The following is a 72089-nucleotide window of genomic DNA, read 5'->3' on the forward strand; positions in this document are numbered from 1 at the left end:
GGCAAACAGGCAAATAAGAGGTAAATATAATTAGCTACATAATTGTAATAAAATAAACAGAAAATGATAAATCATCCAGTGGGGCTACTTTTACAGAATATGTTCATCTACTATGTAGGAGTGGCTGGCCCATCTCCCACTTTGTTTCTACACAGGACATCTCATTTAAACTCTCTGGCTTGTCTTTATCACAGCAGTTGAACCCATGTGTGTTGCTTACCTTTTGTCTCCCACTAAAAAGAAGTGCCAGGCATAAACTAATTCAAAAAACATTGTAAGGAACTACTTCTAGAGATATCCCAAGAAACACTTCCAGGTTCAAAATGCCATTCCAGGGTCCATCCTCGTAAAACTACCCACAGTTGTCCCTGCAGTCTTCAGCTACTGCTCAAAATTAATGAGATAAGAAACTACCAGACCCAGTAGCGTGTCCAACTTAACACATTATATGGGACAATGTGATGGGCTTCTCTACTGTCAGCTACTAGACAGGGGGGCGTATATATTTAACAGCTGTGTTTGCACTGTTAACCCTGCGCCCCTGGGTTATTCACTTCTGCAGGCTCTACCTTACCACTCTCTTCCAGTATTACATTATTAGCACTGCAACAAAAGCTATTCCTGCCAAAATTTCTCCTAACATCAGGCCTTATAAGGCTCAGTGCTTGTTCAACAGTGCCCCCTGATGACTGCACCTCATCTCCCTACCTTACCATTGCAAAACCTTGAATTAATCTATCCATTAATTGCAAGGTATATTATTTTACACAGTCTTTATGGAAGAAAAATTAATTTTTATGTTACAGATAGTTAAAACCATCATCTAATGTGTGCACAAAATATTCACTGTAAAACAGATGAGGAATATCATTGACTGCACTCTACACAAAGCTGGCAGTGGATCAATTCTAAGGCATGCATGGGTAGCTAAGTTTGTGGTACTTTAGCATGCTCTAGAGGTCAGAAGAGCACATTACAGTTTTTACATGACTTTCTGAGATACTAAATGTACTAGGGCAGGGGTTCTCACACTTTGTCCTGGGGACCCACTGTGGCTGCAGGTTTTTGTTTTTAATTGGACTCCCGGGCTAATTAAGTGAACTGTTATTTCCCAGATTCTGTGTTTTGGGAATAATATAGAAATTAGAAAACTAAGTTTGGTAAAAAAATAAAAATAAAATAAAATGTACCAAGCAGTGATATGGGAAAAATGTGTTTTTTAATTTTCTTCTAAGCAATATTTTCATCTTGATTTTCATTCTACTTTTCCAGGTGTTCTAATTGTTTAATTAATCCATTATTTACTAATTAGTGGGTCTGATGCTAAAGTAGTTGCAGCCTTTGATTATTCAGTGTTGGTTGTCTGCTCTGCTTATTTTTAATTGTCATAAATAAGATACAATGATGGGGGGAAACTGCACAGAGTAAGGGCAAAATATAATGAAATCAACAAAAGAGAGTTAAGCATTTAAATCTATAGCAAAAGCAGAAATATTTCTAAATGTCTTATAAATGTAAAACTCATGCTGCTGTACGTTTCTGAATGTAGAATAAGAGAAAAAAATGCCAGCTAAAACATGAGCTCAGTGTTATCAGGTGTAGTCACTGATTATGAAGTTGGTTGGAACAAAAACCTGCAGCCACAGTCGGATCCCAGGACCGATTTTGAGAACCCCTGGACTAGGGTGTTGTACTGTGTTAGCCATTATGGATGTAATGAGAAGTCAAGCAAAATGACACCTTTTATTGGCTAACTAAAAAGATTACAATATGCAAGCTTTCGTGGCAACTCAGGCCTCTTCTTCAGGCAAGATGTAATCATAATTTATACATACAATAATACATGAATTGGTACTACCAGAGCACAGATATACAGGCAGGTCCATAAATATTTGGACAGAGACAACTTTTTTCTAATTTTGGAGGAAACCCAGCATCTGGTGATGTCCATGAGTCCAAGACTTCAGGCTGTCATTGCCAGCAAAGGGTTTTCAACTAAATATTAGAAATGAACATTTTATTTCCAGTTATTTAATTTGTCCAATTACTTTTGAGCCCCTGAAATGAAGGGATTGTGTTAAAAAAATGCTTTAGTTGCATCACATTTTTATGTAATCGTTTTTGTTCACCCCACTGAATTAAAGCTGAAAGTCTGCACTTCAACTGCGTCTGAGTTGTTTCATTTAAAATTCATTGTGGTAATGTGCAGAGCCAAAATTAGAAAAAAGTTGTCTCTGTCCAAATATTTATGGACCTAACTGTATAAATAAATCTAACTGGGCTTTGCTCAGAAAATTTCCTATGACAATGGGTCTTAGTTATAGCGCCACTGGATAATCATAGGAATCAAAAATATTATGTAACTAAGTAATTTTCTGTTTTTAATTGTTTTATTATTACAAGGGGCTAATAATATTAATTCACTGGAGCTCTTTACTCCTGAACATGCTTACATTCCACTGAAGATCAATTTGTTTTATTGCTACTGATTGACCTTAGCTTTTGTTGAAAACACAGTTTTACGGGAAACTTCTTAGTCGAAATGATGGGAATTTTGGGTATAAATATAATTTCACCCTGTTGCACATCTTGTAAAAATTGTAGTTTCAGTCAGATTTGAAATGCTTTGATCTGTAATCTTGTACTATCACAAAGTTTTGGAATGTTTGGATCAAAAGCAATATAAAACTGAATTGTGGTATACTTTAACTTTTTACATACAATATACAATAGATGTTAACAGGTTACACATTTAAATAGCAAATGCAATGAACTGGACATGTTAAGCATTGTACAGAAATACAGGTGAAACTAAACAATATTGAACAATGTCCCCCCTCTCCCTGTTTTGTGTGGTGTGTGGGGGACCCTTTAACTTAGCTGCACACACATTTAAAAAGAAGAAGGCATGAAGTTGCTCCTGGCTTGTGTTGTACCCAGGATTTGCACTGCAAACCAAGGGTATCAGTACATAACAATCTAAGTCTAAGGGGACACCATACTTCTCAGAAATATTACCAGCAAGGGGGAAATTTCCCCCGTTCCATATTTCAAAGCATACAGATATGGGTGTGATCGACAATCCAAGGAGGACAAAACCATTCACTCCACACTCCAGCTGAATTTTCATCCTTCCATTTCTCTTCTGCTGGAGGTCTTCATTTGAGCCACTTTTCTTTTCAATTCCTTCTCAGTGCTCAGCAGAAAAAAGGATAGGTACATTACCATAGCCTACTTACTACAGTACCCTTTAATATTGATATATTGAAATGTTCTTCATTAGTAGATGCCTACTGCCCTTAATGTACCATCCAAATTTCAGCTTTTTAACTAAATGGGAAATGGTGTTTTTGTTGATGGACAAGTGAGTGAGTCAGGCAAGCAGTGAGTCAACTTTGAATTATATATATACAGATGAACACAGACTGTAAGATCAAAATTAACATAAGAAATAACCATACTATATTTTCTAATTTTGATCTGAACAGATATAATAGATGAGGAACCAAGAGAACACAGGCCAAGAATGAGAAGCCTATAGTGCAGTAGGGAAAAACTGATGCCTCAATCATGTCACCAATAATAAGTCTAACCTTTGCAGCAAAATATTGAGTATGTCTGGCCCCTCAGTGAATCTGAACAGCAAACAATATTGTGGCACCTTTCATTTTTATAGATGTCTTCATCATCATCTCCATTCACTGACATTTCACTTTGCTCAGAGCCCAGCTGGGTGTAAGACTCAGGTAGACAGCATCAGTTGCGTAACTTTTGTTTACACCTTAACTCAGTTAGTAATATACGATATATATGTCCCCTGACTGGACACTATCCTTCATAGTCAACCAACATCCAGTCATAGTATATGCATTTGGCATTTTCAAACCCATTTAACCCAGTTCAGTGTTGTGGGGAGCTAAAACTTTAAAAAGTAAAATAAGGCAATTAAAATTCTCAACACATTCAGAATATCTCACACCTGGCCATTCTATAAAATCAAGTGCCTCTGAATAAAAGTCTGTCACTATGCAATTATCTAACAAAGGAAAAGATAAGTAAAAGGAAATTATTTAATAGTATATGCTCCAGTCCTGAACAGCTCTGAATTTGAAAAGATGGGTTCAGAAAATGAATATTTACTCTGTTTAAACTGGCCGAAAACAATAGCTAATTAAGGAAGCTATTTTTTGTGTTAATCATTATGTTATTTTTGTTGATACCAACCAAAGATAATACTTATTTGGGGTTTGACATTGTTCAGTATTAATTCATTTTTTAATTGCCTGGTTTGACCTGACTATCATATTTTTTTATTAAATGTTTATATTATACAATAACATATATTTTTCACTGTACTTGTCATTACAATAAAGGTTGTTTCGGGTGAAATTATTTAATTTCAACTACTGTATTCTCTGTGCAGATTATGTACATTCTTCCTATGTCCAAGTGAATATTTTTTAAGTCAACTATGATCCCCCTCCCAATTGCATGTTAACTTATAAATATATGAATCTTTTATCAAATTAAATATTACCAGACTAAAAATAGCTTTATTTATTTATTTTGGTAATTTCTTAAAATTTTTGACTTTTACAACATTGTAAATGTATTTTATTAGGAAATCACACTGCCATTTTATCATTTATCAAATAATATCCATCCTATGTTCTTATATAAGTTAGTATTTGCTTAAGACATCATTCATTTGAGAATTTAAGAAAAGTTCAGATAATTTGCAACGTCAGTTTCCATGCTTTTACATCATGCTTGACAGTGCAATATTTGAGAACATGTCAAAACTTAAATAAAGGACTGAATAAAAGTTTCAAATTCAAGGTCAGGCATTGAAGTTGCTAATTTTAAAGGGAAATTAAATGATATATCATCTCGAATCACTGCCATGCTTTTGCTGAACTGCAGATTCTATACCCTTATTGGGATGTATGTTGACAAACTGTAAAAAGTGAAATAAAGCAATTACATATTAACACAAATTACATTTTCATGATAGTCACTCATTTTACTGTTTCAAAAGAATCAGAACGGCATATAATCCCAAAATTTTTACTACATTGCCAATCCCTACTCGATATATATTACTCAAATGCACAGAAATTTATGATCTGAATTATTGTCTAACTGAAATAAAAGATTAATAAATTAAGCAAGAATTGTGAATTCAAGACCAGATTTCTAAGTTGCCTTTTCAAGAAGAATTCAAAAGGAGATGTAATTTAGGGACAGTTTTATTGCATTAAAGATGCTCAATTACTCCATCTTATCAGAAATGTACATTAGTGTAATATTTGATGTGTTATGCGAAATTAAAAAAAACACACAAATTTACTCCAAGTTGTGAATTCAAAATCATGGACCCAACACATTATTCTAAAATGAATTAGAACAGAATGTCATTTCTGCACAACTGAATCGATTTTTAAACTTCCTATGCTTTCATATGGAAGTGTAGAATTGTCCTCACAGGTGGCGCATTGGTAGTGCTGCTGCTTTGCAGTAAGGAGACTGTGGAAGGTTGTGGGTTCGGTTCCTCCCTGTGTGGATAGCGCTTTGAGTACTGAGAAAAGCGCTATATAAATGTAATGAATTATTATTAATATTAACAAGTTATGAAAAGTAAAAGAAAAGATTCACAATTTCAGTGCACATTGTGAATTTAAGATCATGTGCCAAACCTGTTGCTTTCAATGGAATTACAATAATACTGTATATAATTTCTGGACAAGTCAGTCAGTCATTATCCAACCCGCTATATCCTAACACAGGGTCATGGGGGTCTGCTGGAGCCAATCCCAGCCAACACAGGGCGCAAGGCTGGAACAAATCCCCGAGCTGGGAGCCAGCTCACCCCAGGGCACACACTAGGGACAATTTAGGATTGCCAATGCACCTAAACTGCATGTCTTTGGACTGTGGGAGGAAGCCAGAGCACCCAGAGGAAACCCACGCAGACATGGGGAGAACATGCAAACTCCACGCAGGGAGGACCCGGGAAGCGAACCCAGGTCTCCTTACTGTGAAGCAGCCGGGGCTACCCACTATGCCGCCCCTTTCTGGACAAGTTCACTCCACAAACACAAGTCACTAGACCTTCACTGGAATACATAGAAATAAAACAAATGACAGCTTGTGTAAAGTAACATAAAATATTCACAACTTAACTGCGCATTCCAAAATTAAGAGCAGTGGCCTCATTTATAAAGCTTGTATAGGCATATAAAGAGGCTCGATTTATAAAATAAAACTTGAAGAGGGAAAATGTGTATATTTAGGGCATCTCTGACCCATGCATACTCAACATATTGGACAAACTGGGTAGTGATGACATCCTTGATAAAGCAAGAAAATGAAGCCAAATGAGATACAGGATGACTCGCACACAAGGAACGGCACTTATTATTTTCAACAAGACTAGAATGATATGTCATTTCTGTTGCAAGTCCCTGGGGTCTAAACCCTCATTGGGATGCATTGCCCAGTTAACTTTGACAACATATAAAAATAGAAATAAAGGATTCCTGCAGGTGGTGCAGTGGTAGAGCTGCTGCTTTGCAGTAAGGAGATTGTGGATTTGCTTACCAGGTCCTCTCTGTGTGGAGAGCGCTTTGAGTAGTGAGAAAAGTGCTATATAAATGTAAAAAAATATTATTATTATTATTATTAAACAAGGACTGTGAAAGTAACAACTTAAACCTAATCACTGCTTCGAAAAGGAATTCAAATAATTTGCCTATAATGCAAACTTTTATTCAATTTCAAATTCTCAGTACTTGTTGCATCTATCCATATTATACAGTTATACAGCTGTTACTTTGATATTTTCCCACCAATTGAAATGAGAGGCTCTATTGCTAGAATAAAGAACACGGGTGGGTGTATTTTATAGGTAATTTTAAGTGTCCATATCTTAAGTACAAGAAAACATGGGTATTGTGAAAGACAATTTAAGCATCAACTTTAAAAAACAAATAATTTTTGGATTACTGTCTTTAGCATCAATGCCACACACTTGTCAGGGGCATATGTGATTAAAAAACAGTTACAGTAATTACCAAATTAGCTATTACTCACAAAAAACGTAAATGCTGTAAAAATAAGTTCACAAGTTCCATTCTATACTTCAGTATTGATTTCAAGGGTTAGATTGAGAAAAATTTTGTGCCTGAAATTGTGTACTGAAGGTTACTATAAACACTACAATAACCTAAACAACATGAAAATGAATTTATGAGAAACATTTATAGTATATAAATGAAGTAAACAAGGACATGTGTCAAGTACTTAACACATTTCAGAGAGAATATCTATTAACTAGTGTGGTGGATTGCCGGCTTTTGATTCCGGTTCTCACCCCCAGGCCGCCAGGAGGAGCTCTCCCAACAGCGTGAACGTCCCCCGAGTTCCAGCAGGGCCTCATGGACTATGTAGTTTTTATACGCAGCCCTGCTGGATACCTTGGGAGCCACCAGGAGTCGCTGTAGGAGGACTCGGAGGCTCTTATGTGCCCTATAACCTGGGAGTACGTCATGGTCACGTGACAGGAAGATACGATATGCTCCCGGGTTGAAGAAAAGGACTGTTTACTCTGACCCGGAAGGGATAAGGAACTGTGGACAGATTGGACAGGAACACCTCCGGGTCAGGGTGTATAAAAGGACGATGGGAAATCCCAGACACTGAGCTGAGCTGGGAGGAAGGGTGGCAAAGTGTCTGGGAGAGTGGAGGATTGGTTATTGATTATTATTGTTTTATTATTGAGTATTGTGGAGTGGAGTGTGCTTGGTGCACATTATTATTATAAAATAAATAATAATTGGACTTTTATCTGGTGTCTGACGTCTGATCCAAGGGTTCAAGGGGTCACGGAGGCCCCTAATCTGTCACACTAGATTTCAGGTACTTTCTTTAATTATGACAAATGAATATCTAACATACAAAAACTGAAAATGAAAGGAAAAACTACAACATTATCATGTAAACTAAATAAACAACATTAAAGTGCTTCATTTTTCCCACATGGCTGTAGATATAAATAAGTGCAGCATAAATGCAGAATTGCAACACAGATTACTGCAAAGACTAGTCACCTTATCTGGAATTCCTAACAAAACAATGAATTGCAAACCATTGTATCTGCTGAGAGATTCTGCATTTATCACTGTAATTTGAGTTTATGTTACCGTCAATCGATTGCTACCATACTACAATGCAACCTTTAGCAGATCAAGTCTCAGCTGCTGAGAAAAAATACCGGGATTCCCAGGTATTACCTTGTATAAGCTTACCATTTTGATATATTAGCTTCCCAAATAGGAGCAGCTGCTGATAAAAATTCTCTACCACTGCTGCACCGATATCTCAGATGGTTATCCTTTGGGCAAATATGACCATACCAAGATATTTCTTCTTCTTGTTGCCAGAAGTTACGATCGGCTAAATACGAAATAAAACCAGTGCCTTGGTGGACTAGTGAAACTATGGAGAGACTTTACAAGAAACAGAAGTCAGACAGTGAAGTTGGGGAAGTATCAATAAAACTTTGTGCTGCAGGTTTGACAGGGCGAGTGGCAGTAAGAATGCCACTGAAATGCTAACAGGGCAAGGGCCAGTAAGAAAGTCATTGAAATACTGGCTGTGGTCTATTGAAGACTGAACAAAGTCTTCTCTGTCAAGTTTTGTTTCACATTCAATTTCAAACCCACAAAACTCAAAACTTTTTGTCTGGGGGGAAACAAACAAAAACAGTGAAGAATGTTAACATTTTCATAGTTTTTAACGTCTATTTTGCCTGTTGTATTGTTTTAAAGATAATCCTTTTCATTTTTCCCAGAAACAATATATATTTAAACCTAATCCTTTTTATTTTTTCTAAAAATAATTTCTATTATTTATTATTTAGTTTGTTGTTCTGTCGATGCATAGTATTGTGGGAGTACGGTATGGCAAACTCAGTATTGCAATATATATTGTAGTCGGATTACATATATTGTCTCATGACTAGTAGGTTTTTTAATGTGGCAAAAATGTGCCTTTGCTTTAGACAGCATTATTTAACATGCCGGTCCAGCTATGCCTACAAGACCACTAGTGTAACAATGAAGTGTAACAATCTGTTAAATTGACAGGTTTCATACTTTAAATGAAGGATCTACAAGTTAGAAGAGATGCTGCAACCACAAACTGCAAGGATTAAAAGAAAAGGATTACACCTTGTGATGCTATTCTTGGTATCCTGAGCAAGCTAGCACAGCAGTGTCCTTCTGTGATGTTGTAAATGCAGTGTATTGCTTAGGGAGAAGACAGGAAGGGAAACAATGTCAGGTTATAATCTTGTTCACCATGAAGTATCATGGTGATTACATATGGAAGCTGACAAAAAAATTTCATGGTTTGCAAGGATTATGAGATTTATTTTAAGCAAGATTTTTGCAAGATGGAAAGAGAGGTTTGTGCTTCTGTTTGGCCAAAGATGGAGCAAGGTGGAGCAGCAGGAAAGAATGCATACTACGAAGGACATGTTGGATATATAAATGGTAAAAGGGTTCATTCAGACTAAACAAATTGTATTTGGCAAATAAATGTACATACCAGCTAAATTTTTTAAACCTCCAAACTCTTCTCAGATATCTTATTTTTGGGCAGAGAAGAATTTACTAATGATTTTTTTTTTTAAAAAGGGTTATTTGCATGGTTTTGTTTATGTTCAGACAAAAACAAATCTTATTTTATAAGGCTGACTTTAAAAGCTTTTGTAATTTTGTGCTTTTGTTAGAAATTGAAAGTCTAGTAAAATATTTACTTTAAGTTTTCCTTCAATACATTTTATTAATTTTATTTTCACATAATAATGGACATTTAAAAATGTATAGTCTTGAATTAAATTTTATTTTTAAACAAAAAAGTCTATATGGACATTTACTTTACAGAGGTATCCTCTTCATTTTATATAGATTTAGTCTTACATATTAGTGAAGGAAAATTGAAAGTTATTTATGTAAGACAGTTGATGTCAACTTCTGTTTTTTTTTAATAAAAGTTTTATTAGAATGAAGAAACACAAAGAAACAAAGCTCAACAGGAACAAGATCAAATTCAGAGTGAAGTATGTAGCACCCCCAATTGGTGCCCACACCACCTTTCATTGAATGTTGGGGTCCTTCCATCTGGAAGCTACCATGAGTTTGGCAGCAATGGTGTCCCGAGAGAAAAGCCTGAAGAAGAATGCAGAAAGATCTAGGAGAAGAAGGAAATGCTGAAGAAAAGATAAATGCAAAGATAGGATCTTGGATACAGAATTACAGGCAAAAGCCCAGTGTGAGAAAACTGGAGGACAGTCCCAAAACATGTGAAAGAATGTACCATGAGCTAAAAGAGAGCACAGATGCCACAAAGGGTTATCAGTGAGTGCCATTATAAAGTGTTTATGTGTTGTAAGATATAAACAGTTTAAACTGAACATGGTGGTGGCTGGGTTTTTAGTGGTCAAGAAGATATTTCTAAATATAGAATTTTAGGAAAGGGGTTGAGCAGATGGGAAGTCACAAGATCAAATAAAAAAAAGTGGAAGAGAGCACTAGGAAACCCCAGTTAAGGCTGCATGAAGTTTGGGAACTGTTTTTTCATCAAACAGTGAGAATTAAATGCTTTGTACAGTGGATGTGGTTAGGCGAGGAGAACAATGGGACACCATATGATTTCAGGACTGATCTTAGTTGAAGATAAAAGAAAAAAACATGTGGACGGGACAGAAAACTTAGACATCATCAGGAGCCCAGAACTGTTAAAGATATCGCTCCAGAGTCTGTACACCCTTTAGTGCCCAGGAAGGAAAAACAAAAGGGATGACCTCCAATTCTAAGGGCCTCATTATGAAAGATGGGATTCTGAGAATGGCAGCTTGGCCTGGAATCTAAATGTCTCACACAACTAATGCCAGGTTTTAAGGGCATGTGAGATTAAAAGACCAGATTTACAAAAATGAGTCTTAATTTTTACAGTGGAAAAAGGGAGTGTGGATGGGGAGTTAGGAATTAGATTAAGCTCAATGAAGAAGGTTTAGCAAGGTCACCACTGCTTCATATCTGTTTTAAATCAAGGTAGGGTGTTTAATGGCTGGGCTTTTCAAAGTTCAAAGAAACCAAGAGAGAAGGGCCTTAACTTTAGTTCAAAATTTCGGTGGGGGAAAAAGTAGAAGCCTTTAACTAAATAAATTAAAGTAGTGTACAATATATATTGTAATAATTAGTAAAACAGAGTGAAATGAAAAGGGTACCGAAGGCCAATAATTAAGGGAATCTCTAAACCTATTTAACACATGATGAATAGGAGACAATGGCATTCTAAAGCAAAGTAGAGTAGGTATGTACGATGAACGAACAAACTAGTTCTTTTGTACTTGTCTTGGTCTTTAAATGAATTAACTGGTAGAATTACATTTTCAAGGAAGGAGCCATCACCTCAACTTCACTTAAATGGCTGCTGTCTTTGGGAAATAGCCTATCAGTAAATTGTTTCAGCAAAACGGTCATGACGACAACTAGCCAATCACTGACTTGGCAGATGACTCCAAGCACCTCCCATTGATTGGTTCCCTCTGACTGAGTGACTATACGACCATGCCATTACACTGACTGATTGAATGAACCAGTGAGCTCTCTGCTGATCTGGAGAACCATCATTGCAAGTTTGTTCATGCTGCAGACAAGAGTTTCACAGTACACTGAATCTCAGTTCAGTTCACTGATGATACATGTATGGGAGATTGCATCAGAAAGGATGGGATTTAAAAGAAGGAAATTGTGGGAGATCAATCCAAAACTGAAATCAATATTTCAATGTTCTCTTTAATCATGATGTGTGCACTATTCTAAGGTTCTGTCTGTATGATTGTTTTTTTCTACTTATTGTTGACATTTTATTTACAGTACTGTCAAAATTCAACAAAGATTAATATGTGTCAATTACTTATCTTGTTGCCTACTTTTTATATTTTTTGGTGGTTAAAGTTGTTAAACTGTTATGATTCTGGAATTTAAACTAGAATAGTGCTTCTTGTTGATTTTGCAATGAACGATTCAGTGAATCAGATTCCAGTCATTTGGTGAACTGAACTAAATGAATCGAATTACTGAAAAGAATCGTTGTGCACATCACTAATGCATGGATCTCAATTCCTTAGACATTTGCTGAAGGCTGCATTTGGATAGGGCGGGGGGGACTTGCTGACAAAAACAATTTAGAAGCAGGAGTACCAATTAAAACCAATTTATCTTACCGTACATTCAGCGTGAACTTCTGTTTTTGTTCAGTGAAGGTTAACATTTGAAGAATGAAAATAACAATTTAAACGAATGGGGCCGTGTACCATTTCACCGTCAGAGCTTTTTTCCCCTACAGGATAAAGGGGCGAGGAAATGTAATGGAACTTGCTTTTGTTTTTACAAAACCGCATTTACAAGAAAAACGATCAAAATCAAGACTCACGTCCAACGCAAAATAGCTTTAAAAATAACCAAACACTCGACAAAAATGGCTAATCTGGTAACGTTGATCACCCTGCACCTCGTTAAAATAGCTAAGCAAAATTTAGCCTAAGTAACCTTCCTGCCTTTTTCTCACCTAGACCCACATTTTGCTTGTCTCGCTTAATAGTACACATTCTGCCGTAACATTTTCTCTTCTCTTCTGTCTTGCTTATACTTTTAGTTTAGTTTTTCTTTATCTTACGGTCTCCTATCATTTATTTCTTAAGAGTAACGCTACACATATCCTTATTCTCCCAAGTAATAATTTCCTTTTTTTTTTTTTCGTAGGGGCGTAGCACGCCGGTAATTTTTCACCAATCACCGCTCTGACTGTTGACTCATTAGCACCGCCCCCATTCTGCCGACGCTTCCGAAGGTTCACACGTGTTGGTGACCAAATTGAGGTGAAAGTTCACAATTATGGCGGCACGTATGTAGGAAACAGTTGTTAGAAGAAGGTTTGAACATCGCTGTCATTGACAGTAATGGCGGTATGAAGTGGAGAGGTTATAAAAATATCTATACGTAACAGCTGGATAATAGACACAAAACAGAAGCTGTCTTAGATGTGTGCACTTGTGAAGTTAACAAACGTGTAAGGAACTGTAAAGAGGGAGCGGTTCTGCACCTTGGTGTTATGTTTGATCACTGTTTGGTAACGTGCCTTAAAACACGATGACGTGGTTTCTTAGACTGGGCAAACGGATGCGAAAAAAGTGCCCACAATCTTTGTCAAGCCTTAATTCCAGCACTTAGCTGTTCATTGTAAATAGTGAGCCGAGGCGAAGGGGATTGCGCATGCGTATTGCCTAGACACTTCAACATGATGTCAAGATATTTGTCTTGTATTAGGGGCAAATAAAGCTGATAAACGAAGATGCCACGTCTGGAAGAAATTGCAAACGTAGCTTTGCGGATTCCAAGTCTTTTTATTCTGGACTTACTGTACAAGTGTGATATTGACAGCTTCACGGAGCAATTACGTGCCAAAAATGAAGACATGCTATTTAAATACAAGTACGTTATCTGGAATCTGTATTATATTGGTAAGTGCAGGTCTTTAGAGTACATTTTGGGTGTTCATACATTATTATTTATGACATACGTAATGACTCGTGTGGTGTACAGTTATGCAACTGTTAATTAGTTCACTTAGGCACTTGCATGTTGCATTCAAAACTTTAAATAAATACAGGATATACTTAGATTGATACTTAAATGCATGATATATTTTGTACCTATATACTGTCATCCATGTATCCATTCTATAAACCAGCTTTATCCAGAGCAGGGTTGTGGGGGAGCCGGAGCCAGTCTCAACAACCATCATGCACAAGGCAGGAACAATCCATGTACAAGGCATCAGTCCATCACAGGATGAAGACACACATACACTGAGGAAAATCATTAGCATCGCCAGTCTACCCAACCTGCATGTCTTTGGACTGTAACACACTTGGTCTCATCAAATTTTTTAACATACTTTATAAAGTCACTGACTCAAAGGTTGTCAAAAGAAAATCATTTTTATTGAAGAATGTTCCGTTTTATTTTTTTTTTTATGCTAAAGTCTTGGCATTTGTTCATTGAATGTTTGACACAATTTATTGAATATTCCAAAGAAATTTTGGTTAGATGAATTGGTTTTGCTAAGCTATACATATATATTTTAATTATATTAAAACTTTTTTTAAAATATTAATAAGTTAATCACACAAATGTGTGAAATTAATTGCCATTAATCACGTAACATTTAAACGTGATTATAAAATTAATACATAAATCATGAAGTAAATACACACTAAATCACAAAATTAATGTAGAATTAACAAAAAAAAATAATGGCACAATTTAAACTTAAACAATGACCTTAAACCAAAACTTTTAACGAAGTACTGCTTAAGCAAGTACAACCTGAATGTGAATGCCTTCCTAAAAAAGGCAAGTTGAAAAGAAGGCAATAAGAAAATGAGGCCAATGTATAAATTATGAAATTGGCATAGCATTTGAGACATAGATATGCCAAAGTAAAAAAATGATTGAAACTATTTACTTTGAATGCACCACTAAAGACTGATTTAATGGGAAGATTACGCATCTCTTAAATGGGCATACATTAAAACTTGTGGTGAAACTCTGCAAATATCATCCTCAGTTGTTCGTCACTATCAACAACTTGATTATTATACTCTGCACAAGTGTTTTTCAACTGGTTCACCGTGGCCTGGGTCCAGACCTGAGAGAGACACGCACCTTAGGTGTTCAAGACCTGTCCAAGGAGGACAGGAGTACCTGGAGAACCCAACTTAAAAGCAGCTCCTTGATTACGGCACTCAAAGAGCACTTTAGCATTCAGGAGATGTATTGGGGGCCCATCTGCTTGGGTGTAGCCACTGACTCTTGCAGAGCCGAAAGCCAGTGGGCAAACGAGTTGCCTGTGTCCCTGGGGTCAGTAGAGTGAAGCCGAGAGAGGGCCGCCTGTATAAGTAAGCAAATTGGACGAAGCAGCTACGAAATGAGTCCAAAGTGCTCACTAACTGTTGTGTTTGTGAATGTCAATCTCCAAACTGCTTTTTTTGCTGCTCCCTGTTCCACCGCTTCAGACAGTTTAGCATGTCTAAGAGATATAATGCTTTTGTGGTTGGTAGTATTGTAGTGTACATTGCGGTTTTTTTTTTTCCTTTTTTTTTTTTTTTTTTTTTGAGTTACAAAAAACGTGCCACCACAGAAAAAAGGTTGGAAAACACTTCTCTGCCTACACCTTTGCTCCTGGCATGCTAGAAAGGATCTTTGTAACTGCTATCTCGCTTAAAAACTGACATCGTACACTACTTAGATCGTTATGTTGTGTTCTTTGCATAATTTAGCAAAGAGAGTGCAAACTGGAATAATGGGTAGGGATAATAATTACACATCTGTTTTGTAGATTCTGATCATTTTTTAATGGCTGCCATCACTGTAAACTACCTGGCAGACCGATGGGTTAAATACAGAGGAACTACAGACTTATTTTGGTTTTAGTGCCACTCAAAGATAACTTATTTAGCGCTTATGTGATATGAAATAGATTCATTCTTCTCACGGAAATATTAAATGGGGGAAAAAAAGGAGCGTAATTTTTAACTTCGCAACTTCTCTTCAGCATTGCACCAAGACTTCCGTAAACCCTCCTCTCCACTCCCCCTGGACCCACGTCAGTATGTGTAAATCAAGAAAATGAACACCAGTGCCATGTACAGACATGTGGTATAGTGTTGTGAACCGTGTAATATGAAACTTTAAACCTTTAAATGAAATTTTAATTTCATAAAATTTTTAAAGGTAGTATATACGTAAATAAGGTATTGGATGCATATGTAATTCTTTAGGTGCACATGTTTTTGTATGATTGTTTCATAATGTTAAAAAAAACAATTACTGTATATGAAAATGCCACCCTGACCAAAGCACTGCTTGAGGCATTTGCTTTGTTGCTGGTCCTGGATGCAACAGTATTTTTTAACGTGTTAAACAGGCAACATTAATTGCAAAAATTAACCTGTTAACTTTCCCAGGCTGTACTTACTGTATAACATTGCCCTCCATAATGTTTGGGACAAAGACATATTTTTTTTATCTATTTACATCTCTGCCCCATAGTTTTTAAGTTACAAATCAAACAATTCAGACGTGATTAAAGCAGGGCTGTGGAGTTGGAGTCAAGGAGTCGGAGTCAGAGACAATTTTGAGTACCTGGAGTCTGGGTCGGAGTCGGCAAAAATATACCGACTCCAACTCCTAATAGATTTAAATTTTAATGAAAAAAAATACAGCAAGTTCAAATATCCCATTTCACAAACAATAGTCATAATTAAGTACTTCTCTGATATAAGAATAAAACCCAGTGCATAGTTGTGTTACTATGTTCAGAAGAGCCATTATAGAACCTGACATTTACATATTGTAATCTGGATTATGGTACATTACAAAAAGTGTTTTCATTTTATTTCAGATATAATGTGTTTAACAAGTTCATTTGAGTACAAACAAGTGTAATGATGTAGGTGGAGGTGTGTGCTATGACCTGATGTGTGTTCAGGGGTTCTTTTCTTTAAACTGCCCAATATGTTAGGGAGTCGGCTTCCTAGTCAGTAATTCCGTGTATGTTGCCTTCCTTCAATAAACATGGAAAATACATTAGCGTATCAAAAATGTAGGAGTTAGAAGTACTGGAAACTAAGGAGTTGGAGTCGAAGGATTTATCTACCAACTCCACAGCCCTGGATTAAAGTGCACATTGCAGACATTTCAGTTACACTTTTTTTATATGGTCCCCCCCATTTCAGGGCTTCATATTGTTTGGGACACAGCAATGGCAGGTATTTAAAGCAGTCCTGTTTAGTACTTTGTTGCAAATCTCTTGTTTGCAATGACTGCTTGCATGCTGACATTCGTAGATATCCTCAGGTGCCGAGTATCTTCTCTGGTGATGCTCTGCCAAACTTCTAATGCAGCCATCTCTTCAGTTCCTGCTGGTATGGGGGCTTGTCCCCTTAAGTTTTCTCTTCAGATTGTAAAGGCATGCTCAGTTGGATTCAAATCTGGTGATTGGTTTAGCCATTCAACAATTTCCCATTTTTTAGCTCTGTTTGGGATCATTATCTTGTTGTAGGTTGAAGTGTCTTCCAGTATGTTAGGAGGCATTTACTGGAATCTGACCAGGTAAGATGTTTCTATACACCTCAAATTCATTGTGCAGCTACCGTCAGCTTTTATGTCATCAGTGAAGATAAGTGTTGCAAGTATCTGTAGCAGCCATACATGCCCAAGTCATAACCAAACTCCCATCAGAAACCATATTTAACATATGAGGTGGTATGTTTTGGATTTTTGGCAGTTCCTTTTTAATCTCCACAATTTGCTCTTGCTGTCACTCTGACACGGGTTAATTTTTGTCTCATAAGTACACAAGTCTTCTCTCCAGAATCCCACAGGCTCTTTTAAGCACTTTTTTTTTTTTGCAATCTGTAATCTGGCCATCCTGTTTTTGTGACTAACTAGTGGTTTCTATCTTGCAGTGTGGTTTCTTTATTTCTGTTAACAATGTCTTCTACAGATAGTAGTGTCTGGTACATACACCTGAAAACTGTTTCTGATCTGTTGGACTGGCATTTGGGGCTTTTTCTTTACCATAGTGAGGATTTTTCTGTCATCAGCAGTGGAGGTCTTTCTTGGCCTACCAGTCCCTTTGTGATTACTGAACTCAACAGTGCATTCTTTCTTCTTAATGATATTCCAGACAATTGATTTAGGTAATCCTAAGGTTTTACCAATGTCTCGAATGGTTCTATTCTTGTTTTTAAACCTCATAATGGCTTCTTTGACTTTCATTGGCACTCCTCTTGTCCTCATGTTGAACAGTGGCAACTGTAGACTCCAAAGGAAGAAGCAAGCCTAGGTATCTTATGCCTGTTGTAATGAAGGAATGAAATGCACCCGAGTAATCAAAAACATCTGAGCCACCAATTGTCCCAAACATATTGTTGCCCTGAAACAGGAGTACTGCGTATAAAAGGTGTTGTCATTTCTACATGCTGTGACCGAACTGCATGCAAATATTTTAAATGAAAGTCTGCAGTGTGCCCTTTAATAATGTCTAAAATATTTGATTTGTAATCAAACTGGAACAGAGGGGTAAATAAAGGGAAAATGTGTCTTTGTCCCAAACATTATGGGTGGTACTTATATAGTATACACAGTATACTGTACCAGGACACCCATAGACAATGTTCTTAAGCATTCAGAAAGTAAAAGAAAAAGTACTGTTCTTGCTGTTTTTAACAGGCCATTCATGTTTGAGAAAAAAAATCAGTATTCCTATTTATGTTAATCATCATTATAATTATTTGTTTTCTTATATTTCATTATCAGGGCGGGGAATTATTTTAAATATGTGTTTGTTTTGAGTGTATCTGCATATATTTTAATATTACTAAAGTAATATCTTTAGTATTTTGCCTACTTTTTTAATTTTCAAAGGAAATTTAAAAAGTGTAAAATGATGTTTCAAATTCTGTGTGAAATATCTGGTGCATCATTTTTTTGCTCAGTTGAGATTAATTGCCAAAACTTTGCCGTAACTGTTCTTGGTTTCTGTTTTCCTTTTTGCCAATGGGTTTTAATTTCATTCTGCTTGATTTGGCAAGTGTGACATTTTTATTAATTTATTTTTATTCCAAACAACTTGGTGGTATTGTTTCTGTCAGTGCTTTAATGAATGATAAAGCTTTGGCTAGTAAGTCTATATACATGAATGGGCAACATATTTTTGCACATTTGTTATGCAATTATTCTACTGCATTCTTTATTTATTTTATTGCTAAAGTAAGTTGAATGGGTCAGTTCCAGAAGTCACAGTCCATGCTCGAGGTATGTCACTAGGTTTACTATATGTCATATGTAATATGGTTTGCTTTAGTTTGGATAGTCTGCCTTTTGTGACTTACTTTCCACATGTCTATATATTATTCAACGACGTGGTTGATCTCTATAGTTAATCTGATATGTATAGTCTCCATGTACGTATAACACAAAATATATGCAAACATACAATAGATTAAAAATTATGTTCTGGGCTTTTACGTCATATTTACTTTTACACCTGAGAGTATATGACAAAAGCTGCTTTTCTCTCACTCTCCCACTTCATAAGTCAAATTGTGACATAAAAATCGTTCTGTCTTACTAAAGAGTTTTCATTTTAATGAGAATTTATGCATCAGACATCAGTGTGTTATGCTCACAACCACCACTATAAGACTGTATTGAACTCAAAATAAACAGTTAAATAGAGATCCTTCAGAACCTTTTTCTATTACTCCTATTGCACACTAAAAATTCCTCCATGAAACAGTAATGTAAACTATTGATCTCTCGAAGACCATATGGTCATCTCAGTGTTTGGGGTTTGTGCAAACCTGGTAATGCTTCTATTTTAGCCACGCTGTGTCCAGCAAAAATATGCAAAATATGGACCAGAGACAATATATTGTTGCTTATTTTCCTACCCCTTGTGTTCAAAGTTGTTGTTCCATAGCTACTGTGTATGGGGTGTAGGCAGAGTTGATGCAGAGCTCAAACAGCCTGATTATGCGGAATGTTTTTGCCTTATTTAACAGTGAATTGTTCATTTATTTCTAGTCATTGTTGTGAGAAAGGAAAGTTGATATTTTATTTATTTATTTCAATACTAAGCTACATAAAATATATTTTTGTTTTAGGCAGATTTCATTTTTTGTGTTCTATTCATTAAGGTTGTATAAACACAGAAACAGTTATAAACAGTATTTTAAGAGAATAATATAAAAAAGATATTTAATGGGTGTAACGGAGGAAGATGCAGAGGACAGGAACATATGGATAAAGATGATCCGCTGTGGCGACCCCTAATGGGAGCAGCCAAAAGAAGATTAAGAAGTTATTTAATAGTTAACAGTATAGACGTTAGTAATGAAGTAAAAAAAGTTCTAAATATATTGAAATGCTGAAAAATGCTGAAAAAAACAGTGAAAAGTACCAATTGTATATTAAAATCTTCTGGACAAATATTTAGCACAATTGTTTACTAAATGTAGTCTTAAGAATACATAAATCAAAAGTCTGTACTTGCAGTGAACCAAGTCAAATGCCATTTATACCATACCAATACCAATACTATACAAATAAATGCAGATACATTCACTGGCCATTTTTGTATGTTTTATCTGTTTGTGTGTTTGTGTGTGTTTTCCCTCTTTTTGTCTTCCTGCCAAGAAATCAAATCATGATACATACATTTTCCATTGCAGGTCATCTCTTCAGTGTTGTAGTTCTGTTCCTTCCCTTGAGGCACATTGTAAAGTTATACCTGTATGTTCTAACTGCCCTTTTACTTTATGTGGGACATCAGATCTCAAGGTGAGTTGAAAACTAGATATTGAATGCAAAACTTGTTTGTTTGTTTACTGATATTTAAATGATGATCTTTTCTATGTATGTTGTAAAGGCACTGTGCTTCATTGTAAAACAAGTTCCCAACCAAATTCGCTAGAAAAATATGTCCTTTGGAACTTACTGTTTCACAGATACCCTGTTTTTTTTTTCTTACACATTTAAACTGTAATCTGGCTAACTTTCTCTTTTTATAATATAGTTAACTGTACCTTACTGAAGGAAATTATTTTCTTTTTCCACAAGCAAATATTCTGAGTAAGAGTGGTCCACCTGAAATTGAAACAATTATGACATAGGCTATCAGTTTTGCAAAGTTTGCTTTAGTAAAAATGTTGGCCTACTCTTTGTATATTGCATCTTATCATGAACAGAATATATGCAACAACAAGAAGTACAGTACACTGACAGTTTTCTTTTTTAAATCTGTTTCCAGGTTACTTTATACAGAGAAAATGCATTCAAAGAATGGAGATGTTTATTGACTACAGTAGTCAGATATTAACCACAATGACAATAGTGATTGTAGAATTCAGTAGTTGCACTTTTGTATTATTTTATCCATATGTTTTTGTTTTTTATTTTTTTTTATTTTATACAAACCCATGAATGATTAAATTGTTTTTTAGACTCTTTTAAATACAAGCTTATCTGTGGAATTGAAAAATTCTAGCTATAACTATTATAAAAAAAGAATTTTATACTTGACCATGAAGTTTATTATGTTTGGATTTAAAGTTAAAAAAAACTCGTCGTAGCAAGGGACAGTGAGGTGGAAAATTTGGATGGTGTCTGCTGTGTAATAGGACACATACTTTTTTATGGTCATAACTGGGGCTGGGTATCCGCACTAATGTCCTGATTCAATTTAATTCCAATTCACAATGCTCCGATTCGATATTGATTTTGTTTTGATTTCATTAGTGTGTACTGATATATTTATATATATTTATATATAACTGATATATTTGAAGTGGTGGCTTTTTTAGAAATTACTTAACCATGCATAGCAAACATTAATATAATGTGACAAATTTCAGTTACCCATTATTTGAAGTGTGTATACATAGTGACTTCATAGCATATGCATAAGCATACAATGACATTTAGGAAAAAATACTTTGTTAGTAATGAACAGTTCAGTATTTGGAAGATGTGGAACAAAATATCACTCCTTTCTCTTTTTTTAATCTTTTTCACAACACTGCGCTCATTCAAAATTCACTATAACTTAACTAACATGCGTATTGCCACATTAGAGTCCACACATATTAAGGTGGGGTGGGGCTCCTTGTTTTAATACAATGCAATGGTATTTACTTTATAAAACATCTATATCACCTTGTGAATATTATAAAATATTCAAATGTGTTATTCAATTATTAATTTGTATGTTATGAATCTCCATGTAGACACCCATCCATCCATCCATCCATCCATTTTCCAACCCGCCGAATCCGAACACAGGGTCACGGGGGTCAGCTGGAGCCAATCCCAGCCAACACAGGGCACAAGGCAGGAAACAATCCTGGGCAGGGTGCCAACCCACCGCAGGACACACACAAACACACCCACACACCAAGCACACACTAGGGCCAATTTAGAATCGCCAATCCACCTAACCTGCATGTCTTTGGAATGTGGGAGGAAACCGGAGTGCCCGGAGGAAACCCACGCAGACACGGGGAGAACATGCAAACTCCACGCAGGGAGGACCCGGGAATCGAACCCAGGTCCCCAGATCTCCCAACTGCGAGGCAGCAGCGCTACCCACTGCGCCACCATGCCGCCCCATGTAGACACCCTTCAACTAAATTGTTAGCCAAAGTTATTCCCCTATTCAACATTTAAAATAATCTTTAATTAGTAGAAATTAAAGATACAGCGGGAAGAGTCATGACTTTCTATTATTCTGCAAGTTACGCATATCTTCAGTTGCTCACTTGTAGCAGTCACATTAATCAGTCTTGAAAATGTGTCCTGACAGGCCTCAGACAAAAAAGGAAGCATTTTAAAATGAGGATCTAAAGCTGATCTTCTTAATAGTGGCATAGAATGAATGGACTATAAAAGAAAAAGAACAGGGCATCATGACTGATAACGCCGCTATTATGGACCCAGTTCAAGTTGGCTTTTTGAGCACATTCTCACTTTTGTATCGCAGGCTGCTCTGAAAATTTCAACAATTGCCTGCTTGTTTTGCCTTGTGAGGTACATTGCATCCGGAAAGTATTCACAGTGCATCACTTTTTCCACATTTTGTTATGTTACAGCCTTATTCCAAAATGAATTAAATTCATTTTTTTCCTCAGAATTCTACACACAACACCCCATAATGACAACATGAAAAAAGTTTACTTGAGATTTTTGCAGATTTATTAAAAATAAAAAAATTGAGAAAGCACATGTACATAAGTATTCACAGCCTTTGCCATGAAGCTCAGAATTGAGCTCAGGTGCATCCTGTTTCCCCTGATCATCCTTGAGATGTTTCTGCAGCTTAATTGGAGTCCACCTGTGGTAAATTCAGTTGATTGGACATGATTTGGAAAGGCACACACCTGTCTATATAAGGTCCCACAGTTGACAGTTCATGTCAGAGCACAAACCAAGCATGAAGTCAAAGGAATTGTCTGTAGACCTCTGAGACAGGATTGTCTCGAGGCACAAATCTGCTGCTTCGAAGGTCCCAATGAGCACAGTGGCCTCCATCATCCGTAAGTGGAAGAAGTTCAAAACCACCAGGACTCTTCCTAGAGCTGGCCGGCATTCTAAACTGAGCGATTGGGGGAGAAGGGCCTTAGTCAGGGAGGTGACCAAGAACCCGATGGTCACTCTGTCAGAGCTCCAGAGGTCCTCTGTGGAGAGAGGAGAACCTTCCAGAAGGACAACCATCTCTGCAGCAATCCACCAATCAGGCCTGTATGGTAGAGTGGCCAGACGGAAGCCACTCCTTAGTAAAAGGCACATGGCAGCCCGCCTGGAGTTTGCCAAAATGCACCCAAAGGACTCTCAGACCATGAGAAAGAAAATTCTGTGGTTTGATGAGACAAAGATTGAACTCTTTGGTGTGAATGCCAGGCATCACGTTTGGAGGAAACCAGGCACCGCTCATCATCAGGGCAATACCATCCCTACAGTGAAGCATGGTGGTGGCAGCATCATGCTGTGGGGATGTTTTTCAGCGGCAGGGACTGGGAGACTAGTCAGGATAAAGGGAAAGATGACTGCAGCAATGCAGCAGGGAGAGACATGAAACCCTGCTCCAGAGCGCTCTTGACCTCAGACTGGGGCGCCGGTTCATCTTTCAGCAGGACAATGACCCTAAGCACACAGCCAAGATATCAAAGGAGTGGCTTCAGGACAACTCTGTGAATGTCCTTGAGTGGCCCAGCTAGAGCCCAGACTTGAATCCGATTGAACATCTCTGGAGAGATCTTAAAATGGCTGTGCACCGTTGCTTCCCATCCATCCTGATGGAGCTTGAGAGGTGCTGCAAAAAGGAATGGGCGAAACTGGCCAAGGATAGGTGTGCCAAGCTTCTGGCATCATATTCAAAAAGACTTGAGGCTGTAATTGCTGCCAAAGGTACATCGACAAAGTATTGAGCAAAGGTTGTGAATACTTATGTACATGTGATTTCTCAGTTTTTTTTATTTTTAATAAATTTGCAAAAACCTCAAACTTTTTTCATGTTGTCGTTATGGGGTGTTGTGTGTCGAATTCTGAGGAAAAAAATGAATTTAATCCATTTTGGAATAAGGCTGTAACATAACAAAATGTGGAAAAAGTGATACGCTGTGAATACTTTCCGGATGCACTGTACGTTGTATGGCCTTTTTAGGTTCTCTTTTTATCATTACAGATAAAAACTGCTATAGATTGTATACCTTTTTTGGTACGAGGTGAATTAAATGGAAGCTTAGAGCTACCCACCGTCTCCAGTGTAGGCTTGTTTGGATGTCAACTGAGGTTACATTTGTGGGTGACGTCGGGATAAATGATTTCTCAAATTTGTTGTGTTACAACAATGATTAATGTCTGAGTTGCACAGCTTACATATTGTTTTGCTTTTATCCAGTTGTTTTTTTACCAACGCACCATTTCAATCTGTAGTAAGTCCACATATCTGATTTATGTGTCTAAGATGCCGATTTCAGTTAAAGAGAGCGCACCATTTTATGCAAAGTAGTAAAGTGCTCTTTCTGTAGAAGGCGCATTAGCTCCATCTGCTGGATTGGATGCCAAAAACAAAGATAAGCAAAAATCTACATATAGTAATCAAGCAGAATAGAGATTTACAAGATTGATCATGAGGATTTTAAGAATCAATATTGAATCATTTAAATGAAAAATAATGATTAATCTAAAAATTGATAACATTCATAACATTTAGGTAGTGAATGTAGAAATGAAAATGCAAGCATCAGTTAATTTTATTTATGTTTGACATTTTGGAGGAACTGCATGGAATAAGTTTTTTTGGCATCTTGTCAAGATGGGTCACATAGTTTAGTGCTATCAAATTTTTTTTTCAGTTTATTTATTTTATTTTTTATTCTTTTTTTCACCTTATACAATTTCTTGTTTTAGGAATTTGTTAGTTTTCGCATACCCCTTGGGGTCAGAGCGCAGGGTCAGCCATTGTACAGCGCCCCAGGAGCAATTTCAGGTTAAGGGTCTTGCTCAAGGGCCCAGCAGAGTAGGATCTCTTTTGGCAGTGACGGGGATTTGAACCGGCAACCTTCTGGATACCAGCACAGATCCTTAGCCTCAGAGCTTAAGGGTGCTTCTTCCTATGGGAAATCGAGCCTAGGGGATTGGAGCCACATGAATGTTTCCTTTGTCACAGGTTTGCCTAAAGAAATATAAACTAGTTATCCTCACCAAATACCACAGATATTGCTGTTGCTGCCATGTTTAATGTTCTTTGAAATTATTTAATCCCAAAACAGACAATTTCAGTTAAGCTTGTTTTTAACAGATTTCTTCCCTTGGGGGTTGATTTGTTTTGAACCTAGTTTTGTAAAACTTGAGTTATTTGTATGACAGCGTTTCCCAACCTTTAAGTATTTGCGACCCAATGTTTTCATAAGTTGTAATCGCGCCCCCCCTAATGTTTTTTTTGAAAGGAGCCCACTAATACCAATTTGTTCTTTTTTAATTAATGATACCCTGTATATCGTAGATGCATATTTTATTATACCTACTTAACTTTTATCGACATTTATCTAACTATATTTATTTTTCTAGTATCAGAATGTAGTTTAAGTTAATTTGTTTTGGTTTCAATAGATGTATTTTTCATATTTTCGATTCTTGTTTTCTTTTTTTCACATCTTCGCGCCCCCCTTTTTGTTACTTCATGCCCCCCTAGGGGGGCCCGCCCCACAGTTTGAGAACCACTGTTGTATGGAATGTTGATTTTAATAAAATCCAAAAAAAAATTTCTTACCTTGAATCTTGCATAATGTTTATCATAAATATCTCATTCTGGGGCTGTCAGGGAGTGATGTGCTGAAATTTTTTTGCCAATGCTACAGCAGAATAAGTAAACATGAGTGCTTCACATCTGAGGCACATCATAAATTATAGTTGTGTTTACTTCTGTGTTTTTGACCCCAACCCATGTGTGTCAGTAAGTTATTTAAAAAGTTAGATGTGTTATATCCTTAACATAGCTGATATTCTTGCTTATATGTTTTCAGTAAGGACTGTCAACATGTTTTTCTTTTGATTGACTTATTATACGCATTTAAATGACATCATAGCTTTGTGTTCATAGTATATAGCAACACATGAAAAACTTTGTTGCATTATGTGGTTTCACGCAAGCTATAACTGTACAATTCTAATTTTGTACAATATTTTTTGGTGGTGTGAACATGAGATTTACAGTGTAGTGTGTGTTTTTTTTTAAATAGGATCCCACTTCCACTTTATTCCCTTGCTTTGCCTCAAGATTACTCCTGCAAAGCCCATTAAACTTTCAGGGAAATATTTATTGTACATAAAGCATTCATGTAACAAACAAGGAAAAAAAAAACTATGACCTGTTATGACAGTATTTTTTTAAACTGTCACATTACATGCCTTTTCCAGTGCAGGCTTCATTTACATAATCTGAACAAGTCCGAGGCACTCATGGCTGTCTGTTGTTTAGTATGACATACCCAGTAACTCAGTCCAATCAGTCTGTAACTCACCCTAACAAACTCAAACAGGTTTAATTTTTCCTTAAGTCATAAGGGCAGGCTGTGAATGTACTAAATTTGCTAACCATTGAGTACAATAATGCAGCTATGAGGATTAAGCAACACTGGTGTTTCGGACCTTGTAAACAAAATGAGGCTTGTGTGTCTGATATGTGATGTTTCATGTATAATAACAGAACATAAAAAATCGAAAGTGGTCTCACCTAGAATTTCTTGTATATTCAGATATGGGCATGGATATTTGAGGACTAAACCGCGAGACAATGATTATATTTTTATATTATGTATTTTAAAGAACTATAAACGACAAATCAAATCAAATGAATAATATATTGAACAATTATTATAGAAGTAAATTGGACTCTGCAGGTCCATGAATAAGGAAGTAACACTTTCGGTTACCGGAAATAGCTCAAAAGCTGATAGAAATCTATGTTTTTGTACCTAATACTTGTATGCAAAATTTGTTTGACCTAGGTGAAAGCGTCCTCAGGTTATCATGTTTACATAGACACACAGACATAATTCCAAAAATGGTATTTTCGGACTCGGGAGCTCTAAAACGTAGCGATTCATCAAAATCTCATGGTGGAATTTTTGGACAATTATAATTACCTAGACTTTGTATACAGGAAAGTAAGAAGAAATAAATAAAGGGTCTGAGACTGTGTCTGAACCTGGAAATCATTCATACAGCCCAGTTTTGTTTGGTAGCACATTACTGACAGCCAGACAAAGTAATGAGGTGAGTTCAGAATGCTCTGGAAATGTGAATCTGTTCTGGAAAGCTGTCACAGAGAAATGTATTTTATCATGCCCTGCAGTAACTAGTTGTGTAATCTGACATACTCCGATGACAACTGCAATCATAAACTTTCACATCCCATCTAACTAGAAATCATGTAATATGCCACCAGCTTTAGCTTGTTATGCTGAGGCTTTTCAATGTGATGCACTGTTAGCAGACACTACTCCTGTGTCAATACTATGCAGATACCAAGTGAACCTTCTCAACTACAAAAAATAAATGGCTTTTGAATATGTCACAGTACTTCACTCTGTTACTCGGTTTTTGTGTCTCATCATTGCTTCAATTTTAAAGTATTTGTGACAGATAAAATTAAGGTTGTCATGCGATACACCCCAATAATTAAAAATTTTATTTCTACACTGAGTAGGCATTAGAAACAAAATAATTCTTTGATGCAATAATTTGAAATGGTAAGTTAGCATTTCCCATGAAATAGATACATGTTGTCAGTGTGCAGTAATATACAACAAAATGGCTGTTAGTGCACATCAGAATAGGAGTGAGTTACTGTATGTACTGTACATTATAACTCATATTATAAGTGGTCACTAAATGAAAAGAAAAAAGACATCATATATATTAGTTTTAGCAGATGACCAGATAGTAATAATCATCATAACCATTAAGCAATTGATTTAAATATATGTATGAATAAACCCACAAAATATGTAATTGTAAACACCAAAATACAGTATAACGCAGATTGTTATATGGCCAAAACAGTGATATCCTCTAAGATGATCTCCTTTGGTGGCCTGTCCTTTTTCATGAGATTTTTATACGAAACACTGTTTCACACATTATAAACATGAACATTCCCAGCAAGTAGTTCTTATGATACCTGTCTCGCTTCTTGTTTGGTCAAAATATATGCTAAAATATTATTTCTTCCCTAAATTGATTTAAAATCTCTTTGGTTTCATAGGGATTATATACATGAGGAAATACATGCAAGATATGAAGGAGCAGTGTATCTGGATTCAGTGGCTTTCCATCGGTTTGTTACTACACTTACAAGTAGGTGATAATTTTATTAATCAGTATTTATACTTAGCAAAATAAAATTTATATAGTGAATGTTCACTATTCATTTGTAAACTGACTTTTAACTGATCCATTCGTTGTATCCAGTTAATTTCAGAAAACAGGTGTTTGTAAATCAGATATGGACATATACCAGACAGTTTGATGATCAGAAAATAAATTGTGTAAGTTAATGAAATTCTACTTAAATGACAAATCCATCCATGGAGTTTATCTTTTTGACATAACCGATTTTGTTTTAGTTAGTCTTCTTTTTTATAAAAGTGTCATATGAAGCAGTGAGACTATGATAATATGAATGATAAAGTATTAATTGTTAGCTGTGGTTCACATTGAGATCTATCTGATTATCACAAGTGATGTTTGTTTTAGCAAATAAGTCAAAAAATTTGACATTTACTATGCTAGCTTATTTACAATTGAGCAACATGAAAAAAATGAAGCAAAAACTTCCATAACAGGCTCAAATAAGCACTCAAACAAAATTACATCTTTTATTGGCTAACAAAAAAGATTACAATATGCAAGCTTTTGAGGCAACTCAGGCCCCTTCTTGCCTGAAGAAGAGGCTTGAGTTTCCTTGAAAGTTTGCATATATTAATCTTTTAGTTAGTAAATAAAAGGTGTCATTTTGCTTGATTTTATCCATAATGGCTAACATGGTACAACACCCTGGTAATACATCACAGGCTCAAAAATGCATTATGAAATTGGCTTCATAAAAAATATACAGCCACTGCAGTACTTCAGAGCAAAATATGCTACCCTGTTTGGATTTAAAATATAATTTGGCAAATTGATATTTGTCTTTAATAGTGATTTCTACCATAACTAGTACCATGTGAAGACAATGTTCCAGTACAACAGTACTCATCTCTATAGCCCTGAAATTTCCCTGTCAAGTAGGAGATCTGTTTTTGAGAGGTTTTACTTAAATAGTATCTTCCTCATTGTTTCTCAGACATAGTGGCATTAGTCACTCTATGGCGATAACCTGCTGTTGCTGCCTAAATTGCCTGAGTTGGGATTAACACAAACCATATTCTCCTGCTCCTAATTGTTTGGTAGAGAAGGCCTTTTTACATGTGTGTGTGTTTACATTAAAAAAATATCTTCGTGTTTTCTAAAGCACTCTTTTTTTTGTGTTTAAACGTGTGTTGACTGTTAGCAGATACACATGAATATGTGTTTATATACTGTATCTTGTCTTTCGGAATTGCTTTTATTAGTTTGTTATTTGTTATTTGCATTAAGTCTGTATTTAGGATGAGGGAGAAAAACCAGAGTACTCAGAGCAATACCCAAGTAGATACTAAAATATCAAATACTACACAAACCGTGACTGCGGGAGGAGTCTTGTGCATGATATATTTATATTTTTCCCCCAAGTTGTTTTGTGCTAAATTCTTCTAATCCTCTGGTAGGTATTTTACAGAAATTTTTGACTTTGGCTACTTTTTGTACTTTTTCCTCTACAAATGATCCCACACAGCTTTAATTATGTTAAAATCAACGCTGTAATGTGGCAAATCTATTTGTGTAATGGTTTTATCTAGAGACTCCTCCTCCAGGTAATTCTTAAGTCTGCAGTTTGTTTGGAGTCATTATTGACCTCAAAGATAATGTTTTTATCAATGAGCTGATTTCTTAAAGATGCATTGTGTTGAATCAGCATATGTTTATATTCTCAGGAGTCATTATTTCATTGAGTTTTGACCAGATCTCCTACACCTACACCTTTGGCTAAAATGCACCCCTATAAACCATGACGGAGTGACCACCGTGCTTCACAGAAGGTGGCAGATGGGCATCAGTGTAATACTCATCGCCTGTTGCAAATGGGCATCAGTGTAGTTCTCATTACCTGTTCTAACATGCTTACATTTTTCTAGAGAAACAAGTTTCACATTTGGATTCATCATTACACAACACTTTTGATTATCAGCCCATGCTTTATGGTCTTATTGCATGCTGTAGTCTCTTCTGCTTGATGCCTTTCCAAATCTAGGTTAGGAATTTCCAAACCTCACCTTGAGGCACCTGAGTATTTGTAGTTAGAATCAAGCACATTCATTTATTTATGTAACTGCACTATTTTGAAACCTGATTCAGCTGTGCTACATATTTAACAAATGTATGGAATGTTTGGTTTTCCTGGAGAAGTCTTTGGTTCCAAACTGGTGTTCTAGACATCTTTTAAAATATACATTTTTGCAAAACACAACAGTTTATCACTTTTTATTTTATCAATGTTTGTGACTGTTTAACATTATATACTGTTTCCTAAAGCAAACAGTTCTTATGTACACAACCAAAAGTAAGGTGACCTATGAAATTTATATATAATATACATATATGTAATTTTTTGTATTTGTCTTTATACAGTTTGTGTATGTGCATGAAATGTGTGTTTGTGTAAGTTACTTATGACCATTTAAAATATTTTATTTAAAAACAGTTCTGTCAGATTGGCGTGAAAAATAATTTTTAACCCTTAATTGTTGCTCACTGTGGTTATCGTTGTACCTCATGCCTCAGTCCTGGTATAGATCATGTACTTATTTAAAAACGTCTTGTTGTTTCACTTATTGCTTTCTATCACGCTACATCATCAAAACAAAGATGTGAACAGCTTTTGAGACACTTAAGCGGATCACGTTACTTAGTTTTGTTTCCATACTGTAAGCTGATTAGAGCATATTTAATCCTTTAAGATTTGTTTTTTTTTTTTTATTTTAATTGTGAATTTATGGATTTATATGTGTTAATGATGGAGAGGTAGCATTCATCTGTGTACCATGAGTTTTAAGCCATTTACAATTTATATATATGCATTACACACTGCCTATAAAAATATTCTCCCCTTTTGAAGTTTTCACATTTTATTGAATTACACGGAGTTTAATTTGATTTTTTTTTGACATAGATCAGCAGAAAACGATTCCTTAATGTCAAAGTGAGAAGTGACACAAAATGACACATTTTTATTGGCTAACTGAATAGACTACGTGCAGTATGCAAGCTTTTGAGGTAGCTCAAAAGGGGCCTGAGCTGCCTCAAAAGCTTGCATATTGTAATCTGTTCAGTTAGTCAATAAAAGTGTCATTTTGCTTCACTTCAGTAACTTGGTACACCACCCTGCTACTAATGTCAAAGTGATAACAGATCTGCAAAGTGATCTGAATTAATTACAAATATAAAGTACAAAGTAATTGATCAAATGAATATTCACCCCTTTAATATGACACACCTAAATTATCTCTGATTCAGCCAGTTAGATTTAGAAGTCACAAAATTAATTCAGTGGAGATCAACTATCTGTAGTCAAGTAGGTTTCAGTTTATTGTCGTATAAATGCATCTGTATCTGAAAGGTCCAATTTTTGGTTAGTCAGTTTCATGGACTAACCTAGGCACAAGGCAGAACACCCAAAGCAACCCTGTGAAAAAGTGACGGAAATACAGTACATAAGTCAAAGTATGGATACAAGAAAATATCCCAGTCATTGAATATCTCCTGGAGTACAGTTACATTAATCATTAAGAGATCAAAAGAGTGTGGTACAGCTGCCAACCTGCATAGAGCAGGCCATCCGTAAAATGTCTCGAGATTATGCAAATAGGCTAGTGAGGGAAGCCGTCAAGAGCCCTATGTTAATTGTAAAGGAGTTGCAAGCTACATTGGCTGAAACTGGAGACACTGCATACAACAACAAATCTGTTGTATGAGCTGTTAAAACAAACTGCCAGAAGGCACACGGGAGACTCTAAAGTTAGCTGGAGGAAGGTTCTATGGTCTCATGGGTCCAAAATTGAACTTTTAGACGATCTGACTAAATGGCATGTTATGCACATTATAGTAAACAGCCCCATGAAACATGGCGGTAGCAGTGTCATGCTGTGGAAGTGCTTTAAAAAGACTTGGGAGAAGATTTGTTTTCCAAAAAGACCTCCAAGCATAAAGCCAGTGTTTCCCAGAAATACCTTAAAAGCATAAACATTAGTGTCCTGGAGAACCTGAACTAGAGTCCAGATCTAAATCCAATTCAGAATTTATGATTATACTTGAAAAAGGCTGTTCATTCACAATCTCTGTGCAACCTGATAGTGCTTGAGTATTTTTTTCAAAGAAGATTCGGTTGGAGGGAGGGGGGAATTGCAGTGTCTAGATGTGTAAAGCTGATAGAGACCTACCCACACACAGTCTCATCCTGCCAACAGTGCATCTGCTAAATACTGACTTGAAAGGAATGAATATTTACGTGATCATCAGTTATTTTGTATTTTATATTCATAAGTAATTTAGTTCACTTTGCATAGATCTATTTTCACTTCGGACATTAAAGAGGCTTTTTCTTTTGATCAATTTACATCTACTGTGATTCACTGCTGAATAATAATAAAATGTGAAAACACCCAAGAGTGTGAATACTTTTCATATACACTGCATACTGTCCTAAATTGCCTTTTAAAGAAGTAAAAATGAGTTCACTTAGCCCTGAACTGCTTTTTAATGTGCTATGTTTTTTTTTCCTATTTCTTTTTAAAAGGTCAGATTATTCTGAGCACACTGTGTGCATTTCTCATGAAGACCAAGCATGTGTGGTTGTTTTCAACTCATCTGCTTCCTTTATTGGCTCGCCTTTGTGCAGTACCTCCCGGCACTCTAATTCTAGTAAACAACTTTGCAATGGGCCTGGTTGGCATTGAAATGCTGGTATTCCTGCTTTCCAATATGTTTGTGCCCTATAGGCTTGCAAGGACAGCATACAGAGAGTTGCTGCTGGTTGAGGTAAGCCTGTAAACACTTTGATGTTTGAGTAAATAATTGTTGCAGTTACAGAGTATCCATAAGTAAGCTACCTTGTATGTTTTAATTAATATACTTATTTTGTGTTTCTTTCTATAGCTTTTTGTATATGTCTCTGTGCCTTTTGGCCTGTATTGCTCAGACATATCTGCTTGGAACTTTGGCTAATAAAATGTTATGGAAAGAAAATTTAAAATTTTACTGGGTGTCCCCCAGTGTTCAGGAGGGTGGGGGGACTTGCTGTATGGGCTTCTTTTAGTTAAGTACCTAGACGCATGGATTATTAGGCCGGGTTTATACTTCACGTGACGCAAACTACAGAGGACGCTCTTGCTACAGAAGCGTTTTACTGTTTATACTTGCACGCGTACTTTACATAAATCTGGAGGAATCCACCAGGTGGCAGTGCGAGATATATTCACGGTGAGAACTGGTTCGGCTTCGCTGTGTTGTGATTTGCCTGGAATACCCAATAAAGTCCACTGACACCATGCCGCAGTATCTCTGAAAAAGAGGTTTAATGATTAAATTCATCAGTCCTGGGATGCGTCCATTCCAGCTAGCATTGGGTGCGAGACAGAAACAATCCCTAGACAGGGCATCAGCTAATCGCAAGGTGAATACAAGCACTCACATACACTAGCGTCATTTTAGTGTAACCAAATCTGCATATCTTTGGCAGGAAACCGGAGCACACTGTGGAAACCCAGCAGGAAAACATGTAAACTCCAAGCAGGGAATACCAGCGACGTGACTCCCTGCGAGACAGCAGTGCTACTGCTCCACCACTGTGTCACCCCCATGTGTGTAATTATTAGCAGTATTCATTATTTAAACGAAATTAACAATTTATTTGTAAAATGTAACATACATACTTTAATGCATTTCATCATGAAAGTGATATCAAGTATAAATCTAAGGATTCTAAATGTGCAGAGAGTTGGAATATCATACATTTAATGTGTTCTGTGTGGTGATCTATTGCCGCTTGCCGCTGCTTTCAGGTCATGAGGAAGTCCCAGAAGCTCGTAGCGATTAAAAACTGGGATGACGTTTACGACAGTCTGCTTTAATGATAAAGCAAACTACGAGGTTAAAGTGGACATTTCGAGATTAAAGGTGAAATTTCCACTTTAATCACAAAATACACTTTTTCACCATGTCCTTATTTTATTTTTTTTCTCTGTGGCTGTACATTGTGTTGCTGTTGTGAAGTTGAAAAAAAAAAAAAAGACGGCACAAAAGATGGTATGTGAGACTTTTAAAATGTGTCGTGTCATTATGATGAGGAATATGCGACGCTTAAATGTAAAAGCACCACGAGTGCATTTGTATGTCGGCATTTTGCTTCACCACATCGAAGCACGCACATCGATCCCGTAGGATCCACATAGCGACTTTCTGTCACATGTAGATAGTAAGCAGAGACTCTGACGTCACATTCCAACTTTTATCTCACTGTGCCCCCCGACTTTTTGCTGGTACTGCAACTCACGCACGCGTCACGTTAATTTCTGAGGACCTGCTCAGAGGTCACGTCAAATGAACGCTGGGAATACATGGCAGCCATGATGCGTGCGCGTACGCGTTCTGAGCGTGAAGTATAAACGAGCCCTTAGGATTAAGGCTACACTATTTTCAGACTGTTCTTATTCTAAGTAATTTTTATAAGGAAGCATAGACTATGGTGGCTGCATCCAGATTACATCTGGGACCAGTCATGGATAGGACCCCATTAAAGTGCATATACACTCATCCACACTTGCATATATAGGGCACTTTATAAAAAATACGAGCCTTTTTTATTGCATTGGACCTTCACCAATGTTTCAATTGTTTGAAAAGCTTAAATATTTGTTTTGTTTTTAATAAGATAGTGCTCACAAAGAAAGATAATTTCTTCTGTTTATTCCAGAAATAGGGGTAGGGTAAATTTCTGTTTGTGCTGAGACATTTAAATGAGTTTTCAATCATTTGGCTTTTTCTAAACATGTTAAATCAAAGTCAGGATTGTTGTAAGACGGCCAGTTTTAGCAGCATTTAGGACATGATAGGAAAAAACCTAGTACCAGTTCACCGCAGGTCACACAGAGAGTAGTAGATGATTGTTAGTTATATTCTAAGTAAATATACAGATTTTTATAGATCATTTACATGCCTGTAAAGGTTTCACATTAAAAATATACACTTCTGTAATTGTAAACCATGCTTCATTTTACACTGAACAGTGGCAAAAGAAATATAGCTGTGTAATTCATACTTCTTCAATTCAGTCTGCATTGTAAATGTATAATTTTATTTACATAGCCTCTTGTTGAAAGTGTTTTACAAATTACACTGTAGTCATTTGTAAATGTATAGTAATATAATTACCTGTTTGATCAATTGTCAAGGTTGAGGCTTGTCCACTATTTTAAATACATGAGTATTTTCAGGGACAACTGTTTAAATATAAGTATAGTTGCAGCTCTGGCAGGCAGTGATTTAATTAGGGTTTAAGAGGTGAGTGTATGTATATATTTATGTATATGTATATATATATATATATATATATATATGTACTGTATATGTATATATATGTACTGTATATGTATATGTATATATATGTACTCTATATGTATATATATGTACTGTATATGTATATATGTACTCTATATGTATATATGTACTGAATATGTATATGTATGCATATGTATGCATATGTACAGTATATATGTATATGTATGCATATGTATATATGTATGCGTATGTATATGTATGTATGTATATGTGTATATGTTTCTGTATATTTGTGTATGTATGTGTGTATATGTTTCTGTATATTTGTGTATGTATGTGTATATATGTATATGTGTATATGTATGCGTATGTATATGTGTATATGTATGCGTATGTATATGTATGCGTATGCATATGTATGCATATGCGTATGTATGCATATGTATATATGTGTATGTATGCATATGTATACATATACGCAGCAGCTCTACTACAATGCCACCATCCCACCCCTTGTATAAAATTATGATAATTGTAAATTAGATTAACTGTATTTATACTGTAATATTAATCTTTTGTTTCTGTGTAAAACATTGTTAAATGAAATATTTGAATAGTTTATTTTCACACCTACTTGTTAATGTTTTTGAAGACATTTCCAAGCTGGTTTGCAAAAAATAAAAAAAAAGGTTTAATACCATTAATTTCTTTGTGGATTTCTCTTTTCTATATTAACAGAGAATACAGTGAATTTTACAGAGCGTTTATATTTCATTAAATCTTGTCTGAGGTTTTCTCCTTCCTTTTTAACAGTACTCATTATCCCTGCTATGTATTTTGTTTTTATTCTGCTGTTCAGAGCATTATGGCAGTGGCAAATGTATTTGATTAGGCAAATTGTTTTTCCTAGACTACACCAGACTGCTTTTGCTGAACCTTCAGGGTAAATTTCATCATCTTTATAACTGTAAACAGGTTGATTAATTAAACAAATAATGAAAAGAATTGGAGTGCACTGTAGCTAACCTAACTGTGAACATCTTTAGCCTATTTCTGTACAAAGTAGGAAGGCAAAAATTCAAGGTTTGTCAAGTTTGTTCTTCCATTTTGATGCTACTTTCTTTGCCACATTGATTCTCCATGGACGTTTTTAATAGCTGAGCTTCTGTATGTTTTCTACGAAAAGAAAATCTGAGTTAGTGTATATTTGTGTTATTTTTCCATCAGTTAATGCATATCACAAACTGAAATAGATTTAAATATTCTGAATTTGGTAACCCATTAATTGGTTTTGCTTCCTTCGTGCTTTCTAAAGGGGTGGATACATTAAATGTGAAAATTAGCACTCTTAAAACAAAGGGTTTAGCAGTAGTGCTCATATGGCTTGTTTTTAGTGTGTATTTATCCCTGCTTTGTGCAGAAAAAACTTTGCAAATAAAATAGTAAAAATTCTTCAGTCTTAAAATATTGTGTATTGGGGTAAATCTTAGTACACCCAGGTACATTTATAAGCATGCAGATCGAGCAATTATGTAGTTGACAATTAAAATGACTAGGAGTGTATCATTTTGTTAAACTGAAACACAATGCAAAACAACCATAAACCACGTAGTGCTATTTCAGTTTTTAGGTTTACTGGTGTCTTTCATTTAAAAATAAAGTACATGAAAAAACAAAATCATTATGTTGTCCAGTACAAACATGATATTGAAAGGTATTGCATATCCAGATCAATGGGATGACCATGGGATTACTGAGGAGAGCATATTCAACAAAAAAATGTTTCCCAGTTTGCAAATCTTTGCAAATTATAATTGAACAAATATATATAGTTTTCACATCTGGGTTTATTTTTTCCATCTTCCTGTAGGTGATTGAACTATCTAGGCTACTAGCGCTTGGTGTCTCCCTTTGGAACCAGTTTGCAGTTCCTGCACTCTTCAGCGTGTTCTGGCTGATACTCTTCGTTGTTCAGATCTACACTTATATTTCATCCAGCAACAACTTAATTATCCATCAGGGAATAGTATTTGTTTTTCTTACCAGGTAAAGTGTTTTTTTTCTGTCATCCGTTGTACGTCAGTATTCAGTATACTTTTATAGATCTATAATCTGAATTTCTTTCTGTTTCAACAGACTTTGGTTTTATGTTACTTGTATTTCTTCATACTTTTAGGAAGTAATGTCAGGGTTAGATATTTATAACCTAATATACAGTATCTTTATATCATTGAAGAACAGCAGTATCAGCTAAACAAATTTATTTGTAGTTTTTTTTTAAATTACTTATGTTTGTTTGGTGTCTTTCAATATTGAAAACACATCTAGACATGCTATGATTTCTGTCCAGAATCCTGCAAATTTTAGTAAAAAAAATTCCAAGTAAAATACATTTTTTCAGGTATAATAGAAAGTAATGTTCAGGCAGCATTTTAAAATCTTCATTACTAATCCACAGTTTTAATTTATGCATGGAGGCACCGACACGCATGCACAGTGCGCCGCGGCGCCCCAGAGTCAAACGCAGCGGCTTCCCAAAAGTCAGTAGGTGGCGCCCAAACACCACAACCCACAGTCAAATGCAGCAGCCTCCCAGAGTCAGTAGTATGTATGTGCCAGCAGTCGGTGTGACATGTTTGGGATACAAACAATAAACGGAGGCACCTACCACGCACTTCACAAACACCACAAGCGAAGAAGTCACGGGTCCAAAACGAGGTGCAGCGTGCACGCCAGGTTGTACAGCCGCCCGGACAATGAACGAGCGCGCCCACAACACGTTTTTGACACAGAACAGGCAAAGGAGGCACGTATCCAAATGGAGGGAGCTCAACGATTAGTAATACATACACGAGCCCGTATGGCTACAACCTGTAAACGAGCCCGTATGGATACATGTTATTGAATTAAATGGAAACTTTACCATGCCTACGACCTGTGAACTAAACCTGAGGTAAAGCGTGCACGCCAGGTTGTACAGCTGCCCGGACACGACCGCCCACACCACCGCATATATCCTCCATGATATTTCATCACGCAGAAACTGATTGCCATTCTTGGATTTCCGATTCGCTGGCGAATCGCGGGCTTACTTGTACCACGCTAAAAAGGAAATATAATATTTTCAATACTCAGTCATAAAGAATGCAGTGTTTTATAATTGTCATGATGAAATAATTGTACATGCATACCTTTTTGCACACACACATACAGAATGTACGTACGTACGTACGCATGTACATGTGTGTGTGTTTGCAAGATCAAAATAATATGTAATGTGTATGCATTTCTCAAAAATATAATATCATAAAGCTTTGAATTAGATTTCCGTGCTAAAAAATACTTTTTTCACATATGGTAAACTTTTTTATTTTTTACTTTAAGACTTGTGCCATTTGTACATTCCTTTGGACATTACACATTCATATTTGATTGAATCACCTTCTGACACAATAACCGTTTTAAGTTTGCTGTGGTTGGTGTCTCAGTTGCACTGAAGTCAGGAAGAGTTACCCAGACCATGGCGATAAGTCGTACTCTCACAGCATAATGAAACTTCTATTTTCATTTATTGTTGAGATAGTATTTATAACAGTGTTTGTCTGCATTACAGTTAGCACCTTGTTGGCCAAAAAGCTCACTGTTTCTCTCATCAGAATAAGACCATTCCCCAAAACCCAAGTGGCTTACTGTTGCTGTTTCTCCCTAGACTAGTCTTAAGAGGGATCTTTTTATGGTTTGTATTTTGCTTCCCTTCTTTATGTACCGTTATTATGCAGAGCTTTTTGTATAACACATCTTCACTCCTAGTCACTAAACTCCCTGTATTTCTATTGATCATTTTTTTTCTTAGTTGCATCCATTTAAGGTTTTTACTTTTTCTAGATCCTGTTTTGACAAACATCATTTTCTTAGCAGTGTCATGGCTGTGTGATGAAGCTTCACTTTCTTGTTTACTTAACTAAGAGTGACGAGAAAGAATTCTAAACATTTTCATTCCTTTTCTTTCAGACTTACTGAGTACCAATAATTCCTAAATAGCAAAAAGTTTTGATCCAGAAAATGTTAAACATTTTTTGTTAAAGTTTTAATTCTGTTTTTCAGTCTAGGCAATAGATAAAGACTAAGGTCTGTGGTATAATTTTAATGTAAAGACAAAATAATTTTTTTTTGGTAAACATTTTACCATTTTTTGATCATAAAATACCCATACAACACATTCATCCATCTATCCATTATCCAACCCGCTATATCCTAACTACAAGGTCACGGGGATCTGCTGGAGCCAATCCCAGCCAACACAGGGCGCAAGGCAGGAAACAAACCCCAGGCAGGGCGCCAGCCACAACACATTCAGTAATTTACCATTAGTTTTCTGTAGTAGGAGCTCCCAGCATGAATGAAATTAGGGTTATACATTATAAACAGTTAGAAGAGTTTTGTTTAGTTCAGTATAATGTTAGGAAGTTCACAGATGAATGTTTTTTAAATAGTTCCCAGTTGAAAACATTTTTTCTACTTCATTACTTCTGGTTGTGTTTTTGTCCCATCTCTTTTTCTCTCCAGTATATCAGAGTGTTGCAGTACACCATACTCATTGCTTGGCTTAACTTTTGTTATTTCCTACCTGGCACTTGGTCTTTTAAACCTCTGTAAATTCTACCTTGGTGGTTTTGCAGCAATTCAGAATGACAATGTCATGCACAGGTAAGAGGCAAGGTATTTATATTTATATATTGAAATCAACAATATTTATAAATAGTACATCATCTTTGAATTCTAAAATACCAGTCAACCTTAGAAAATAACATTTGAAACCCATCCATCCATCCATCCATCCATTGTCTCCCGCTTATCCGAGGTCGGGTCGCGGGGGCAGCAGCTTGAGCAGAGATGCCGACTTCCCTCTCCCCGGCCACTTCTTCTAGCTCTTCCGGGAGAATCCCAAGGCGTTCCCAGGCCAGTCGAGAGACATAGTCCCTCCAGCGTGTCCTGGGTCTTCCCCGGGGCCTCCTCCCGGTTGGACGTGCCCGGAACACCTCACCAGGGAGGCGTCCAGGAGGCATCCTGATCAGATGCCCGAGCCACCTCATCTGACTCCTCTCGATGCGGAGGAGCAGCGGCTCTACTCTGAGCCCCTCCCGGATGACTGAGCTTCTCACCCTATCTTTAAGGGAAAGCCCAGACACCCTGCGGAGGAAACTCATTTCAGCCGCTTGTATTCGCGATCTCGTTCTTTCGGTCACTACCCATAGCTCATGACCATAGGTGAGGGTAGGAACATAGATCGACTGGTAAATTGAGAGCTTCGCCTTGCGGCTCAGCTCCTTTTTCACCACGACAGACCGATGCAATGCCCGCATTACTGCGGATGCCGCACCGATCCGCCTGTCGATCTCATGCTCCATTCTTCCCTCACTCGTGAACAAGACCCCGAGATACTTGAACTCCTCCACTTGGGGCAGGATCTCGCTACCAACCCTGAGAGGGCACTCCACCCTTTTCCGGCTGAGGACCATGGTCTCGGATTTGGAGGTGCTGATTCTCATCCCAGCCGCTTCACACTCGGCTGCGAACCGATCCAGACATTTGAAACCAAATAGGAAAAATCTCTAATACTTGTGAAGGCATTTCGTGGTCCCACGGCAGTTTATTGTAGTTCTGTGTCCAGCGTTCTAACTATATTTCAGCTTTTTTAATTTTACAAGTAGTGAGTGTTTTTTCACAAATGCTTATTTGTCCTCAATGGTCTGCTAGAAGTTTAGGGCAGTCATTTGAAATTGTTGACTTTGAGGCCTATATGTTCAGTGCACTACATTTTGTTTCTAATCGCAGAGAAATCCTTACATGAACAGCATGTATTTTGGAATAGTATTGTGAATATTTACAGCTTTTTTCCTGTGTCTGGAGGATCAATAGCAGTTCATAATTTTTGCCAAGCTTTTCATTTTGAGCAGATGAATATTAAACAGTGCTAAAATATGTACAGCCTGATCAAGAGTTATGCTTTAACATGATCTTTCATATTTTTTTCAATGTTTATCTCATTGTCATAACACTACTGACATGTCACCAAACATTTAGTTGCAACCGCAGAACACATTGACCTTTTATTCTCCTCTCTGTAAAATGTGTTTCTAATAAAATTGTGATATTTTAATACATAAATATTGTTCAAATGCTGAAATGCAGTGGTAAAGATTATGCATTGTAAAAAGCAATTGGATTCCACCATTGTTCCTTAGTACATATTTCACGCTACAGTAAGTTCTGTGTGTTTTTTTTTTTTTTTGTATAAGTAAAAAGTGCATATTGGAATGACAAGATTAAACAAAATGTATTTATGAAACTGCTTTTTAAGAAGTTTTAAACTGAATGTTTCTTATACATAGGTCATGTAAATGTAGACAAATAATTTGGTTTTTCTGTTTTTGTCAGGGGTGTAACTGAAGGGGTTACTCTCCTTCTGCTGGCTGTCCAGACTGGACTGTTAGACATGCAAGTCCTGCAGCGCACCTTCCTCCTTAGTATAATCCTTTTTATTGTGGTGACATCAACTCTTCAGTCTATGATAGAAATTACAGACCCTATTATATTGGCACTTGGGGCCTCTCGTAACAGGTGAGAGTACAAGTCAGATATTGAAACTTTGTTTTCTTATAATTTTGATTAATATTATGCAGATAATTTTATAATAATCGATTTATTGTGAAAGTTATTCTTTAAATGTGCCTAAAATACTGTCCAACCTAAGATGCGGTGGTGGTGGTAGTAGTAGTAGTGGTAGTAGTGTATTTGTCATGAGTACTGTGCAATTCTTACTTAAATGCTAAACCAGCATACAGCATATAGCTACTTTCCACTGACATGATACACTTTTATTAAAATGAAAACCCTGATCAGTTTGCCTGTACTTCAGCAATGTTTTCAGTTCATGAAACCTCGATATTTTGACTATTTAACCATTTTCTTAAAATATTACCAATTACTCCTGATCCAGGGTAGTCTTACCAGTTTTTTTTAAATTTTTTTTATTTACAGAAGCCCATGGAAACATTTTCGAGGAGTCAGTATGTGCTTCTTTTTGTTGATATTTCCAGGATTTATGGCCTATAAAATTTCTCAGTTTTTTCATATGGATTTCTGGCTTCTTATTCTTGTCTCTAGCTGTATGCTAACATCATTGCAGGTACAAGTGTGTGGATATTCAAAAAAGATGTTGGAATTCATTTTGTTTACTGGTTTTACTACAGGTTGAGTATCTCTAATCCAAAATGCTGGAGACCAAAAGTATTTTGGATATATTTTGATTTTGGATTGTTTTCATGTACATAATGAGATACTGCATCTTGGGAATAGGACCTCTAAAGTCTAAACATACTGGACATTGGTCTCATTTTCACCTTATACTGATAGTTTGAGGATAATGTTATACAGTACTTTTAATAATTTTGTACATGAAACAAAGTTTGTGCTCAGGAGAATGTGCAGAATACCTATTTCAGCTGTTAAGTAACAGCAACAGCAAACAACAGTAGGCTCTCGTTCTCCACTTATGATGCTGTGCTTTCATTAAAAGGTTACTGTACGTAGAGAGTAAGCAAAAAAACACGTTTTAATTCACATAGGTCTGATGGCGATGATGATTCATAACAAATAGGCTCTGATGAACTTCTGCAGCCAATGTTGCCTTTAAGGTACACAGGTGCTGTATAGTACTTTTGAACCGCTGCACAGCTATGATTCCCCCAACTCCCTCTCCCACACATCAGTTTGCAAGTACCACTAAGCTGTTTTCAAGCCTTTAACTCTTTGTTAATGCCCCCAAATCTTCAGCACTGCCCTTCAACCCCCACAGCCCACTTGTTATTCAGTTATAGATTTTTCGAGGCACTCAATATTCAAAGGGGGATTGAAGAAGACAGTCATAAATGGTAAGTTTGAGCTTATGTGTTACTCAAATACACTAATCAGAAAATAAAATGGAGGGAGCATTGATGAGAGCGCCACATGAAATTGAGGTCATGTGTGAAATTTTCCACTTGTGGCATCATGTTGGCCCTCAAAAAGTTTTGGATTTTGGAGCATTTCTGATTAGGTATGCTCAACCCATATGTGTCTCATAGTTAAGTTTATTTGAGTATATATCGTAAACTGCATCGTAATTACTGGTTAACATTTTTTAGCTATCAGACATTGTTTTTGAATATACTTTTTGGTGCTCATTTTACTGATGATTATTAAATTTAGTTTTACTAGAAACTGCATTGCTAATACTGTATGTCTCATTTGCTTTACATTCAACTCCGCTTACCTGCAATTCGATTAGGTGCAATCTCCGCCTAGCTGCAATGCAGGTTTTGGACCTGTTTTTTTCACTTTACACTCCATTGCTAACTGCATTCGGTTAGCTGCAATTTGCTTATCTGTAATTTCCAGTTTGCTGCAATGGCCGTGCGAGTTCGTTTTCCGCTTACTGTACAGTCTACTCCTATCAAGTGCATGACCTCCGGACGAGATTGGCACATGCATTTAAGCAGAGTCAACTGCACTTAACTTTATGCAAATAGGGACCGTGCAAGTCCTGAGATGACACCATATAAAGTCGACAGTGCCAGGCATGTGCATGGGCGGTGTCTGTTATTTCAGTAACTTAGAAAGCCGACAGATCTGAAAAGAACATCAACTAATCGACATAATTTAGTTTTTTGAAAAGTTGAAGGAATTGAAGGAAAGCCAAAAGACAGACTGACACTGCTACTGGCCTGTAACATGGATGGATTAGAAAAGTTGCCGCCGCTCATAATAGGGAAAAGCAAAGAGCCAAGATGCTTCAAAAACGTCAAGAAGCTTCCAGTGGCATACAAGGCAAATCGCAATGCCTGAATGACCAGTGAAGTTTGGCTGCAGTGGCTGAAGAAGCTGGACAATTCAATGAGGTCCAAAAGATGACAAATTGTTTTGCTGTATGACAACTGTACAGCACACAGTGAAGATATCAGACTGACCAACATCAAGCTCGTTTTTATGCAGCCCACCACAACAAGCTTAATTCAGCCCATAGACCAAGGCATAATAGCAAATTTCAAACGAAATTGCCAATCCCTCATGCTTCACCATCTGATGGCTATCATGGATTAAGGTGACAATGAAACAATGAAAGCAATTGAGCTGGCCCATAAGCTAACACTACTTGACAGTTTGCACATGCAGAAGGATGCATGGAGTTGTGTCAGTACGTCAACAATCGTTAACTGCTGCAGACGGGCAAGCTTTGTGAAAACTAGAGGGAGATAGCACTATCCCAGTTCCGGGTGCCTCAGCAGCAGTTGTGGATGATAGCAGCAGCGTAGGGCTACAGCTGCCTGAAGGAATGTCAACTAATGACTTTGATTGTTTCATTGAAATCGACAGTAATGCTCCAACAAGTGCAGATAAAGAGACAAAGAGATATGCGAAAACCTGAAGGCGTCTACTCCAGCCTCTAATCAACTAGAAGAGGATGAGAGACTGGACACGGCCAACGTTGATGAAGTTCAGACTGCACCTGCCATGGCACTGACGTTCGCTAATGCAGTGAAGAGCTTGGATTTTATACGAGCCTACCTAGAGTCAACTGGCTGTGATTCGTACAAAATGTTTTATGCACTGTGCAGCCAAATTTATGACCGTCATCCGTACCAGGCACAGACAACAATAACAGATTATTTTCATTGCGTGTGAACTAACATTGAGTAAACGATAACATTGCTTAATTGAAAATTAGCAGCTGTAGACCGACAAGGCTGTATGTATATTACAAGTACTGTAATCCAATTTGACTATATTAGACGATTAAACTATATTTGAGGCTGGTTAGTAACAATACATTGTGTTTATTCCTTAGCTCTAGGTACTGCAGTTAGGCGCGTCCTTTATAAATGGGCGACCATAGTGACTCAATACATGCATAAAGTGCGTACCTAGCATGAAGCACATGGCTCACAGTCTACTATAAGCTAACTCCGCTTATGTGCAATCTCCGCTTACCTGCAATTGGGCCTTCGGCCCCTAAACATTGCAGCTAAACGGAGTGCACTGTACTTTAAATAGGATCCAGTACTTTTTCATCTGTTTGCATAATAGTATGTTGTTTTAAAATATGTATAGGCTTGAAGTCACATTCAGCTAAACTGAGTCAGAAAATTTAACAAAGGCAAAAATAGGGCCCTACTAATAACATCAGGGCACCAGTATTAGCTATCCGCTGATTATTATCCGTGTAACGTTAACTGATACTCTACCTAGTATGTTGTTGAAATTCTTAAAAGCAAAGCACATATATTAGATAGATACTTTATTAATCCCAAGGGGAAATTCACATAAGGTTATATAATAATATAATAATAATATTAGGTTATTAATATAATATTAGGTTATTATACTAGTGTAGACTGCTACAGTTTGAAAACTCACTCCCCCGGCTGATATGTGCAATGACAGTAATGAGAATTGAGCATTAACAATGTATTTGATAAACAATTCCAGGGTTTTCAAAACACTAAACCTCTCCAGCATTCATCGGTCCCCAGGACAGCAGGTTTTTATAGAAGATACATAAATCATTTGTTTACTTACTGTTATACTTGAGGTTCCCAATGTTTCAGTTAAAATCCCCTATTCCATGATTTTCTATATTCCCCCCGTTGAGCATTCATTAGATAACTAAGATCATCTTTGTTTTGAAAAATCAAACATTTATCCAGTAAAGAAGAGTAGAAGTTTAACTTTCAAATGGTTGTACATTTGATTCTGTATACTATAGTGACTGCTTGACAAAGAACTTGCATTTGGAGCATTTGGGTGTGCACAAATGTTTTAATATCAAACTGATATTCCGGTCTGATTCCTGAAATCCCCAGTCTGTCTGCTTTCCAAAGAGTAGAGACTTGGTTTTCTAAGGCATATAGATATGCCTACATAAGTCAAAGCAGTTGCTTGATAGGAGAGTTTCTTTGTCAATAAATACATGTCAGCCTCTTGTTGATTCAACAATATTTTTTCAAAGAAAAGAGATAGGCAGTTCTTTGTTCAGTAAGATGACCAAAACCCTTAGCCTATCAGGTTTCAGTAGTGCACCCACATGTTACTTTGGAGTGAGTTGACCACTTTTTATGCACATTAAAGGTTCCCAAGTTGCTTGGCAGATTGTGAATTCAGTTGAGTGTGCTAAACTAAGGGGTGTTTATTTTCGTGCTTCAAATAACTTTTTGCATGTTACAGCCTTACAAAGAAGGGATGCTTTACTTTTAATATAGCTGAAATATACAGTAAACACATTTCATGCAGGTAGACAGCTGCAAAAGTAAGACGTTGTGTTTTTTCTCATCTTTTAATGTGAGCCTTTTAACTGGAAAATGTACTAAATAAGGTTAGCAGTGGTTAATGTTGTTATCTCACAGATCCAGCATCTGGGTTACGAGTTCCACATCTGCTTGAGGGCTGTGTGGAGTCTGCATGATAAACGTTACAGATTTTTTTAAGGATAACATTCTTCTTTAGCTACCTCTAGTCGCCATGTTACAAAAATAAAAGACGTATCTCTAGAAGCTGTTCAGAGACTATCAACCAAGTGCTCTCGGGACTAAAGGACAAATCCTGTTCTGATACACTAAACTCAGTTTTAAGCAGAGAAGGCTACATGGAGACATAATTCTGATCTTTAGAATTCTCAAAAGCATTGATAAGGTTGATCCAACATTTTTTAAATTAAATTGTCTATCATGTACTTGAACACTGGTAGAAAATAAGGGGAAGTGCATTCAGGACAGAATCACAGGAAGCACTATTTTCCGCAAAGAGTTGTGGTAATCTAGACCAGCCTTGAAGTTATTTAACTTAAGCCTTAACATTTTTTTTTTTTAATTTCTTCATGCTAAAGTTGGAAAAATTGGGTATTGGCATTCATGGCAGACTGAATGGTCCCTCCTTGTTTGTCAAACTTCCTATGTTCTTATTTTATAAATGGTTAATATCCAGAAAAAAAATAATAACTAAGTACAATATTTACATTGTAAAAACACTCTTTATATTAAAAAGAAAGGTCAGAAAGAAATTAGTAATAAAATATTAATTGTAATTATACTAACAAATTTTAAAAATCCTTTATTAGTACATGTAAGAGTATTTAAATTGAATTTGTCTTTTAAAAATTAGTACACATTATTTTGTTTCTTGCATGTCTTTTCTTTGACATTAAAGTGTATGAATGAAAATAAAAAATACAATGCCTAGCTTTGTAATAGAGGCTTTGCATTTAAAAATTAAAAAGAAAAAAGACTAAATGATTTATTTTAATTCCCTTCTCCTTTTGCAGGTCGTAGGCACACTTTTTATCTACTGTCTTTTCATGATTGAATTGGTGCGCAACAAACCTATTGAGATGCTAGATGAAATTATCTACTATGTCAATGCAGTGAGCCGGGTGCTGGAGTTCCTTGTGGCTGTATGTGTGGTGGCCTATGGTGCCTGGGAATCTCTCTTTGGGGAATGGAGCTGGATGGGTGCCTCTGTCATTATCATTCACTCATACTTCAACGTATGGCTGCGAGCTCAGTCTGGGTGGAAGAGTTTTCTATTGCGTCAAGAGGCAGCCAAAAAAATTAATTCTCTACCACGAGCAACAATACACCAAATAAGTCAACATAATGATGTCTGTGCCATCTGCTTCCAGGTCAGGGACTTCAAATCTTTTGCCATATGTTCATTGTTGGTGTATGGGACAAGTTGTCTTAATGTCTATAGTTCATAAAATGTTTTTCTTTCTTACTACAGTTTAGGAAAAAGTACTTTCAGTAATAATATATTGTAAATAAATAACATAAATAGAGTTGAGCAATGTTGTATGATTCCTTAATTGGTAAAAGTGCTTCATTAGTTTATTTTTCTTTTGGATTATACATAAATTATTCTGGAATTTTGTTTAATTAGCATTTTATTGACTGATTTATTTATTTTTTAGTGGTAAAGGTTGTTAAACATGGTCTTCTCAGCACAAAGTATTGTCCTTTGTTTGGTCCAAGCCTTCTGTATTGAAAACTAACTTAAGTAAAATTGATTAAGTTATTTAGAGAAGAGCAGCGTACAGATCTGCAAAAAATCTGTTCAATAAATGTGCTATGCTACAAAAGGAATGTTATATCAAAAGGAAGTTAAAACAAACTCCTAAGTTAAAGATGCCTATTTGCTTATTCTAATGCAAACTTAACTCATTTTTTGCATTGTATTAAATATAGCAAATTAATGGTGAGTTTAGCATATTCAAAATGTATTCACCCCTCTTGTTGATATCTCTCTATTATATAAAAAAATCTTGAGACATTTTCAGAGAGATAATTTCAAGTCCCGCGAGATGAGACTTTGTGGCAAGATGAATTGAAAACCTAACAGGTCCAAGCACGGGGGCAGAAATAAAAGACAAACAGTAGAAGAAGAAAAGACAAAGAGTAGAAGAAGACAAGGTACAACGTAGTAAAGAGTCTCAAAAACGCTGGCGCGATACACATGCATAGCAGGTTAGAGATTATGAAATTACTAAAGTGTGAGAAACCATAAACTGATGTTTTTGGCCATAACCACAAAAGATGCATTTAGAGAAGAATATTATATTTGAAGAAAAGAATACCATTTCAGCCAGTATGTGTGGGTATAGATCTATTATTTTTTGATGTCATGTAGTAGTTGATAGGGCTGCAACTAGTGATTATTTTGGTAGTCGACTAATCGGTCAATTTTTTTTTTTTTCCCCGATTAGTCATGATTATTTCATGCCTGACTATTTTGATGCTTGCGACCTGTGGTTGCACATCCTGTTCTGGGCTCCAGTGCATGTCATACCTCATCTGCTCACGTCTATCCACCTATGAATGTCACCCTGATGTCTCTGCATTAACACAATTGAAATTAATAATAATCAATTTAAAATAACAACCAGTGAAACATATCAATTTGAAAATAATCATGTTTTATATTTGTGTGACCATCACAATAAAAAAGAATACATTAAACAATAAAAACTAAAGTGCACGTAGTCTTTAAACAAAAAAAGTGCATCTTAAAGTCCAAAAGTTTAAATAAAGCTTCAATTCAAATAAAAGAAAACAATAATGTTCAGTTTATAAAAGATTCAGTTCATATATTCCTGATTGCAGTGCAGGAAAGTGAGCATTTCGACAGGCTCTGGTGTGAGGCTGGCTCTCTTCTTTGAGACAATGTTCCCAGCTGCTGAGAAGAGACGCTCCGAGGGAGTAGAGGTAGCAGGAATACACAAGAATGATTTTGCAGACGGAGAAAGATGTTTTAATCATCACACTCTGAAGGAAAAGTGTTTTGGTTTATCACATCATGTACTATATTGTGTCAAAATAAAAAAATAACGGACTAAATTATGTAACAAGCTAATTACAGATATACTCCAAAACACAAGTTACCTAACGTTCGTTAGAGATGGTTTACTATTCATATGAACTCAAATATTGTACGAAAAAAGAAGAAAAAAAACTAGGACGGCTCAGCTACTCCTATTCACTCGTTTACTATACCTCCAAACACATTAGCAAACATAACTGAAATTATATTCACTTAACCCTTAATCCGCCAGAACCAGCTATAGCCGGTTTCCAGTGCAATTTGGAAGCACTATGAAGCAGAGTACATTCAGCAACATACATTCATTGAACTCCGCAACCGGCTAAAGTTGTTTCTCAGTACAATTTACCAGCATGCCCAAGCTGATCAGTCAGTGCCGTATATTCGTTGAGCAGCCAGCTCACGACCACTGCCAGCCCCGGCAGAACTGCAGCACCCCTGTCTCTGGGATTCAGCCTGTGCACTAGACGAGCCTGCATTCGTCAGCGTTTACCTCTGTGTGTGTTTGCGTGCAGCCAGTTCAAGCGCAGTTGGCTCAGTGATTTAATGAATTTCATCAATGGCTTCAGTTGCACCTTGAACATATAATAATTGATTATTGCAGTAGTTTTTTTTTTTATAGTTTTTACAGTTCATTTGCAGTGTGTAAAATGATTAGTGTTGCAGTAATTGTGATGCTCCTTACATGGAAAAAAATACGTGTTCCGTTAAAATTTCACACTTCCTTTGTGAATTGTGACGTTTACTTAAAAAGTGCAGCTAAAACGTATTTGGCGTCCAAGGTTGCATTAACCCCCAAGTATGTGTCAGTTTCAGGGTTAACTGTCATTGTCGAAACCTTGATATACACATTATAGTACAAACATCAACGTTAACACATGACACTTAACTTTACTCGATAAAACTTACCTCTCAAGAGACGGCAGCATCACAGTTCCAGGATGCTTGTGTTTCAGATGCTCATGCATCGCGGTGGTGCTGCCGTGAAAAGAAAGCTCCGCTTTGCATAATCTGCATTCAACTTTTTTTCCTTTTTCGGTGAAGTGCTCCCACACTTTAGAAAGTTTCTGTCTCAATTTTTTTTCCATCTCCTTCCCCCTCCTCTATCCGACTCGCCATTGCAACCACGTTTATTTTCCTCTACATTCTTCTTCTCCTCGCTTTGAGTACTGAGAAAAGCGCTATATAAATGTAATGAATTATTATTATTATTATTATTATTCTTCTTCGTTGGTAGGACTGTGTGCTGTCTTGACAAACAATAACAAACGATACTGCCCCCAGATGTTCATGTAGTGCATTGCAGTTACAAAAACTAATTTGGTTCTTTGTGAATGGAACCTCTATTGAAGGTTCTATTTATGATGCGTCGACAATAAAAAAAACCTGCGTCGACAATTTTTTATAGTCAACGTCGACTATCGTTGCAGCCCTAGTAGTTGGTAGGTCAGAAAATTTGATACCAGTGGAAGCAAGGAAGGATAGATCCAAGTAAACATTAATACTATAGATTAGTGTTCCAAGGAAACAGAAAAAATGAAACCAGGAAAAGAGGTTGAATATTTCAGCAAGACGGTATTCCAAAATATACCTCAAATCAACAGTGAAGTACTTTCAGGAACAAAAGATTCATAATTCCTAGAACAGAAAAAGAAAGATTCTTAGCCCAACTTTTTTATGTGCCACATTCAACAATTTTATTTTTGTTAGTTTGATTAAAACAAAAATGTAATTCCTGTAGAAGTTTAAAACTTGTTTTCATTTAGAGATTCAATGAAATATGGCAGTTTGCTCAGCTGTGCCTATGTGTAGTATGAACCAAATTAGAAGACTGTTCACCTAATAATACTTTTTTTTTTTTTTCTTTAAACCACCATCACATTTGGCTTTATTGTTCACATTCTGTTTGGCAGAGTCACGTAGTGCTAGTCTTAAGATGACGAGAGTAAACTTAACATTATTGTAACTGGAAACTTCATATAATTATCATGAATCACATTTCTGTTAGAAACTCTCCATACTAGAAGCAAAGCTTGTTTGGGTACCTTAAGAATTAGAGAGCTCAATAAGTGCTCAAGGCCCATTTGCTGCGTATGTCCACTATGGTGCGTGTGACATACATTTTATCAGCAGTCAATGGCATGCAGACAATCACATTGTTGACCACATGCCTCCAGAATTTTTTGACTGCGAGGGCTGTGCATACTGTATACAAAAAAAAAAAATTGGATCATTCAAGGAACAGTTGTGATTCATCGCTACCTGCACCAACACAATCCAAATTTAAAAGCCCACAGAGATAGCCAAATTGTATAATTTCATAGTGAGAAATTGTCCAGATACTGGACAAAGATGAAAGTTTGTGCAGGCAGAAACAGAAATATCTGCAAGATCAGTATGTAAAGGCAAAGTAAAAACTTTGGGGGATTCTGCAACCTTGCACTGTATACTAATTCACATAACCATTACCTAAAAGATTGTTGAAAGTTGAAAAACTTTACTGGGGTTAACAAGAAGAGATTTTGGATTACCAATTAGAATTGGTTGATCTTTTGGTTGTTGAGTTAGATTAAACGATTCCAGAAACCACATATGGAGAATTGTGCGATGCAGGTTCGACTCCATGCTCCCATCTTCTGTCTGGGAGCCTTTGAACCCTGCACCATCGGTAATGTTACCGATGAGCTCGCAGTTAGGCACAATGATGGAGCAAGGGGATGGTGTACAAAAGTGCCAAGTGCTTTTATTTAAAACAGTAATCAAAACAATGTTCAAATTAAATAAAGTGCAGTGATTCAAAAAAGTCTTCATTAAATAAATAATCCATTAAAAGCAAGTGAAAAACAAACGTGGAGGTTAAAATCCATTAGAACAAATCTTTAAAACAACGAGGTTAAAATAATGCAGAAAGCAGTCTTTTAAAACAAAACAAGCCCGGTGTCTCCGTTCCTCTGGTGGCTCCCTTGCTTCTCCCATCTGGGCTTCTCAACATGGGTGTCGCCCTACATGCGGCTGACCTTCACTGTGCCTGCTTCAGCTGTTTGGATTGCCTCACCGGCCTCTGGCTCCGGTAGGCTCCTCCAGACAGCGACTTGGGATTCCCCAACGACCAGGGCTGTCACACTGGAGAATCCACAACCCAAGTCCCAACCCCTGCTGCCTTACGCGGAGAGTCATCCGCCTTCCGGTCACTCCCGCTCTTCGCTATAAACTCAGCGGAAGCGACCACTACGGCTACTCCCGGGTGTCGGCCCAACACCCAGGCCACCTGCACAACTTCACGCGAGCCTGCGCTCACTCGCTCGCTCTCCTGCACCGGCTTTCTCTCTCTCTCTCCACTGCTTCCTGCTTTCTCCTGCAACCTCCGTTTCTTTCAGTCTTTCTTTTCTCCCTTCCTTAGCCGACTTGCGCTTCTATTTATTAAGAGAATGTGGCAGTTGTGCCAAATCAGCAGCCCCGAGAACAATCACGGATGCGGATGGTTTGTCACCTGTGCACTTAGGTGAGAAACGCCCACATCACAAATCATCCCGGGAGCTGCTTCAGCCACACAAACTCCACGCCCCCTCGCTAAGCTGCATGTGGTGATTATTTATTTTAAAACAGGCCTTAGAATGGGAGCTGTGGACCCACTATACCACAAGAATGGACTAATGTTAATAAACTGAGAAAATTCAAGTGACCAATTGTCAACCCTCTCTTCTCTTGTTCAAGCTTTGCTTGCCTTTCTTTTCTGCAACCCTGAATTAGGCTTCCACATTTCAGTTTAAGCAGAATGAAACCACAGTAAACATTGGCTAGCAGCTCTGTGGATTTTACAGCTATATAACTAACTGCATGAATAACAGGCAGAACCATTCTGACTAAAACAGAGTTGGGAGATACAGTTTTCAAACTACCTGGATTGCTACTTTTGTTAAAAACATTGTAAGAACTTATTGTTTTATTAGCCAGCAATTATAGTTATGTTTCAAAATTTTTGAGGGCCCATGGAATTGCCCTAACTTCCCCCCATTACTGCACCCCTGCTAAGCATTTTATGATTATTTTACACTCCATTTTCATCGTTGGAACATAAGATTCCATGAGTGCTGCGAGTTCCCCATGTCTAGATGATTTTTCTCCTGAACAGTTATTTCTACTTTACACATGTTAAAAGATCCCACCTCTTCTGAGCATATCTGTCCAAGAATTTCCTAGGATAAGAAAATAAAACAGGACAGCACACTAAAATTAACAATAACATCAGTTAAAGTAAAAATTATACAGTCATTGTGAAACTGGGTGGAATAAAAACATACAGCCACGCTGTCCTCCAGGACTGAACTACAGTAATCCCTCGCTATATCGTGCTTCGCCTTTCGCGGCTTCACTCCATCGCGGATTTTATATGTAAGCATATTTAAATATATATTGCGGATTTTTCGCTGCTTCGCGGGTTTCTGCGGACAATGGGTCTTTTAATTTCTGGTACATGCTTCCTCAGTTGGTTTGCCCAGTTGATTTCATACAAGGGACGCTATTGGCAGATGGCTGAGAAGCTAGATTGCTTACTTTTCTTTATCTCTCTCTTGTGCAGACTTTCTCTGATCCTGACTATGGGGATTGAGCAGGGGGGCTGTTCGCACACCTAGACAATATGGACGCTCGTCTAAAAATGCTGAAAGATTATCTTCACGTTGCTATCTTTTGTGCAGCTGCTTCCTGAAACGACATGCTGCACAGTGCTTCGCATACTTAAAAGCTCGAAGGGCACGTATTGATTTTTGCTTGAAAAACAAACTCTGTCTCTCTCTCTCTCTCTGTCTCTCTCTCTCTCTCTCTCTCTCTCTCTCTCTCTCTCTCTCTCTTTCTCTCTTTGTCTGCTCCTGACGGAGGGGGTGTGAGCTGCCGCCTTCAACAGCTTTGTGCCGCTGTGCTTCGCATACTTAAAAGCCAAACAGACCTATTGATTTGTTTGCTAGAGATTGTTTTCTCTATCTATGTGACATTCTGTGCTCCTGACACGCACTCCTTTGAAAAGGAAGATATGTTTGCATTCTTTTAATTGTGAGACGGAACTGTGATCTCTGTCTTGTCATGGAGCACAGTTTAAACTTTTGAAAAAGAGACAAATGTTTGTTTGCAGTATTTGAATAACGTTCCTGTCTCTCTACAACCTCCTGTGTTTCTGCGCAAATCTGTGACCCAAGCATGACAATATAAAAATAACCATATAAACATATGGTTTCTACTTCGCGGATTTTCTTATTTCGCGGGTGGCTCTGGAACACAACCCCCGCGATGGGGGAGGAATTACTGTATTGAATGACTGTTTTAAAGTAATGCCAGGGACAGCTCTTTATGTGACAGATTTAGGGCTTAACTCTTATGAATAACAACACATAATTCTTGCTCCTTGGTTCCAGGAAGTCACCTCTAAATTAATCCATCTGTATCAAAAATACAACATTCTGAGGTTCCTACATGTTATCAGCTCTACTTCAGCTCTCCCAAAATTCCTTTTACCATATTGAATGGAAAGACATACAGTACATGATGATTCTGAAAGGAGAATACTTAGTGAGGTTAGCTTCCATTATCTTTACAGTTTTAAATGACCATTATTAAAAAGAACATTGTAATTCACTTATGTTTGATAAGCAATATGGTGCTTCAGCCTCTGGGTATAATTAGTGTCCAGAGGTCAGGTTGCATATTTTCATGTTTTAGGGAATGGGCAGACTAGCTCTTAAACAAACTACTTGAATTCATAATAGGCTGGGCATAGGAGTGTCTATCATGCAGCCCACATTCTCTTGCCATTCTGGATTTACTCATATTCCCTCTACCTCCCACAAAAATTAATCACTGATCTGACCCCACACCCCTGTCCTGCCTGCATATCCTCTACTTCCAATCTTTATTTTACCTTCAACTCTCTACTTAATAAAGCAACTTACACCCTAATTCTGTTAATTTCACTCTTTCTGAAACCACTAATTTGAGACTTTTATCTATTAGAAATATCTCGTACATCCAGTTTGGTGTGCTTCTTTACCTCTCTTTACAAACATTACATTTTGTGACAGAAATTATCCTAGTAATTTCTTTCATTCATTAAATTGTTTATCCTTTTTTCATGTGTTATTTTCCTATTAGCATCGCCATGCAATACATGTTAGCACACGTACTCAACACACCATATTTTTCCTTTTCTGTGTCATTTGCTTTCTGGTCTGTTCTTTTCAAAATGTACTGTATGTTATGTTAAGGATGTGTCTTCACATTTTTCATCATACATAGTTTGCTTTTCCTCACTAACAAGTAGTCGTCTACACTCTGAAACATCCTGAGATGCAGATGTGTCTGACATGATTCCTTCTTAAAAAAGTATGTTGAATTTTATTTTAATTTGCATCAAAGATGAAGCATCCACTATCACAATTCAGTAGTGACATTTCCTGTAATGAGACATACCACTTCTATTGTGGTATCTTATTGTATTCTCATTTCTCTGCAAATTTGTCAGCATCATCTTAGAATGAAGTATAGGCAGATCTATCCATCCCAGTGCTACAACTTACAGTAAAGTTTCAGAGAGGCTCTAATTTTGAATACATTAATAAAACTGTATGATACATCTTATTTTGAAATGTTTTTAAATATATATGCTGGTCTCTTTGCATTTAATAGTGTATTAATGTGTTGAATTATTTTGTATTAATTTTGCTATAGAATTGAAGCTAATTTAGCATTATTGGAATATTTCTAATGAGTCTGAAGTAAGCATGTTGTTTTAAGTTAAAAAGTAAGTAAAAAAAATCCATCCAAAATCTCTTCTTGTTAACCCCAGTAAAGTTTATCAACTTCCAACAATCTTTAGGGTAATCGTTATGTGAATAAGATTCCTTATGGATATTGACAGCAAATGAATATTAGCACATTCAGAACAATATCATATTTTATTGATGTATTTTTTTCTGAGACTTTGTCTAAGTAATCTTCATTTTTGGAAAATGTCCATAATTTTTATACCCTCTTTACTGCAGGAGATGAATTCAGCAGTCATCACTTATTGTGGACATTTCTTCCATGCTAATTGTCTGAAGAAGTGGCTATATATACAAGAAACATGCCCAATGTGCCATCAGCAAGTAAAGCCTATAGTCTCTTCACATGTTGAAAGTGCTGCTGATGAGGCGGAGAGCCAAAGAGAGGAGGATCAGGAAAGAACATTTAGTACTGAAGTAACAGACATTGGTCTTTCTTCTGAGCTTAGCGATGAACTCGGTACAGAAGATTCAGGATCTACACCTGAAGTACTTGGAGAAGGAGAAAGAAAATTGAAAAATGCCTTTGAAGATGAGGCATTAGATGGAATTATTTATACTGCTGCTGCTGAAGATTTTATTAGCTACAGCAAACCATTAATTCAGCAAGTGCCACTTCAGTCTGCTTCTTCCGAGATACTGGAACTTAAAGTAAATGATACAGAAGGAGAACTAAATGGGAATAATGTTGATATGCGTGAGTGTCTAAGTGATGAGGCCACAAACACTTGTGTTTCATTTTCATTCGTTACACATGGTGAAAATGAGACTGAGAGACAGCCTATTAGACATATTGAAGGATCAAGAGATTGTTTGCACAATCAGAAAGATAAAAACAAAACAGACTTAAAAATAAAAACTGTCATTGAGACAGTAGAACCAAAGGCAGAGTCAGATATACAAAATCTGACACACAGAGGGCATCCTCAAGATGCTGGTTGTATTCTCGATGGAAAAGGTGCTGAGCATGACAATGAGAAAGCTGAAAGCAATAATGTAATGCTAGTCCCTGCTTCAAACCCACTCTTGTCTGTTGAAGAAAGGCTTTCTCAGACCAATACAAATGTGCCAATGCCTAACCCTTCATATTTCAAATAGCTCAGGGATATCACTTAATTTTGCATCTGTTGGAAATGTCTCACTTCATAAGGATGAATCCAGAAGAGACCATTATCATCCTGTTTCACCTCATAGATGCAATTAATCTAGAAGTGTACCTACTCCCCCACCCCAACTCCCATGATCGACATCAGAAATAGTTTTATCTCTGTTTTGAAGTAGTTCTTAGTAACTCTGATGGAGTATCAGTGGAGCATTAAAAAACGATTTAAACAGCTATGTGTTCACCTTTTACTCTTAAGCCAAATGAATGTGTTTAAAACTTTATTGAATACCCGGTTACAGTCTTGTATGATAGGAGGTGATTAAAGAAATGTTCTGTCATCGATACTTAGTTTTTGAATGAATCCAGAAATATAGGGTGAGTGATGACTGTTCTTTTGCCTCTGTTATTGTATGTTGCCAGTATTTAGAAAAGTTTTTAAGAAAAGAAATAATCTTGCATAAGAACTTGTCAGTAGCTATAATGCAGATTGACAGGAGAAATTTTAATTTGGTTTCCACTGTGCTCAAGGATGGTGGTAGGAATGAAATTTATAATTAAGGAAAAAAAAGTCAAAAAGTCAGATATTTTGGAAAGTGCAAATAACTTTAACAACAATAATGCCTTATGTGAAATGATTTTAATCAGTTTTTTGGGATGTAAATAAAAATGTTGCATTCCAGAAAAGAATGTTAATCATTAGACAGCGGTTTTGGTTAATCAGCTTTCTTCATTTGAATTTGTAGATTATCTGTTTTCAATTGTTGATGTTTATATTTAAAAATAAAATATTTCAAAGATGTATTTTAAAATATTAATATTTTTTTATGCTACCATAATAATGTTATCAGAATAACAAAAAAAATTCAATTGATATTCGTCATTTTTCTGTTTTTTCAAACATGTTGGTACACTGTAATTTTAAATATAAAATCCTGCTCTTGAAGTAATTATTAAGGGAGTGATGAAACAAAAATACTATTAGACATTCTACATCTAATTGTGCTGTGATTTAGTTGTATTTACATCTTCTGAATGCATATACACTTTCAATAATGTAAGCAAAGAGAAGAAATAACATGGTGGCAGAGTAACATTGTGATGATCACCTCATAAATTCATTGCCCTGGATTTGAATTCTGCACCCAGTCATTGTCTTTTTGGAGTTGCACATATTCTGTTAGTCTGGATGGATTTTTGTCCCGATAGTCTGGCTTTCTTCACACATCCCAAAAGAACCGGCGATTTCAAATTGCCTTTTTATTGGGGTGGGTGCATAAGTGGGCCCTGTGATGGAATTGTACCCCAAGTAATGTTGGTTCCTCCCTTGTGCCCATTGCTGCAGGGATAAGGTCTAGCCTTCTCTGACTTTGAATCGGATAAAGTTCTTTTACGAATTGTACATATTAGAAAGAACATAGCTCTTTTTTTCACCTTTGCGTTAGTTTTGTTTTCTCATTCAAACAAACAGATTGGTAATTTTACTATTTTCTGGTAAATACATTTTTGTTTTTAATTTAAGTCATATGGACACTTGGAAAATTACAATTATTAGTATATGAGAAAAAGGATAGTAGAAATTGAGACCTATTGTTTCAGACTTTTTCCAACTTTAATAAGAGTGAAAAATGCATTCATTATTTTTGAACATGCTTAATTTAAACATTTTTCAGTGCCAGAGGTACAGTGGGATGCACTGGTGCCTCACAAAATGAGAGTTATGGGTTCAAATCCCATGCCTAGATGTTGTCTTTTTGGAGTTTTTGAGTTCTTCGCATGTCTACGAGTTTTCCTCACACATCCCCAAACACATGATGCTTAGGTTGATTAGTGATTTCAAAATGGCCCCTGTATGAATGATGTGCATGAGTAGAACCTGTGATGGAATGGTGCCCTCCGACCAGTATGACCCAGATTTGGATTAAGGCAATTTGAGAAAGTTTATTTTCAGTGCCTTTGTTGTAAAAGACTTTTGCATTGATTACAACATAAGTCACTTTGTCTCTGTCAATATGGTACCTCTAGTTTTTTTCCCCCTCAAATTTTCATGATTTTTGTTTACAAAAGAGTTCATGCTCAAACAGTTTGCTTGAAGATCTCTTGTGCTTAGTCTTCTTCAGATGAGTCTACAGACTGAGGTTAAGGTACTGACTGTGTGAGTATGTGGCAGAATATTTTGATACTTGGTACTGTGCTATTTTCCCCAATTGAAGAATCCACACTATGTAGTGCCTCTAAAAAACGTTCACTCCACTTGAAGTGTTCACATTTTATTGTTATACAAAAGTGAATCACAGAGGATTTAATTAGGATTTTTTGATCCTGTTCAACAGAAAAAAAAACAGTTTAATGTCAAAGTAAAAACCCATCTCTGCAAAGTGTTTTAAATTTATTACAAATTTTAAACATAAAATAATAGATATACATTGAATGTTTTTTATAAGCACTCTTCAATACAGTTGTAATTAAGAAAAGTCATCCTGGGGTTCAAGATGTGTTTCATTAATGTACTGAAGTTTTCTGATAAAGTAATATAAGCATTTGATTATTATGGAGACTGCAACAATATTTGACTTTCAAAAATGAATATGTAAATATAAATTACAATGAAGAACATTCATAAGCTCTTATGTAGTTATAGTTTTAAAATGGAATTTTTGATGAGCGGAAAAAATGTAATGTTCACAATGCAACAATGTAATATTCTCATACCAGCTCAATCCAAGTCAGGGTCGAGAAAGACAATGTCAGTCTAACGTACCCTTCTTTGAGATGTGAAAAATGTTTTCAGACATGAGAATACAGCTCACTCAACACATGCCACTACTAGGCGCAGGGACTTGGGACCTGGGATGTGAGATTTGTGAATAAGTAGCACACACTAGGTCATATAATACTCGGCTACATGTTTTGTTACTTGATTTTGCCAAAAATCTTACATTCACACTGAGAAAGTGTTACTGTTGCATCTGCAAGAACACCGTTTAACAAATCTGACCTTTTTTTTTAACATTGAAGCATTACATTTAGACCTAAAGGATTTTTACCTTTACTCAGTTCTAAAGGCCAACCACAAAACATGATTTCACCAGATTCACAAATTTAACCAGTACTTTAATGCACTGCAGGATCTACTAGACGTGGTCCCCCATGATTTGACTTGAAATTTAATTTACCTCTTCTCTATTGATAACTGACCTATTACCTTAATTAACAATTTTCACTATTTTACTATTTATTTATACCAGTGTTTCTCAATTCGGATGCTGCAGTCCTCTAGGGGACCCTGGTAAACTTCGGTTTTGGGGGGGCACAAAATAACTGACAATAATTATAAAATAGTAAAATACTTAAGTCACTAAAAGTCAAGCTACAGCAGGGTTGTTAAACTTTAGGCTTGAAGGTTGGATTAAGCCCTAGGATTCTTTTAAAGTGGCCCTCTTCATTGCACCTACAGTTGAAGTCAGACATTTACATGCATTTAGGGTGAATTCTTTAAAACTCACATTATAACCGCTCCACAGATTTTATTCTAACAAACTATAAATTTGGCAAATCGTTTAAGACATCTACTTTGTGCAGGGCAAAAGTAATTTCACAGTTCCAGTGGGTTACAAGTTTACTGCACTTTGCTAACTGTTCCTTTAAACAGCTTTCCAGAATTCCAGAAAATGATGCCAAGCCTTTAAGCAATTGGACAATTAGTTTTTATTAGCCTAATTGGAGTCAACATGTGGATGTACTGTATGTTAAGGCCTACCATTAAACTAACTGCTTCTTTGCTTGACATAATGGGGAAAATCAAAAGAAATCCGCTAAGACCTTAAAAAAAATTGTGGACCTCCACAAATCTAGTTCATCCTTGGGAACAGTTTCCAAACGCCTGAAGGTTCCACATTCACCTGTACAAACAATAATACACAAGTATAAACACCATGGTACCACACAGCCTTCATACTGCTCAGGAAGAAGACAAATTCTGTGTGTTACAGGAGAACATACTTTTGCTTGGAAAAGTGCAAATCCATCCCATAATAACAGCAAGGGACCTTGTGAAGATGCTGGATGAAATAGGTAGACAAGTATCTGTATCCACACTCAAACAAGTCCTATATTGACATAACCTGAAAAGCTGCTCAGCAAGGAAGAAGCCTCTGCTCCAAACCGGCATAAAAAAGCCAGACTGCAGTGTCACATACAGACAAAGATCTTCTGCAGAAATGTTCACTGGTCTGATGAAACCAAGGTTGAACTGTTTGGCCATAATGACCATTATTATGTTTAAAAGAAAAAGGGTGAGGATTGCAAGCCAAAGAACACCATCCCAACAGTCAAGTATGGGGGTGCTTTACTGCAGGAGGGACTGGTGCATTTCACAAAATAGATGACATCATGAGGAAGGAAAACTTTGTAGATATACTGCAGCAACATCTCAAGAGCTCAGCAAGGAAGTTGAAACTCAGTCGTAAATGGGTCTTCATAACGGACAATGTGCCCAAGCATACCTCCAAAGTTGTAGCAAAATGGCTTCAGGACAACAGGTTAAGGTATTGGAGTGGCCATTATAAAGCCCTGACCTCAATCCGAATGGAAATTTGTAGGCAGAACTGAACAAGAATGTGTGAGCAAGGAGGCCTATGAACCTGCCCCAGTTACACCAGTTCTGTATGGAGGAATGGGCCAAACTTCCAGCAACTTACTGTAAGAATTTTGTGGAAGGCTACTCAAAATGTTTGCCTCAAGTTAAATAATTTAAATTCAATGCTACCAAATATTAAGAAAGTGTATGCTCACTTGTGACCCACTGGAATTGTGATATGGTCAGTAAAAAAGTTAAATACTCTGTCTGTGAGCATTGCTGGAAAAAATTCCTTTTGCCCTGCACAAATTAGATGTTTTAAATGATATGCCAAATTTATAGTTTGTTAGAATAAAATCTGTGGAGGGGTAAAATGCTGAGTTTTAAAGAATTCTCCATAAGTGTAGGTAAACTTCTGGCTTCAACTGTACTAACCTATAGTTAGAATAGGAACAGGCTGCTCGTAAATACCCAACAAAAAAATGTGAAAACAGTGTGACATGGCTCACTGGTATAAAGAACTGTAGTGTTTTAGCATGAGATTTGACAGTCTTGTGAAGGAGATAAGAGGTCGACATGACACACGCTGCTGCAGCCACTGCCCTCACTTTTTAATGCTGCATGGATTTCCAGGCTGGTCACCCTTCTGTGGCTTACCTGACTACTGTCACCACCTTACATAATCACTTTTGACTGTTCTGCTGACTTGATTCTTGTATTTAGAGATAAAATGTATTAACGATGTAAAGGCTCCTGTGCTGAATCCAGAGGAAAAAGAAGTAGCTTCTATTGTTTAGTTATGAAAAAATGTCTGCTGCAAGAGTTTTTATTTTCAGAAGTACTTATCATTGTGTGCTTAATTTAAAAATAGTATTTAAACCAAATGTGTAGCGAGCAGTTTGTTGTTATCAAAAATATCTACAATACAGTGATAAATTTTGTATTTTGTAATACTGGTTATTATTTATCCTTAAAAATACCTACTAATTTTGTTTATGGTTAAGAAATTCAGACACTAGTAGAAATAACTTATTTTATTAAAACAGACCGGCTGTTTATGAAATGGATTGTTAATTTTGTATTATGCTTTTGTTAATACACTGTATAAAAGCAAGCACCTTTGTCAGGACAGCACAAAAGTGCAAGTGCACTATGTTTCTTCTCTTGATCGTCTTTTTTTTCCAAACCGAGTTTTTATTTTGGCACAACACATTTTTGCTTGCATTTACTTATAATTCTTCTTGATAAATTATTTTTGAGTAAAATTGCTTGTATCAAAGAGGTTTTGCCGACACAAATGAACAACCCATGTAAGGGGTTTTCACATATTCCTATGGTATGGTGGAGGACCTTGAAGAAATACAGTTTGAAAACTAATGATTTATACCATCATCAACAGCCTTCACAAATCTATGTTTAACATTTATACAAGGATATTTTATTTCTCATTTTTTTATTGGGTAGCTGATTGCAGGAGGATGGCACCAAGCTGGCAAAGTGTAGGTGAGCAGGCTGAATCCAAGAGAGAGAGAGAGGGACACATTAGTGGTAAGAGCAGTCCTGTCCTACACATGACAGCATGTGGCAGTGACACTACATATGAACTGAATACCCTGAAGGACGGTGACTTCTAAAGGTAAAACACAGATGAGACCTGGAAGGAACCATGTACTGTTTCTCTGTATGCAAGAGGTGTAGCTGGTCCCTTCTTAAGGAAGAGAGTCGTTTATAACACTAGCTGGCCTGTAGGAGGAAACACATACTGTATTTTACAAACCATGAGAGGTGAGACCATGTTACCCTTTTAAAAGTGGGAATTCCGAAGGGGACCATTTAGTAACCCCCGACGTACAGGCTGATGCACAAGGTAATAGACTATAAGCAGTGGAACTTGTTTCCTCATTAGGTTGAGCAGCTGAAAAGTTCAGTTTGAAGGGATGCTAGGAGCCATGGGCATCCATAGGAAATTTTCCAAGGAAGGGGTAAAGCTTTCTGTGAACGATAAAGTTAAGAGATGTTAACAGAGATAAATAGTACTAATAGAAAAGACAAGTACAGTATACGTAAACTGTAAATTTGGTTGACCTCAAACCACAATAATAGAATGTCACATTTAACATTTGTTGCATGTATATTTTTGCTTGTTTTATGACCGTTTAATGATTGGTTCGATAATTTAAAAGTTTTATTTTTTTACGTGACAGCCTCTTGAGTTTAGTCATATGATCGTGTTTTGCGTGCATCTGATGTAATAAGACACAATATTGGAAATTAGCAATGATTGCATATTACTTTATCTCTCAATGAATGCTACGTCTGTGCAGTCTTAAGCAGCAGTTACATTCTTAGTCAAGTAGGCCCTAGTGGTAGGTTTGATATTTATTATTTGCTTTTATTTTGTCCTTTGTCATTGGTTTCTTGGTTCTGATTGTCTTCCTGGATTTTACCCTTTGCTGCTTATTCTAACCACCTCTTTTACCTTCTGGTTACTTTGCTGACAGTAATCCACAAGCACAACGTGTGTCTTTTTACATCAGCTACGTAACTTGCTGTTTAACTCTTTCAACATACAAATATCCAAACATTGTCCCTGATTCACATTTGTAGCCCACTGCAACGTCATATCATCTTTCCTAGCATTTTGTCACTCTATACAGTATTAGTGTTTCAAACCTAATTATTTCTCGTCCTTCTGCAGTTATTCCTCAGTTTTTCTGTCCCTTAGTAGGATTTTGAATAATAGGGTTATATCTATTACATTGGTTTTTGATATATCAATGTGCACTGCCATTTCTTGCCTTAGTAATGACCTCCATCCATCCATCCATTTTCCAACCCACTGAATTCGAACACGGGGTCATGGGGGTCTGCTGGAGCCAATCCCAGCCAACACAGGGCACAAGGCAGGAAACAATCCCGGGCAGGGTGCCAACCCACCGCAGGACACACACAAACACACCCACACACCAAGCACACACTAGGGCCAATTTAGAATCGCCAGTCCACCTAACCTGCATGTCTTTGGACTGTGGGAGGAAACTGGAGCGCCCGGAGGAAACCCACGCACACACGGGGAGAACATGCAAACTCCACGCAGGGAGGACCCAGGAAGCGAACCCGGGTCCCCAGGTCTCCCAACTACGAGGCAGCAGCGCTACCCACTGTGCCACCGTGCTGCCCTAGTAATGACCTACAGATGTGAAATCAATGAAGCGTCAGAATAAAAGATCGTCATTAAAGTTGTGTCTATCAGAGATTACGAACACAGCCTTAGAGTCTTGTGGTGTTTTTAATTGTTTTTTTTTTGTACTTTATTAATAGTTTTTTGCCTCGCCTTTTTTACTTTAATTTTGCTTCACGTCTATCAGTTTTGCTGACGATCTCTGCCTGTCTTCTGACTATGTCTCTTCTCATGATCCTCTTCCTTTCTTTATGCTGAATATTTATCTTAGTACATCACTTGCATTTGCTTATAAACCTTCTCGGTACATTATTTATTTGTAAATAAAACAGCATTATGAAACATGTTTTACAGACACAAATGTTAACATTCTCATCGTTATAACTTGCAGCATTTGCAACTTAAAAGCTTGCTAAAGTTGCATTCATGTATGTGGCTGTATCAGACAAATGATACACAGCTACTGGAAACTAACATTGGTGTTTCTCATACATTTATAGTTAAATATTTTTTTCAATAAAAAATTTGAGTCCCTTTAATTAAGAATGTTGCTCCACTAATCTGACCATACTGGCTCGGCTAAGTATAGGTAAAGTGATGTAGAGAACTGCATGAAAATTTACTGCAGTGCAAAGCCATATAGCCACTGCAGGCTCTTGTGATACACTGCTTCGATGAAAACGTCCAGCTGCCCCTCCACTGTGATGGAGGTTTGTTTTTAAGTGGTGCTGAATAATTATTAGGGAGTCATGTGATCCATTATCTCCTGTAAATTGACTTATAAACTGACATTCTCAGTGAGATTCAGCAACTTATATGTTGAAACAAAGTCACATAGTGTGACACCAGCTTAAATGGGGCTATGTAATAGTGTGACACCAGCTTAAATGGGGCTATGTAGTAAAAGCCAGCGACTCATCTAGCATATGAATACACAGAGCTTTAAATGAATTCAGAACAACAGAAAAGTAATACGTGCAATTTAATTAATAGTTTGACCATGGAAATTCCAGCCAACATCCATTAACGTACAAATGAGAATACTGAAAAGAAATAAACTTGGTTTTTCAGGTTGGTCGGTGGAATGGGTGCAAGTGTACCCCCTCGGAGAATCATTTTGAGAAGCCATGCAGAGTGAGTGTGTACATGGGTGACAGAGGGAGTGAAGGAGGGACAGAGATGATTGAGCACACTTACAAGACCTGCTCCTTTGCTCAAATCAGTTGGCCTGGGTTTGTAGCCACCAGCGATCTTGGGTAGGAGACCTAGCTTGGATCTTCTTACAGAGTTGGGGTTAGTGAGTGCAAATGATGTTGTCTCTGACCCCAAGTGAGTACTGTGAGGCAGAGAGCATAGCTGAAAGAAAGTCATTAGAGCCATTTGCAAAATTGGAATAGCAGCATTGGGAAGGCAGTCATGGAAGTTGATGGCCTTCAGTAAACCTTGTGTGAAGAAGTAGTAAGTTACCAAGACCAATGATGATAAAATGGCAGCCAAATAATGCCATAAAAAAATCGAACAAAATGAAGATCAATCAACATTCAAGAAAACTACCAAAGGAAAATATCAAAAGTTATATCAACAAATACTCAACCCTGAAAGCAGAAAGTCGAACATTCACACGATTACATTTTTCCAATGGGCAAAGTGCTAAATCATACTTTACGTGATTTGTCATAATGATGACTACTCCAAAACAGCGAGATGTACAAGTTTACACAAGCTTTAAATTGCAACACAAAAATCAGTCAATGGGTCACTTACAAAGACCCCTAGCCTTCAAGCTCGAAGCCAAAACTGAAAATTTCAGACTACACATGAGAACACCTGAGCAAAAATATGCAGAGAACACTGCTGGGTGCAAAGTCGTAACTTGTATAACAACAGCAAAGTCAGAAAGTTTAATGAAGTCACACCCTCCACCGGAAGGGGTTTGTCTCTTCCGAAGACTTTTTCAGCTTCCTTGTTTCACCTTGCAGTGTGTCATTGACTTAGTTGTTTATTGCTATAAATTGTTTTTTATTTGAATAAATTATACGTTATTGGAATTCACTGGTCTCTCATCTCCAGTCATCTAACCATGACTCATGCACTCTGATGCCTATTTAATTAAACCCGTGAATTAGCACACTTTGCAGAGGTCCCTCAAACCCACACTCTTGCAAGCAGTATCTGCTAGGAGATGTGAGGTATGACCCAACTCACCCTGAATGAAGCGAAAGAACCTTTGTGGGTAAGAAAATCGGGGAGCCGTATGCACCGTCACATCGGCAATTACATGAAACCTGTATGAAAGGACTTGGAGAGGCATTGAGTATTCTAGTTTTGTTATTTAAGGTGTTTTTTTTTTTGATTTCTCACTTTTCTTAATGTCGTTTTAGAGGTAATGTTGTTCTAAGTGTGCCCTTCCCCCTGCTCTTATCATACACAGCGTGTTACAATTTTTTTAGTTTGTAAAGAGTACCACAGTCTATACCCGTCTAACATGATGCCAGTTATGTGAGAATAAAGGCCTGATGATCTGAAAGGCAAACCCAATGCACCCTCAAATGCCTGGATTTGCATTACAGACTTTTGGTTTTTTTTTGCTCCTTAATCTGAAAGTTGGCTCCGAGTCAGAACTTTCTTGTTACCCTCAAGGAACCCAGCGTTTCTTTGACAATTGGATATTTCTTGCTATAGTTGATATCTTCTGTTGTATTTCCCCATTTTAACAATTCTGCAGGAAGACCAGGCTGGTGAGAGTGACTGTTTCATAATGTGTTGACAAGGTGATGTGTAAGCAGTATCACCAATGCTCAAAACTACCCACAATCCACCTCTATGCTATCCTGGGGAGTGAGGTGAGCCTTTTTCTTGCATCCCAGATGAGCTGACTTAGTGGCCTAACCATCTTCACTCAATTATCAGATCTGCAAGGTGTTTTGATGGTTATTTAAATGGCCTCCAACTTTGTTTCTCTCACACAGCTTCCGAGAAGCAGTGTGAATATGTTAGACAGACCGTTTGTCGCAGAATAATTGGCTACTGATCACCTTAAAAGATATTATTATGGACAGGCTTTCTCAAACATGCTGGGAAAAATTGCTGTTCTTCTGACATATCATCTCTTTGAAGCAAAGTGCCAGGACAGAAAAGAGTGAGGATAATGTGGCTGGGTGAAATAGGTAAAGGTCCAGAAGAGTCTGAAATGAATAAACTTTGAGTGAAGTGGCCAATCAAAAGCATTCAGGACCAAGCTGACCTGTGGTTATCATAGTTGCTTTGACAATTGAGATAGCAAATTCTGTTGGCTGCGTTGGCTTGTTTTGGTACTGATGTTTGTTCGCCAGACATTTAAATGTACTCACACTAGGCATGTTTGTTCCATTCTGTACCCAACCGTGATTGTCCCGAACCCCAAGACCCCACCCCCCCAACACTGGCTAGCACTAACTATGCGGTTAATGTTCAGGGCCTGGGCCCACCTCATGTAAAGCCAAAACAAGATCCAAACTCAGTGTGACAGCATGCATGTCAAAATGATTTTACTTATTTTGTGGATGTTTTGGAGTCATGTAAGGCAGGATAACGCTCTACCCTCTTACAGATGTATCGAGTGTGTAGCACATTGTTTTGCTGTTAATTGTGCTGCACATACAAGAATTTTTGCAGTGACCGGTGATGTTAAGAGAATAATTTGAAGCTTTTCTTGCCCACTACAATTCACGTTCATGTGTAAGGTAAGAATAAAAATAATTTTTTTTAACTCAAAAGATATTGAAAGAAATGGTAATTGCAGTTTCTGACTTGTTGCATCATTGACGTCATGTCTGTTTTCCATGCGATCACACTGTTCACGAATCCTACACAACCGTGCTCGGGCCTACCTCATCCAAGCAGGCCAGGGCACAGAACGGTTGGCCCAGCACCGAGCGATCACACTAGTCAAATGAACTAGACTTTGTGGGGTTACATGCAGGCAAACGTCCTCGGGCACGGAACGAATTGCCAGTGTGAGTACACCATTACTGCTGCATGCTGTGACATTTCTGGATATGCCTGCTAGCAACAGCAAGGCAATGCATTCTGCCTGTAGTTTGCTCAAAAGTAGCGACACTTTCACAGTAGCAAACCACCTGCACTGACTCTTCTTTTAGGGACAGTAGACATTTATTCAAAGATGGAGAAACGTGCCTTGAAGAATGGGGTGCCTCTGTTGAGTTAGGTAGCAGCTGTATCAACTTTTGCATTTTCAGGGGAGAACAGGCTCTCCTCCAAGTGAGAGTGCAACCAGTTTCTCAAATTTAGCTACCACATATCTGTGGCTGTGGAGTATGTCGATTACATCTTGGTGACATTTCTGGGGAACAGATTTCTCCATATGTTGGAGTGCAGCTTATTCATCCTCAGTTTTTATGGTGTTGGCTGCTACTAATGGACACATATTATCCATCTGTAGTATATAAAGGTCTGGTTAAAGCTTTTCACAGCCCATCCCACCTTTTTAATATTATGATGAGAGATTTAATGGACTGAGTATGAACAAATCATGCTGAGACCAATATTTTGGTTTGTTCACCCAAATTCAATAGTAGAACTTTGGTAAATTCTTTTGTTGGCAAGAAACAACAACTGAACATGGTTCTTGGACTGCTACTTTTTCTGATTTATTTTAATGACATTGATTTTGGTAAAGTTAGTAAATTTGTGAAATTTGCAGATGACACTAAATGTGGAGGAGTGGCAGATACTGGGGAAGCAGTAAAAATAATTCATAAAGACTTGGATAAGCCTCCAAACCGGGCAAACACTTGGAAAAATGCAGTTGAAAAGTGCAAAGTGATGCATGAGGACAAAAGGAACGTCGGGTATAAATACAAGATGGGAGACACTGTCCTATAGGAAGCAACTTCCAAAAAGCAATTGGGGTTTATGGTGATACAACATTTTTATCATTTAAGGAAAGTTCAGAAGCTATTAAAAAGGTAAATGAAATTTTAGGTTATATCATAAAAGCTGTTGAATATAAATTGAGGGACTTATGCTTAGACGACAAAACACACTAATGACATCACCTCTAGACTACTGTGTGCAGTTCTGGTCACCACACTACAATAACAACATACCAGCTTTTAAAGATCAACAGAGAAGACCAACCAAGTGCCCTCCAGGACTTAAGGACATATCCTACTCCAATGGACTCAGAGAAGTAAACCTGTTTAGTCTCAAGCATAGGAGACTGCGTGGGGACCTAATTCTGGTATTTAAAATTATCAAAGGTATTAGTAATGTAGATCCAGCAGAATTCTTAAATCGTAAAATGGAATCACGTGCCGGAGGAAACTGGAAATTAAGGAGAAGTGCATTTAGGACTATAACCAGGAAGCATTTCTTTACTCAGAGTTGTGGGTATCTAGAACAAACTACTGAGACGTGGAGTTGAGAAACCTTGAAAACCTATAAGATCTGCATAGAAGGGCAACCAAGTTCACCCCAGGACTTAAGGACATGCTATACACTGAAAGACTCAGAGAGGAGACTGTGGAGACCTATTCCAGATTTTCAGAAATCTCAATGGTTTCTCAAAAAGCTTCATGGCCAGAATAAATCAACCCCAGGGTGCTGAAAACATGTGACAACCAGCTCTGTGGGGTCCTTCAGCACCTGTTCTACTTTTTCCTGAATTTGCAGAACGTTCCACAGCTGTGAAAAAGATTATGTATGGCCCCAGTACCAAAGAAATGGCATTCCAGTGATCCCAAGGACTTTTGACCAGTTGCTCTTACTTCATACATCATAAAGATCTTTTAGAGGCTGGTCCTAAAACAGTTATGACCCCTGGTTTCAGAACATCTAGATTCTCTGTAGTTTGGCTATCAGACACATATTAAGTGTGGAGGATGCTCTCTGATCTACATGCTCCATGGAGCAATCTCCTATTTGGATAAAGCTGGCACCACAGTTGCCCCCAGTGAGAGGCGCCGAACGGGTGTGGGCATACTTATTGACCCCCAACTTGGAACCTGTACATTGGGGTTTACCCCGGTGGACGCGAGGGTAGCATCCCTCCGCCTTCGGGTGGGGGGACGGGTCCTAACTGTTGTTTGTGCGTATGCACCGAACAGCAGTTTGGAGT

General features: G+C 37.0%; 1 protein-coding gene across 1 annotated transcript; it reads left to right on the forward strand.

Annotated features, from left to right (window-relative positions):
* The first annotated feature begins 12945 nt into the window (after positions 1-12945).
* Positions 12946-59015, forward strand: LOC114651654 (RING finger protein 145-like). The gene is made up of 10 exons (XM_028801489.2): positions 12946-13591; positions 20372-20480; positions 28465-28556; positions 33133-33374; positions 37762-37937; positions 40458-40598; positions 42330-42512; positions 42933-43080; positions 48247-48603; positions 57329-59015. The coding sequence occupies exons 1-10, from the start codon at positions 13423-13425 to the stop codon at positions 58205-58207; spliced, it is 2496 nt and encodes an 831-aa protein (XP_028657322.1). The 5' UTR covers positions 12946-13422; the 3' UTR covers positions 58208-59015.
* Positions 59016-72089: the final 13074 nt, after the last annotated feature.

The sequence above is a fragment of the Erpetoichthys calabaricus genome, chromosome 5 (genome assembly GCF_900747795.2).
Source record: "Erpetoichthys calabaricus chromosome 5, fErpCal1.3, whole genome shotgun sequence".
NCBI lineage: Eukaryota > Metazoa > Chordata > Cladistia > Polypteriformes > Polypteridae > Erpetoichthys > Erpetoichthys calabaricus.

Excerpts from the sequence above, each read along its gene's own strand:
- LOC114651654 (XM_028801489.2), top strand. The coding sequence starts at position 13,423 with ATGCCACGTCTGGAAGAAATTGCAAACGTAGCTTTGCGGATTCCAAGT. Across the intron at positions 33,375-37,761 it reads GAGAGTTGCTGCTGGTTGAG|GTGATTGAACTATCTAGGCT; the intron begins GTAAGCCTGTAA and ends ATCTTCCTGTAG. Across the intron at positions 48,604-57,328 it reads TCTGTGCCATCTGCTTCCAG|GAGATGAATTCAGCAGTCAT; the intron begins GTCAGGGACTTC and ends TCTTTACTGCAG.